The sequence below is a fragment of the Akebia trifoliata genome, chromosome 5 (genome assembly GCF_017979445.1).
Source record: "Akebia trifoliata isolate Shusen 1 chromosome 5, ASM1797944v1, whole genome shotgun sequence".
In the NCBI taxonomy this organism is placed as follows: domain Eukaryota; kingdom Viridiplantae; phylum Streptophyta; class Magnoliopsida; order Ranunculales; family Lardizabalaceae; genus Akebia; species Akebia trifoliata.
The window spans coordinates 4,443,315-4,504,262 of NC_141379.1; the positions used below are offsets into that span (position 1 = coordinate 4,443,315).

General features: G+C 35.7%; 6 protein-coding genes across 9 annotated transcripts; 1 reads left to right on the forward strand and 5 right to left on the reverse strand.

The window, feature by feature from the left end:
• The first annotated feature begins 11,874 nt into the window (after positions 1–11,874).
• On the forward strand, positions 11,875–23,052 carry UVH3 (5'-3' exonuclease family protein). 3 transcript variants are annotated; one of them, XM_086442278.1, is made up of 15 exons: positions 11,875–11,994; positions 12,124–12,374; positions 12,483–12,643; positions 12,724–12,844; positions 14,404–14,481; positions 14,595–14,648; positions 15,567–15,751; positions 15,974–17,687; positions 18,753–18,947; positions 19,296–19,381; positions 19,782–20,064; positions 20,148–20,284; positions 21,125–21,209; positions 21,616–22,143; positions 22,252–23,052. In XM_086442278.1, the coding sequence occupies exons 1-15, from the start codon at positions 11,907–11,909 to the stop codon at positions 22,834–22,836; spliced, it is 4,551 nt and encodes a 1,516-aa protein (XP_086298404.1). In that variant the 5' UTR covers positions 11,875–11,906; the 3' UTR covers positions 22,837–23,052. The 3 variants fall into 3 exon arrangements, with proteins under 3 accessions (XP_086298404.1, XP_086298406.1, XP_086298405.1); XM_086442280.1 differs by lacking the exons at positions 11,875–11,994; positions 12,124–12,374 and having other exon boundaries at positions 12,483–12,615; XM_086442279.1 differs by lacking the exons at positions 11,875–11,994; positions 12,124–12,374 and having other exon boundaries at positions 12,504–12,643; positions 12,715–12,844.
• An 885-nt stretch (positions 23,053–23,937) lies between these two features.
• On the reverse strand, positions 23,938–32,853 carry LOC147401123 (protease Do-like 9). Its single transcript, XM_086442281.1, has 9 exons — positions 31,872–32,853; positions 29,491–29,690; positions 29,213–29,393; positions 28,779–28,970; positions 26,940–27,172; positions 24,988–25,089; positions 24,824–24,874; positions 24,615–24,719; positions 23,938–24,519 (listed from the first exon to the last, which is right to left on the reverse strand). Exons 1-9 carry the CDS (start codon positions 32,614–32,616, stop codon positions 24,421–24,423), a joined length of 1,908 nt encoding a protein of 635 aa, XP_086298407.1. The 5' UTR covers positions 32,617–32,853; the 3' UTR covers positions 23,938–24,420.
• A 1,167-nt stretch (positions 32,854–34,020) lies between these two features.
• LOC147401124 (MLP-like protein 423) lies at positions 34,021–35,550 on the reverse strand. The gene is made up of 2 exons (XM_086442286.1): positions 35,309–35,550; positions 34,021–34,371 (listed from the first exon to the last, which is right to left on the reverse strand). The coding sequence occupies exons 1-2, from the start codon at positions 35,484–35,486 to the stop codon at positions 34,097–34,099; spliced, it is 453 nt and encodes a 150-aa protein (XP_086298412.1). The 5' UTR covers positions 35,487–35,550; the 3' UTR covers positions 34,021–34,096.
• Positions 35,551–37,365: 1,815 nt separating this feature from the next.
• Positions 37,366–43,601, reverse strand: LOC147401125 (putative serine/threonine-protein kinase PBL28). 2 transcript variants are annotated; one of them, XM_086442283.1, is made up of 8 exons: positions 43,464–43,601; positions 39,571–39,690; positions 39,307–39,491; positions 38,842–39,040; positions 38,594–38,757; positions 38,411–38,515; positions 38,011–38,133; positions 37,366–37,883 (listed from the first exon to the last, which is right to left on the reverse strand). In XM_086442283.1, the coding sequence occupies exons 2-8, from the start codon at positions 39,638–39,640 to the stop codon at positions 37,647–37,649; spliced, it is 1,083 nt and encodes a 360-aa protein (XP_086298409.1). In that variant the 5' UTR covers positions 39,641–39,690; positions 43,464–43,601; the 3' UTR covers positions 37,366–37,646. The 2 variants fall into 2 exon arrangements, with proteins under 2 accessions (XP_086298409.1, XP_086298411.1); XM_086442285.1 differs by lacking the exon at positions 38,411–38,515.
• TBL27 (TRICHOME BIREFRINGENCE-LIKE 27) lies at positions 42,196–44,103 on the reverse strand. The gene is made up of 2 exons (XM_086442282.1): positions 43,756–44,103; positions 42,196–43,643 (listed from the first exon to the last, which is right to left on the reverse strand). Exons 1-2 carry the CDS (start codon positions 43,916–43,918, stop codon positions 42,544–42,546), a joined length of 1,263 nt encoding a protein of 420 aa, XP_086298408.1. The 5' UTR covers positions 43,919–44,103; the 3' UTR covers positions 42,196–42,543.
• A 6,506-nt stretch (positions 44,104–50,609) lies between these two features.
• On the reverse strand, positions 50,610–58,292 carry LOC147401127 (uncharacterized). Its single transcript, XM_086442287.1, has 3 exons — positions 57,759–58,292; positions 55,249–55,623; positions 50,610–55,157 (listed from the first exon to the last, which is right to left on the reverse strand). The coding sequence occupies exons 1-3, from the start codon at positions 57,876–57,878 to the stop codon at positions 51,168–51,170; spliced, it is 4,485 nt and encodes a 1,494-aa protein (XP_086298413.1). The 5' UTR covers positions 57,879–58,292; the 3' UTR covers positions 50,610–51,167.
• Between the last annotated feature and the right edge of the window lie 2,656 nt (positions 58,293–60,948).

Sequence of the window (60,948 nt, forward strand, 5' to 3'; positions counted from 1 at the left end):
TTGTCATGCATTTGACCAATTTCCCATTTTTTGATAAATATATATTCAAAAATCAATTTTGATTATAAATCAATTAATACTATATTAAATTTATACTTATAAATATTAACTATTCCATCACTTAAAAATCCTCCTTACAATATATATATATATATATGATTGTACTCCAAATATATGAGTACAACGTCGAAAAATATGATTGTGACTGTGATTGGTAGCAAGGTAAATAAAAAGGTGAATTACCATTTTGTGAGGTGAAAATGAGTTATTTACTATTTCAGCTAATTGTTCATTTTAATTATCAAAACGTGAGTTATCACGTTTTCGTTATAATAAAAAAAATTAGAACAGTAAAAAATTCAACGGTTTTAAAGTGATTATTTCGCAAGTTTAAAGTAATTAAATTTGTGAAATAGTCCCTTTAAAAATCTATGAATTCGATTAAAATGAATACTGAGCCATAATCATAAATTTGTCAAAAGTTGATCACTTTTTCATAAATATCCCTAAATAAAATGAGGGTAAAAGATATTTAAAAAAAAAAAAAAGAGTAATATTATAGGTTGGGGTGTCGGTAACTTATGATCCACAAGTAGTCAATGGGTTGATGAGTTGACTCAACAAATTAGTTCCCCTTAAAATCCAATAATTTCTAGCGTTTTCGTAATATAGGCCTAAAGCCGTTTGATTTGAGTATTTTTCATCATGTATTTATAATTTGTTTCATCTCTAGAAAATTGTATATTATACAAATTTAAAATAGTAAATATTTACTATTACAATGAGAAGGGTGAAGGGTGAGGATTGATGATGCAAATCAATATTAATTAATATTTTTTAAATTATAAAAAAAAAACATTAAATGAATATAAAATGAAATATATATATATATATATATATATATATATATTTGAAAATAATCGCTTAATTGATTATAAGAATTATTTAAATATCTAATTTCAAATAAATACTATTTTTTGTGAATCATGTGCAAACGCACATGCCACCCACTAATTTGAAATAATGAGGAAAGATAAGGTAGTACATTCACCATCATTTCATTCACTTTATATGCTCAACTACCACTTGGAAGGCAATCCAACGGTGATTAATACACCATCTCTACCCATGATCAGATCATACGTGGTCCACAGTTTCAGAGATCATTAACTTATCTTCGATGGTGTTGTTGTAAGTTGAAACATACACGAGTGTGATATAATACGATAGATTTTGCAGTAAGGTATCATTTTTCATTAAGTCGGTAAAGTAAAAGAACATGGCTTATGTGGGGGAGATAATTGCCAGGAATTTAATATATCGACTTTTTGACCGTTACGTATATGACCCTAACAATGGAATATCTTTATAAGAATGTTTACTAAATTTTTGACTTCTTGTCGTGTCGAGTGATTTGAGTCTCTAAACTTCTAATTTTTTTTTTCTTCCAAGAGATTTATTCTAGAATATAGGGATAATTAAGTAATTTCAAGTTGACACACATTAAGATGAAATCTCAGTTGTTGTTCTCAAATATTCGACTCATGTTCAAAATTTTCCATTAACCTTATAATCCAACCTTATACTGTCTTAAAAAGAATGTATAATTGATTATTTTTAACCATTAAATTAATTTTTTATTTTTTATTTTACTAACCGAGTGTCCGGGCCCGTTTGCGCGCACCATGACTAATCTCACGAAGGACTACCACAGTGGGTTGCTATGATAGTCCTCCCCAAGATTAGTCGTGGTGCACGCAAGCTGGCCCAGACACTCGGTTAGTAAATTTTTTTTATTTTTTCATTAATTAACATTCTCATCACTATCATTATCATTAGCACCACCGTCTTATGTCATATATTAGTGTTAGAAGTTTCAGAATGGAACGATATTTTGTGAAGATAATCCTCGCATCATAGAGGTCATCCTCACAAAAATCAATTAATTCCAAAACTTTTAGCCCTTAGGGACAAAACACTTTGGCTACATTATTTACTATTAAACCTGATTCATATATACTCTTTAAGCTATATCTTTGACAGGCAATGCATATAACATTCTCATCCCGATTCCAAAGTTGATTATTGCCCTTAGGAGTCACATTATTCAAATCTTGAATATCATCGAATGGTCATTGAGAAAGTAGTTTGGCAATAATGTACAACAGTTAGGACGATCATAATAGTGTCCTCCATATATTACAAAACAACCCCAACTTAATTTATTTATTTATATTTGATCGTTTGTATTATATGGACAATTCTAGAAAAAAGATACCAAAATGATTGATGTAATAAATAATCTATTTTTTCAATATTATTATTATTATTTTATAATTTGTATTATATGGACAATTCTAGAAATAAGTGACCAAAATGATTGATGTAATAAAGAATCTATTTTTTCAATATACAAATATCTCAAAAAATACTACTACCCAATCCAAGCATTGGATGTTAGCAAACTTCAAAATTGATTTTTTTTTCTTCTTTTTATATCACCATCAAATCCTTATCTTATTCCAAGGAATTGGGATTTGTTAAACGAGTCATGTTCTACCATTCTATTTTGTTCATAACCATGTCTTATGTTATTTGAAGTGTGTTCATATTCGTTTTGATAATGTTATTCCACGTTCTATCAATGCAATCTCTAGGAATACCAGCTAGTGTTTGAAGCAAGAGTGAGGGAGCCCAAGCTTGTGCTCGACTGTAAAGAGAGGGAAAGATTTCGGTTATCAGGTCAGAAACCAAATTTTATTTTATTTTCAATACAAATATATAAAAAAATAGACTTTTATTGTCATTAAGAAATGACATTTTTGTAAACATAAAAATATTTCAAGACATAATTTAAAAAATATCATTACACATTGACAATAAAATCATTATTACTTTGTATCCTTGAAAGTCAAAATGTTATTAATTTAAATGTTGGGATCCGTACACTCGTGAAAATGACTCATAAATAAGTGTACAATCCCCACCATGTGGACATTAATTAAATCCAACAATTACGTTTTATCTTATGAGTACATGATGTATCTTTATGATACGTGACTTATTCAAACCAACATTGGTGCTTGTCAGGAGTTTTTTTTGTTTTTTTTTTGTAATTGAGGATGAATCTGTTATTACTCAAGAGCTTGCTAATATTTTACTTAACGATGTAACTTGTAACTATATTCGTAGGTATTGATTCAATGGAGGGGACCCTAAAACTCCAGCTTACCAATATAAAAAAACATTCGATTTCATGTGTTTCTTACTTTTTCACGAGTCTATGAATCCACAACCCTTTTATGAGAAAAATTATGGTTTTTTTATGTCCCATAAATACACATGAAAGGTGTTAGTTTGCTATGTTTATTTAAGTTTGCGAGTGTTAATACCATGACTTGCTTTTAAACCTGTCCTTTCCTACTAACTTTTAATTTATTTTTTAATTTGTTGAGATGTTAATTGAAGAAATAAACTTCCATTCAATTGGTTCCTTGTATCTACTAACAACTAATAGAGATGAGGCTTTAATAGCTGAAGTTGGGTGATGATAATGAGATGAGAGGCCAATAGGACGGGTTCATGTGCCTTGTCTGGGAGGCCAACAGGCTTTCTCATGCCCTACAATCTCTAGTCCTCTAGCCTTCTATGCTTCCTAATACTTCCAAGGAAGAAGTCCTACATTGCTTAGCTTCATTGCCCCATCCCTTCTAGCCTATCTCCTTGACAAGTCAGTTCAAGAGAACTCCAATGTTGCCAACTTGTTATCTTTGTGGTAGCCTTCATTCATCTATATCATACTATAATTTTTCTAGATAGCTTGGAAAAAGAATAGTAATAGAGAAAATATTAATAATAATAATAATGCTGAAGTGACCTCAAGATTGTACCTCATAGCACATGTCGTGAAAGTGTGTAGGAACCATCGATGTTTTTATCGAAATACGAGTCAAAAATATATATGGTTTCTACACACTTTCACGTCAGGATGTACGAGATGAGGTACAATCTTGAGGTCACTCCAGCACGACTCTAATAAAAATAATACATGGCAAATTAATTTATTTTTATTCTTATTCAACTGACCTAAATCTCATACATGAGTTGCCAAGTCAATGATCTAGACCATTCAATTGGTGGGCCTCCTCTTTAATTAGCTATGGACAAAAATATCAGATACACTTGAGGATTCTAACATACCAATTTTACAGCTAAGACCTGATCCAAAAGAAAACAAGAGTACGTCGGTCAAGATCATGCATGAGGTTTTATATTGAGAACCAAAGAGATGGCCACTAATTGAACCATCTAGATATTATAATTAGACAACCTTTATTATAAAAAAATAAAAGAAGAATGTATCAAGTTTTCGTGATTTGATATTGTGTCTCTGTCCACGGATAAGAGAAGAGAGATTCACTAACTTTGAAAAAGAAATTATAATACGAGATTTTTCTCTATGCCTTTCTCATACGACATCCTAAATTTGAAACCCTAATTTTTCTGTTCAATTTCATTCCTCCATGACGCTAAAATGAATTACATACAAATAAACTAGGGAAGAGATACATTGCTAGGGTAGAGATCCCTCAAAGACGTAGGCTCTTGTTATTAAACATTTTGTTATACCAAATACAATTTTAAGGGGGTAGATTTTGTATTTTATTAAATTATATTTAAGGGAAATTTATGAAAAAGTGATCAACTTTTGACGAATTTACAATTCCGGCTCATTGTTCTTTTTAATTATCAAAACGTGAACGGTAACGAATTCGGAGGTTTAAGTTGACAATTTCACAAGTTTAAAATAACTATCTTGCAGGTTTCACTATGAACCTACGAAATAGTCAATTTAAACTTGCAAAATAGTCACTTTCCAACCTCTGAATTCGTTACCATTCACGTCTTGATAATTAAAATGAACAGTGAATTCGAGAATCGCAAATTCATTAAATTCAACACACGAAATGGTAATTCACCCATGATTTAATGTAGATTTCAAGTTTCAACGAACAATTTCACCCTTCTCTCATTGTAATATTAAAGACATATTTGAAATACCAAAATTACCCCCAGATCTCAACTAAATGTTCTAACCATAAAAACTAAATGTAGAGTACTTTCCTGACACATAGTACATTCTTAGTGATCAATCACCAACTTACTTCAAAATATATATCAAAACAGTATTGTAGCCAAACGTTTTAAAATTAAATTAGATATAAACTGAGGTATGATGAGAGAGAGAGAGAGACTTTTGGGGCGAGGGGACCATAAAGGAGAGAGACGAACATAGAGGGTGTAGTAGGAGCGGTGAGAAAAGTAAAAAGGAGATTGTTGTCGAGGGTTGGGGTGGTGATGGCTGTGAAAGGTGATGGGTTTCGTCCCCCTTAGCTGGAGCTAATGGTGGGAACGGAACGCACATGCCTGCACATGAACCTAACATTTTCCCCCACCTCTACTTGTTTTTCTTTCTTTTATGTGGACCCCTCCACACCTTCACTACTATATATATACTCTAGTGGGTCCCCTCCCAACAAAAAAGGAAAGAAAAAAAAGACACTTCTCTCTTAATTGATTGACCCACCTTTACATCACTTGCTCACAACAACATCATAAATTTTCAATTTTTTTTTCTCTTGCATTTTAATTTTTCTCTTTTAAATAAAATAAGTTGATGAAAAAGTGGAGAATTGTTTTTCTTATTATTTAAATATTTTTTGCCCATGATGAAGATCGCCTATTTGATGGGTACTTAGGTGGTGGGGTACACCTTATTAACGAAATCCATCATCCATCTGATTATCTTAATCCAATCATCGTCTTATTATTTTTTTTAAGAGAAAATCGATTGAGATGATTTGAACATGTTTAATGAAGGATGATTACAATCCAAGTCATCTGAAATAAAGGTTAAAGTTTTTAATAAAAAAAAGAAGAGAAAGGTCTAAAAGAACATGGTTAAAGATTGTGAAATCATGTAATGTTGTGTGAAAGTTTAACAAGAGTGAAGATAAAAAGTAAAACAAACACACAAGATTTATGTGATTCGACAAATTTCCTTCGTCCACGGAGGAGAGAGAGAAGAATCAATTATCAACAATAAAAATTACAGACTCTCTGTCCATAGTTGCAAGAAATCTCATTGAGCAAAAATATAAAGAAACACTGCTTGAAAATATAATATATAAACATAAAAAAATCATCTTGGGGCCGCTACCCTTGAACCCCCACATAGAGCCAATCAAGTAGCCTGACCTATGACCTTCCCTTTCGCTCCAGGTCAAGCTCACTTCACTCTGGGAGAGGTCCCTTTTGATTCCACCTGTGCCTCTTGAAATCCAAGCCCAATAAGAATACTAAACAGTTCACAACATTTAAAAATCACCTTCATTAAGAGAAGATGTGGCTCTCGACATAATAAGATGAAGGAATAAATTTGTTTAGTCAACCCCAAATATTTGAGATAAGGCTTTGAGAGTGCCACGAGGGTTACGAGTATATACAACAATTATGATTCTAAGATTAGTTCAAATGTTGACTCGAATACCCTTTGTTGGATACTTGGAGTAGTAATTCACAATCCACCCACCCCCACTCTACACACCTCCACACTACATTTGCTCCCATTGTAGGGTACAAATTTTAGTAGGCCATATGATCTGATTTCTTTCTATTAAGAACATTGGGGTTTCTATTAAAAGTAACACATGTTATCTATCTTAGAATGAGGTGGGGTGGCAATCTTATATATTAGATACACATCACGTGAAATTATTTGGTGATTTGTATTTCCCTGGTTGGCATGGTTGTAAATCCTCGAAAAATAAGTACAAATTTAAATAAATTTTTGAAGTCGTTGGTTGGTTGTAAATTTTTGTTGGATATTTGGTTGCTTTCCATTCATTGTAAATCGCAACAATTTTTTTATATTTCCCATGTATTTCATTATGCAAAATCAATGGCTGAAATGAAAGGATATATTCCTCGAGGATTTTCAAATTTAAGGATATGGATCCCTAGGAAACATGTTCCGAAATGCAACCCATCAACCCACCAAAGCACATGAAGGGATAATGGGTACTTCTCATTTTTCTCAAAGGGAACATATATATAAATTTGATTGATGGGAAATTTAGGGAAATTTGATTGATTGATTGCACGTGGAGAATCAAATTCCAGCATATAAGTGATCAAAATTTTGGGGTAGTTAAGATAAAACCTACCCTTTTTCTTGTCACACAAAGACAATCATTTTTTCTTGAATAAATAATATTTTTTTGACAAGTGCGAAAGCCTTACCTTACTAACATAGTAAGATTTTGAGCATTACTAAGGGTTGTTTTACTCAAATGGATTACCACATCAAAAATCCAACACCACGGCCTTCTAAATTTCATTGAAAATCTCATACAAAAAAAAATAGTCATGCTGGAGTGACCTCAAGATTGTACCTCATTTCGCACATCCTGACGTGAAAGTGTAGGAACCATAGATGCTTTTTCACTCATATCTCGATGAAAAGCATCCATGGTTCCTATTCACTTTCATGTCAGGATGTGCGATATGAGGTACAATCTTGAGGTCACTTCAACATTGTGCAAAAAAATAATAAATTCAAAAAGCAATTTCTTTTGAACTAGATCCAAGAGGTGAGCCCAAAGACCCTTAGTAAGGGTGAAATCCTTACTAACTTGGTAAGAAGATCAAGAAGAAGAAGCATCATCTTGGTTTTGAGGTGTTATTCACAAACACTGAGAGATGACAAGTATCAGAAATCAGAATGTTGTTTATTACGGCAAATAAATTATCCACACATTACTCATTTTAATTTTGAATTCACTAATTTAACGTCTTCAAAAGTAAAATATTTTCATTAAAACGAGAAATTCACTGTTTGTTTGGATTGATTTAAAAAATAAAATAAATAATATAATGATTAAGAAAAAGTAATAATAAAATGACTCCCTCACATGTCATATTCAATCAACTCCTCTGATGTGATATGTGGTAGAATTGAAGATATGTACTCCTCAGGGTACACAATTGCATATCCCCATAAAAAATACAGTTGTGTATTCAGGAGTACTGATCTATGGTTCTAGCACATGTCACATCTAGAGGTGTCGATTGAGTATACCACTTGTGAGAGTCATTTTATCACGATTCTTTTAAAAAGCAAAAGAAAATTATTTTCTACCTTCTAAAAGACACTTTCTCTTAAAGCTACTTTATTCCATAGTCACTTTCTATTTTGTATCCAAACAGACCTTAATGTAGTGTAAGATATAACGTTAGGTGAAGGTGTCAAATTTCTAAGTTTGTTAAAATTTTCTTGGGTTGAAATCACAACCTAAGTTCAAATCTTGCCTTCACGCTCTAATTATTGACCACTATTTGCTTAGCGAAAAAAAAATAAATAAATAAAAAAGAAAAATAAATAAGATATAATGGTAGGTGGCCATGCACATCGTTTGCATTATAACTACAAGATCACATAACCCACCTACCATTTTTGTATCTTACACAACACCACAGCTGGATCTCCCATATTTTTTCGGACTTTGTGAATGGGCCAATAATTAATAATTAAAGTTAATTATGTAATATAAGTCCTCCAAAAGGGTGGGTAACATGAATCAACAACCACCATTGTTGTTATTAATGATAGAAACTTGGTTTTATGAAAAAGAAAAATAAATTAACTACTTTTTAAATTATTCTTTTTATTGTAATTTTTTCTTTTTAAATTTTATGAAAAAAATGGGCTGAATTTCCTGTCCCGAAGCCTGCTTTTCTACATGGCCGTTAGTTGGGCCCAAAATTTAGAACTTGGTTATGATCTGGACCAAAGTGAGGCCGAATACCATTTAAACTTGGTTTAGTCCAACCAATTTAAACCAGGCCCAAATTAAATCTGGCCCAGCCCAGAACGATTTACACCCACTACAAGAGCAAAGTGCAAAGTGTTAAGATGAATAAGTGGTTTTTTTTTATATAAGGAAATATGGGCCTAATAGGCCCTACATAAATTCCACTTTATAGTTGGGCCACCTGTTAGGCCCAATATTTAGAACTTGGTCATGGGGCAACGACCTGGGGAGGTAGTGGCGGAACCCTCAGCCCGAGCTGGACCCAACCTGAGCTTGACCTTCTAAATTCGAGTGGAGCTTGGGTTAGCCTGAATTAGGTAGTTTTGGGCGGTTTAGACAGATTGGGTTAATTGTGCTAGTTGAACAAGCCTAATTTTGTTTTGATTAGCAAAAACATTTATATCTTAAATAATAAATAATTAAAGAAATACTTTAAAAATAATTAATTAATATAAAAACATCTTTATATTATTATTATTATATTATTATTATATAGTCTCAAGTTTGGATTGAATTGGGTTGCCTCATTACGTGAAAACTGGAAAATTTGACAAGAAAATTCAACGGGCCAAGGCCCACGAATTTTAGTAATTGCATTCCGGTGGCTCAGGGTCGTCAAATTTTTTATATTCCCCATATTAGATGACTTGGAGCCATTGAATTTCTTCGATCCTCCATTAATTTGATAGTTTCGACCCGTCAAAAAATAATAATTCAACGGAAAAAAATGCTTGGTTTGTCAAATTTTATGAAATTCGACAGTCTTGGACCGTCAAATATAGGCCTTTTCACATTGTGCTTAAACACTCAACCCAAGCTCAAACTGAATTAAAGTCAGTTTTAGTTATTCCAACCTAGAATCAACTCATGTTATACATTACTCAACTCAGGCTCACCCGTCAATCGGGTTGAGCTTAGGTTGGCTCACCCAAGTTGTGACTCAGCTTTATAATTGGGCCTGTGGATTGAGGCCAAAATTTAGAACTTGGTCATAAACCTGAACCAATGCCTGACCAATACAATCTGGGCCCTATTAAGCATGATATTAATAGGCCCAACCCAAATTAAACCTGTCTCAGAGTTGTTTTACACTCAGACCTGGATTGATAGGGCATAAAATGGGTAAGCCTTGACTTGAAATTCGAGTGATCCAAAAATTGAATGTAAGGGGTTTCGATCCATGTTGCAGATCCGAATAAAAATGGGTCGAATATGGTTTGATGTCTGTAGATGCAAGAAATTGCTCTACACTTTTCTTCTCTCTTAGCTCGGGCGGACCTGCAAACCAGCCCACTCCGACGATCAAGTTAGACAAATTGATCAGTGTAATTTAATTTTTTGAGAGAAGAAGAAATCCCCCCTCTCTTACCCATAGTCTTCTTCCTTTTATAGGCGTTAACCTGGTTCGTTTTCTGTGCCACCCTTTGAGGTGACCTAGGGCAGTTAGCTCACTCCCTGACATGTCAGCTGCAGGAGTTGCCCTGCCACTTCTGGGATGATTAGACCGGATTTGATATGACGTGAGTTGTTAATGCTGTCAATCAACTGTCGCATATGTCAGATCCGTACAACCGACCTACGATGCCATTACCCGTACTACCTAACCTATCGGTGATTCTGGTCCGAGCTCAATCATCCATTTGCACCCGAGGAGTTCAATCTACCGGGCTTACCTATCAGGCCATCCGAGCTTAAATTCCTGCCACGTGTCCTTATTTCAGAATTTCCCCCACAATGTCCATTGACCAACATTACCTAAACTCGATCCTAATCCAGGGATTCCAATGTGAAATCCAATCCAACCTGAACCAACAAATCCAGATATGGCTGTAATTACAATGATCTGAGGCGGATCTAGAATCGGTATGGATTTGAATTTTATCCATATATGAATTTGGACGGAGTTACTTTTGAGTCATTTTATGTACTAAGTCCTCGATATTGGGGTGTCAATGAGTTAGTTCTGGTTCAATTCCTATGAAAATTAGAACATAACCATTTTATTTTTTTGATTCTGATTATTGTTGGTTCTGGTATTAAAATAAGTGGAACCAAAACCGCCAAAAATCAATGGTACATGTCGGTTCCGGTTCTTAAGAATCGAATGGAAAAAAATATTTCAAAACCATTCTAAAAATTCTTCAAAAAAATAACATATTATTGACAAAGTATCAACTTAATAATAATTTGTTCTACTAAAAAGATGATTTAATGATTTTTATTTTTAAAAATTAAAATTCATCTCATTTACAAGAAAAAATTTAAAAAGAAATGGCCCATTCTAACGCCCAATATTTAATTTATATGAAAGGAAATTTTTATTGACACACCAATACTCTCTAATGGTCCAATAAAAAAAAATGAAAAAAAAAAACGTTTTGGGCACTCTATGTCAAATGGCACCCTTGCGACTCTAACAATTCCATTGAATCCGGTGATCGAAGAGAAAAGAAAGAGAAAGATTAGAGAAAAAGAAGAAGAGAGAGAGATAGTGGCTGGCATGTTGGTTCATAAGAGAAGACACAGAGGCGACGGAGATGGTGGTTGGCGTGTTGGTTCACCAAAGAAAAAGACAGAGAGCTGGTACCCTTAGTTTTTTTAATTGGTTTGCCCTTAGCGTTGAGTGGCGTGTTAATATAACTTTCTTATATGAAATTTGAAGAAGTTTATATAATATATGTTAATTATAAAACATAAGAAAATCTTCAATCATGTTTAATGTAAAAATAAACGACAAAATTAGATAGAACCTAATGATTTCGATTCCTATCGGTTCAGTTCCATATTAGAACCGTCTCTAATCGATTTCAAACTTCCAATAAAAAGAGAATTGGAATCGGGTGTTCGGTTCCGGTAAAATGGGTACCACACTCCTATTCGAAACTGATTTTTTATTTATTTAAGCTTCGGGTCTGGGAACCTGAACCGAACCGAAACCGACCCGTTGACACCCACACGCCACGACTCTTTTATATAAATTGGGCTTCCTCCTCCTGACTAATTTGGCGGCAAGAGGAAAAAGATCGTTAAACAATGGGAGTTCAAGGTCTCTGGGAACTTCTCGCTCCAGTTGGTCGTCGCGTCTCTGTTGAAACCCTAGCAGGAAAAAAACTCGCTATCGGTCTCTCTTTTCTAAAACACTAAACCCTAAATTCGTAACCCTAATACATCTCTTTCTACTTGTATCGATCGATTCTCAATTTTGTTGTAATAATTGTGATTGTGATTGTAATTCTCTCTGTATCTTCAGATGCGAGCATTTGGATGGTTCAATTCATGAAGGCGATGCGAGACGAGAGAGGTGAGATGGTGAGAAACGCTCATCTTCTAGGGTTCTTTCGCCGCATCTGTAAGCTTCTCTTCCTCCGCACCAAACCTGTTTTCGTCTTCGATGGTGGCACACCTGCTCTCAAGCGTCGCACTGTCATCGCTCGTCGTCGACAACGTGAGAACGCTCAAGTCAAGATCCGTAAAACTGCTGAGAAATTGCTTCTCAATCATGTATGTTTTGCTTGTTTTCTCTTTTGAATGTTCCTCTTTGGATTGGAAAAAAGAAATTTGTTTTTTGTGTGTGTGGTGATTTTGAGTTTATTTTTTGATTTATTATAGCTTAAGGCAATGAGATTGAAAGAATTAGCGAATGAAATCGAGAATCAAAAACAGAAGAAAGAATCGAAGGGGAAAAATATTGTATCGGAAGGCACTGAAGATGTTTCCAAAAGAAATGATAAGGTCACTTCAGGTTATGATCAGGAAACCCTAGACGAATTGTAAGAGTTCTATCAGAATGTTAGTTTTGCCAATTATTTAGCATTATTTTTAATGATTTGTTTTTCATAAGTTGATTTAGGTTGGCAGCATCTCTTGCGGCAGAGGAAGATGGGAGTGTCACCGGCAATGCATCAGCATCTGTTCATGGCATTGGTTCTGAGGAAGATGATGGTGATGACGGTGATGAGGAAATGGTACTTGTAAGTGTTCTCTATACCGACAAGTTTGATTTCTCATTTTTATTATTTTCTTAGCTTAATAATGGCTATTTCGCTAATAAATTGCATTTCTTTCATAAGTATGATCGATATCATAAATGGAATGGGAAAAAAAATATAAAATTTGGAAAGCATAGGAACAAAAGTCAATTGGAAAAGACCTGATTGTAGTAAGTCCTTCACCAAAAACTTCAGCATTCCTCTATTTCGGGGTCCTTAAGGTTTTTATTTATTTATTTATTTAATTTTCATTAATCTTAATTGTTTTGAAAGGAATGATTTAGTTGCATGTCAGGCTTAGACCCCTAGCTCTGTTGGTTTGTGATACATTGCAAAGCAACTTTAAGTCGTGGGACCAAGTCCACCTTACCCATCAAAATTAAAAAGAAGTTGCCTATCAATAGAGAATAAAATTATGATTTATGGAGCAGGGTAATTTGCAAATGTCTTGTGTGGTGATTTAGACTCCTCAATTAGACAACTACCTCAGATGCGATGCAATATTTATAAAACATATAATCACCTGGCCTTTGTTCTTATACATTTCCATTTGGAAACTCCAAAGGATGAACTTCTTTTGTTATACATTTCAGTGATATTATTATACTGTTCATAAGAAAAAACATAATTAACTTGTTTGGATGATCTAGAAGTTAAATAATTCCCCCCTTTTTTTTTGTTTTAGTACAGAATATATTTGAATTATAGACGGATAAATACCTCCCAAAAGGAAGTGGGCACTATACAACTGTCTCGTTTGTCCTTGCCATGTATCACAGCCGCCTGATAAGAAATGTGATTTACAAAGATAACTCTATTCAATTCTTTGGGAATTAGTTGCCAATAAAATATAGTAACTATAATCTCTTCAACCGCCTCCTCTAAATAGCTGATAGGCTAGGGGGTTAATGGTTGGTGAGAGGCATATGTGTTTCAAAAAATGTGTTGTGTTTTCCCCCTTTAATACACTCCAACAAAGCACAAAATCAAGTAACTTCTATGAGATTCAAATTCAAGCACTAGCATCAAAAGAGAAAAGTAGACTAGCTTTTGATATTCTTGAGGGGTTTCCCAACCCACGATATGCCAAGACATGCATAAAGTATAGGATTTTACTATAAGTATATAGGAAAATCACGAGGGACAATAAGATGATCTACTGATTCCTTGCTAGGCATATTAGGGAAAGACACACGGGTGTATCTTTTTTTAATGATCAAGTGGTAGAAAAGGTTTGGTCACTTTGGTAGATGAGCCTTCTTTGTTTTTATAATACTAACACTCCCAGTCTAGCATCTTAACCTCTATTCTTTTATAATCGTTTTGTAATTAATAAGAAAATTATAGGAGATGGTACAAAGATTGCTTATGTACACATTTGGTTTACAAATTAGTGGCGGCGGTTGTGTTCTAAGTCAATTCCGTATCTTTGTCATAAGGCTTCGATGATGATGAAGAATTGATGATTATTGTTTCTTTGAGTAAACTCCCTCCAGTAGACTTATTGAAAACACATGGATTAAGTAGAGGTTATCGTGCAGCCTGTAATGAATGGCAAAGTTGATCCATCTGTCTTGGCTGCTCTGCCTCCCTCTATGCAACTCGATCTTCTTGTTCAGGTAAGTGTTCAAACATTAGTAATTATTGAGTTTTTGGTAAATTGGTTATCCATTTTTGTCCCTCATTTATTCCTTCCTAAACTAATGATGTTTTTCTTCTTCTTCTTTTCTAGATGAGAGAGCAATTGATGGCTGAAAACAGGCAGAAATATCAGAAAGTAAATAAGGTACGTTCTTAGCTACTCCATTTAATATCTTTTTAATAAAATATATACTGTTCTTTTCATAGTGTCTGAATCTTGTTCCTGAAACTGCACTGCTCAATTGCTCCTTGTATTGGAAGTGTTTCCATTTTAAGCACGATGATTATGTGTATATAGTGGTTCTAGTTGATGTAAAATTCTTTCCAGTTATATGCAGAAAATATTTAAGTAGTCAGCTAGAAATACAAGAAATAGTATCTCTGGGAAGGGGAGTTACATGGCTGACAGAGGAAAACCATATGATTATTTCTATAACAACCACATTTAACTAATTTATCATATCCATACAAAGATTCTTTTTTCTCACATTGGATATTTTCTACTTTCTATTAGTAAAATTGTATTTATTAAAAGGGAACTGGAAAATAGAAAGAAACTCCTTGAGGGAGACTGAATTCCAAGAAGTTAGATTACCACCCTCTCGGAAATACACTCTGCACAAATGACTGACAATTTGAAGGAAAGCACCATCAGACATTCCTTTGAATTCTTTAAGGAATGAATACCAAAACTACAATTTCAATGCACTCCAAAAGATAGAAAATGGAAGGAGCCTCCATTAAGTAGACCATCAGGCTTTATTGAAGCTCTAAATACTTAAGCCAATTCTGCAATACTATCAAATTTGTATATTCTAAGTATCAGTTTTTCTCTAATTGATTTAGAGGTTGGTAGGCTTCCTGTTTCTGGCTAAACAATCTGGAGGATGTAGTGCACCAATTCTTGGTCTTGCTTATTATGAATGCATCACATCTTTTTGTTGATTGAGTGTGTCCTAGTTACTTTTCTGCTGTGATGCATTACTCCTAGCTTGGAGTGCACATTACAGGGACGTTGCTTTGGATCAATTTGAGCTTATTGTGTTTTTATTTATACCGCTAGGCTCCTGCAAAATTCTCTGAGCTACAAATACAATCTTATCTCAAAACTGTTGCTTTTCGCCGAGAGATAGATGAGGTGCAGAAATCTGCTGCTGGAAAGGGAGTAGGTGGAGTGCAGACTTCACGTATAGCCTCTGAAGCCAATAGAGAATACATATTTTCATCATCATTTACTGGGGATAAACAGTGAGTAAACATAATTCGAGCTTCTGTATATAATTTGTAAACAAGTGACATGGGAACATTCATGATTCGTGCACAATACGTGTAATTTCTGAAAAAAAAGAAAAGATTAGTTGGCTTTTTTTTTGTGTTCTTTGTTTTTTCTTTTTATATGGATAGACTAGATTGACTTTTATTTCTTTTTGAAATTTTATTGCAAATTGAATGTGTGCTTAAATTAAACAGAATTCTAACGTCTGCCGGAGTTGAGAACAAAGGGGAAGTGGAAGGTCGGACACGGGGTAAGGAACCCATTTCTTCCGCTGATTCAATTCCTGTAACAGGTTCTGAAATGGATGCACCTAGAAGTGGCCTTGATGGTGATATTGAGACATACCTTGATGAAAGAGGGCGCCTTCGGGTTAGCAGGGTAAGAGCTATGGGGATTCGTATGACCCGGGATTTACAACGGAATTTGGATTTGATGAAAGAGATTGAACAGGAGAAAACAAAGAAAAAGACTTCTAATGATATAGAGGCTATCTTCAACAAAGTTTTTGGTGGCCCAGAAAGTTTCCCTGCGACTGACCATGTCCTGGAAGCTTTAGATGTAGAAAATGATGAAATGGACATATTGATGCAGCCTGAGAATCTTGAGGCTCTTGAAAACAAATCTTCCATGGAGATTTCATTCTTTGAAGATGACAATGGGAGCAAAGGTACAGATGGTGATGATGATCTATTTGCTCACTTGGTCGCAGGAAGCTCGGTCAACGTATCTCGTGATAAAACATCTCCTTCAGGCCATTCTTTTGCTTCCGCTTCAGATTGTTCTTGGGAGGAAGGAATTGTTGAAGAAAAAGTTGCCAGTTTTAGCACTGATGTTGATGAGGAAAACCAATTATCTTTGGCCAAAGGAAACATTAGTTACGAAAATGAAGTGGACTGGGAGGAAGGAGTTTGTGATGTTACTAGAAATGATTCTCCATGCCCCACAATACATAATCAAGCTATTTCAAGGGGTTCTTTTGAAGAAGAAGCTGATATCCAGGAAGCAATTAGGAGAAGTCTTGAGGATATCACAAAAGATAGATCTACTATTTCCTCAACTGAAAAAGAAAATATTGAAATTCCCAGTGAAATGGGTGACCATGGTACAAGGGGACTTACCTTTCAAGCTTTGAATCTTGAAAAAGATAGGGTTGCTTCACTTAATTTTCCAGTAGAAAATGAACTTGTGCACAGTCGAAGAGATATCCAACAGATCAAGGATACTCCAGCAAAGCTATTTGGATTGTCCATAGAATCTGAAACTAAGACTGATGAAAAGTCAGCAATGATGCATGGACCTTGTGAAAGAGACCCAGTTTCTATTGTTGGAGTTTTTAGCAAAGAAGCTGGTGAATCTAGGAGTGTTCAATTGGAAGCACCATGTGGAGATAGATCTCCCGTGGAACCAAAGAATGTGCACTTGATTGATGACAAATGCTTGGATACTTCTAGAGAGCGTGGCGAGGGAGCTAGTTTTGCAGTGTCAAATTGTTCTTCTAAAATTAGTTCTCATGTTTCTGCTGCGGTGATGGATGATGTACCTGAGGTTATTCATGTTGATGCTCACAGAAACGAATTTGAAGCTGCACCAACATGTCATTCATTTGAGATGATTGAAAATACCATTTCTCGAGAGAAATCGTCTACCAAAGAACTAACAACTGATGTCGACAAAATGCAAAATCTGGTTGCAGAAAAGAATTCTGGTGTTCTTGCAGAGGAAGTAGGGCATACCCGGGATAACTCTTCAATTCAGGACAGCACGGAGGTTCAGATGGATGTGTCAGAGGCTAGTTTGGATGAGGAGATGCTATTTCTAAGACAAGAGCATATAGATTTAGCAGATGAGCAGAGAAAGCTTGAACGCAACGCAGAATCTGTCAGCAGTGAGATGTTTGCAGAATGTCAGGTGTGTGCTCAAAGCTCCATTTTAATATTATTAAAATAAGGCAGGCTAGCAGCACTTATCCAACCGCACCAAAGGAGTTCGATAACTATTCATGTAAGGGTGTCTTGGTCATCACCCTGGGAAAAAGAGGGTATCGTACATTGCTAAATCACCCTTACATGGACAGGTGTTAAACAAGGAGGAATGCTAGCAGTATTTACGCAAGTACACAATAGCTATTCATGTAAAGATGTTTGGGCTATGCATGGGGCAAAAGAGGGTGTTGCAATTGCTAAATCACCCTTACAAGTTACAAGGACAGGTGTCAAACAAGAAGGGCAAGTATGTGATGGTGCCACTAACATTTCTCATTGACAATTTTATTAGACCAGAAATTGAAGCCAGTCAAAAGGGCTACCTATTAAAAAAAAAAAAAAACTAATTTTATTATATCACCTCTAACATTTCTCATTTTCTCTAGTCTTTGAAAGCCCATGGCTGGGCGACAATGAACCTAAGGCCTGAGGTTGAGACCACGGACTTTTTGCCATCTAGTATAGAAAATGGATAAAAGATTACATCCCCTTATGTGAAATTGTTTGAGATGCCAAGGAGTCAATTTGTTACTAAAAATATCACTTTAACACAGATCATATTCTGTTACAGTTTGTAAATCTTCTGTTCATCCTGTGTTCTTCCTGCAAGAGTTCCAGCATGTCCAACCATCCATTAACTTCCATCTGTAAATATTACTTCCCAGAGAAGGAATTTTAAACACTGAATGATAGATTCAACACTTTGGGTCCAACCTTCTGGGTCATGAATACAGGGTGGGCTGAATGAACTGATCTGACATGCCAACCAAAGAGATTGCTTTTTCAATTTGAAAAAAAAAATGTGTGTCATACTTCAAAATTGGTGAGGCGACAGTTGCTATGCAGATAAAAAGTGGAATTATTATTCCAATTTTTCAGTTTGTAGAAGAGTTTCATCTCAGCTGAATTGACATTTGATCATGCTTCACTAATGATGTCCACTTAAGCTTATCTACTTACTGTATTTGTTATCTTCCCTTGCTGATTTTAGGAATTGCTGCAAATGTTTGGCTTACCGTATATCATTGCACCTATGGAAGCAGAAGCTCAGTGTGCATACATGGAACTAGCAAATTTTGTAGATGGTGTTGTGACTGATGACTCAGATGTGTTCTTGTTTGGGGCACGAAGCGTTTATAAGAATATATTCAATGATCGGAAATATGTTGAGACATACTTCATGAAGGTTCGCATCTAGCAGATCATGGTCTTTCTTATCTTAATCTCTGTTTCATTTATTGCATAGTTTTTGCAATAACTGTCTTTTCATATCAATATTTGAATTCTACTCAACATTCTGAATAAGCTCCATAAGAGCTCAGCAAAAATAAAAAAAAACAAAAAAAAAACCTTGGCATGATTAACATCCTGGAAGTATTTTTTTTGCCAAGTCTGGAAGTATTTTGCTTGTGGTTCTTATTCCATTACTCTTCCTAGTGAGTAATTACAGTTCTTTTAATTGTCTACTAATAATTCCATAGTGGTACATGCTACAGGACATATTTTTCTCATGCCCATCCCTGTGGTCTTTCAGGACATTGAGAGTGAGCTTGGGTTAACCAGAGAACAATTGATCCGCATGGCAATGCTTCTTGGGAGTGATTATACTGAAGGTATTAGGTAAGTTCCAGGTGTGGATTCAATTATTTCAATGACCAGGAAGATGTTGTACCTTTTTCACTTTAGAGTTGCTACACATTCATCTCTTTCTCACTGCTAGGAAATCATTACGAGGCCTTACTCATATGGACATGTTACTATGGTAGTCATGTTTTTTTATTGGCAACAATATTAGACAACCACGTTTATCCACAATATTTTTGAGGTGCTAAATTTTATTAACAAGAGATTCTATTGCCACACCAACTTTTGCTAACTGCACCCGAATTCATATGTAAATCACCGTAGGATTAACACACATCTTGGGGTGGTAAGAGTTGGTGTGGCAATAGAAGCTCACTTATTAATTTTATCTATAGGCTGCAAACAAATGCTTAACAAATTCCTTCTTTTTATGTAGTGGGATTGGCATTGTTAATGCTATTGAAGTTGTAAATGCATTTCCCGAGGAAGATGGTCTCCAGAAATTCAGAGAATGGCTTGAGTCCCCAGATCCTACCATTCTAGGAATGCTTGATACTCAAATTGGATGTGGTTCAAGGAAAAGAGGGTCCAAAGTAAGTAACAATGATGCAGGTTACTCGGAAAACAATATGGAGGGAAGCTTTGAAGGCGATGGAAATGTTTCCCAAGGTCATGATGATAAGACCCAAAGCATCAAGAAGATCTTCATGGATAAGCATGTAAATATTGTGTTTCCTACCTTGTTATGTTTGTTGATTCTTGTCACTCAACTATCTCTGATTGTTTCATACAATATTTACAGAGAAATGTGAGCAAGAACTGGCATATTCCTTCATCTTTTCCCAGTGAGAGAGTTGTTTCTGCATATGCTTCTCCACAAGTGGACAAGTCAACAGATTCTTTCTCATGGGGAAAGCCAGATTTGTTTGTTCTTCGCAAGTGAGTTATATTCCCTTCTTTTTAACCATTAATTTTTGAATTGTTGGAAGATTTATCACATTTTTAATGCCTTACTGTAAAATATTGATGCTGAATGCCCATGATACACTTGGTAAGAAGGTTAGACAGTTTCCTTGTCAATATCACTGCTTCCCTATACATCTTTATTTTGGAAACAGATGCTTTTTAATCCTGTTATACCTGTTAATGGTACTATCTAAATTGTTCCAGGCACACTAATTTATTTTTGGTAATATATATATATGAGAAAGATTGTATGGGAAAACCTGCCAAGAAAAAAAAACTAAGAAACTAGTTTTGAAAGTGGAACTTTTAAGGTTATGGGGGGTTTTGCTACCCACTGATGAGGTAACAAATTATTGGGTTTGTACTCAGTTTACTGAATGGCATCTAAAATCTGGAACTGGTATCATTAATTATTTTACTGTGCAAACTGATAATGTTGCAACAATCTATCCTTCGCACCTATTTTAATGCTAAAAGCTTACTCTCATACTGATGCTACTTACTATATGTCAATGTGGATGTCTTAGTCAATGTGTTTTTTTTTTGACCGGTGGATGTCTTGGTCAATGTTGATAAAGTATCTCACAACTGTTCAATTTTGCTTTCATGCTAATGGCTGGGAGATAATGTTGTGTCATTACATCCCAGGAACTTCTAATGGCTACCTTCTGTTCCATCATTGCTTCATTTGCTTGATCTTTGTCCATCTTAGTGCATTTTTTTACTTGAACAATTGCTCTTTCTTTGCTTTATTGTATTGTCACTGGAAGAGCACAATTGCATGATCTTTTGACCAACCTTGTATGGGTGCAGATTATGTTGGGAAAAGTTTGGATGGAGTAACCAGAAGGCTGATGAGCTGCTAGTACCTGTTTTAAAGGAGCACAACAAACATGAGGTCAGGGGCTTCTTTATTCATATTGATTGATTTGTGTCATTCTGGTGACAGTACCATCAATGTAACTTCTTCCACAGAAGTTACAAATTTTTATTTGGTCCTTCTGTGTAGTTTTATCCACGTCAATTGTTGTCTTTATAACTGCGAGAGAATAATTTCCTTGTTGAAGTCATATTTCTTCTGATGATCTTGTAGACCAAGTTATTTAATAGTTGATTGCTATTCACAATTCTTGCATTTCTTTGGGTGATCATTGCATTAGAGACTAGTTTGGGATAAAACCATGTGAAAACTGTGTACAAATTCATATGATTTGTTCATGTTTACTTTCTATTTCCATCACCAAAATCATTCCCTATTCCCACACACATTGATGTCATTTACAAGTAGTCATTTTCTGATGCAGACTCAGCTGCGTCTGGAAGCATTTTACACATTCAATGAAAGATTTGCGAAAATTCGTAGCCAGAGAATAAAAAAAGCTGTTAAAGGAATAACAGGGAACAGGACTGCAGAGTTTATGGATGATCTTCCACAAAAAGCCTCTAAAGCCAGGAAAAAAAGAAGGGCAGGCCCCACTGGACCAGATGAAAACAGTTCGGATTGCTTTGTAAGTGGAGAGAAGAATAGCATTGCTGAAAATACTGAGAACTCAGAAAAATCAACTCCAAGACTGTCAAGGAAAAGAACTGAAAGTGAACCTATGTCGATTGAAGTAGAGCATAAAGAGCCACCAATTCGAAAGGAACGCAAACAAAATACCTGGAAAGAATCGAGTAGAAATGTGAGAGGGAAAGGCAGAGGGAGGGGTAATAGGGGAGGGAGAGGAAAGGGAAAAGAAGCTCCATGTTCTGAATCAACTGAAACCAGCTCTACTGATGCTAGGAATGATGAAGATGTTAAAAAGACAGAAGTGTCATCAAAAGTGCGCAGGGTAAGTCTTCAGCTTTGCATTTGTTTATATGTGCATACTTGTATTAGTTTTATAACTGCGCCCTATTTTTCTATGATTTTCACTTATTCTCCTTTACAAATTCTTCAGTCAACACGACCCCGGAAGCACATAAAATACACAGCCAATGATTCAGAGATTGATGGTCTGAGTGAATCCTCAGATCAAAGGGATGGAAAGGGCAGTGAAGGAGCAGCAGTGGAGCAAGAAAAAGTTTGTGATGATGACATGTCTGGAGATGTTGCTTCTGGTCTCAATGAAAAGGGCGGTGATTCTTCCCTCAAACATAGCTTTTGTGAAGAGTACCTTGAAATGGGAGGGGGTTTTTGCTTGGACCAAAATGAGCAGGAAAGTGACCTGGTTCAGTTGATTATAAGCCCGACAAGAGCTACTGAACATGACAATATAGACTACCTTGAAATGGGAGGTGGGTTTTGTATGGACGAAGATGAACCAGATACTGACCTGGTTTCCCGGCCGAAAAGAAATTCAGATGAAAATTTGAATGGAGGTAGTGCGGACCCTACAACAAATATAGGTAACAGTGACTCCACTAATATTGATGTGCTACTCGAGGAAGATCAGCGGGAATTGCAGAAAGCTGAATCTGTTACAAGATCTGACACCGGTCTAACAGCTATGCCTTTCTTGATAAAAAAACGGAGGAAGACTTGAAATATTAGCAGTTTTTTGAGTTTGAAAACTGTTGAGCCTTTCTTAAGGCGTTGATCTGTATAGTTATTTATGTTAAAAGAAAAATGGGATCGAGGGGATAGCCTATTAGGGGCCTGGAAAAAGCATAGAACGGTTTTTTTTTCTCCTTTCTTTTTTGTTCTCTTGTGAGACAAACTTTTCCATGAACAAACTTTACAAATGAGTATTTTTGCATAATGTTTTGCTTGTATGGGAATTTGAGATGATTGATGCATTAAGCACACCAACTGCTACTTGCTTAAAGAAATGGTTCAATAGTGATCTTCAAACACGTCTACGTAGTCCTTAAATAAAAAGGAACTCTCTGTTACGGGCCTGTTGTTCATTCTGGAAATTTCTAATAGGTGATCTCATTGATGGGTCTTACAACACAAGTTCAATTTGGGCCCGTTTCAACCAAAACCTATTTTTCGGGTCAGAAGCTAGAACTTGGTTTCCAACCCAATGGGTTCAGCTTAGGTTGGCAAATCAGGTCTCAACCGTGTAAAAATCAAGTTCAATTTGATGAATGGCCCATACAAGAGGATCTAAAAATTACTGGGCTATGTTAAAAGAATGTGCCGGATTGAAAAGAATAATCATCATCATCAATGCTGTGCGCCCCCCCCCCAAAAAAAAATTTTTTGGGAGGCTGATCATTAAATTATGTCTTAAGCCGTGCTTTCTATTAAAATAAAAAATAAGTGACCCTAAAAAAGAAATTGATTTCAATAGTGTTAGGATCAAGTTTGTTTTCTCGTCTTATCTCACTTGTTTTACCAAAATACAAGGAAGTCATCTTGGATGGAATGAATTTGAATGAAACATAGCATGATAACGACACCTCATATCTTATCATATCATTCACAAATGGTGGTTACTGATATGACTCAGGCAAGTCATATGATTTTCAAAACCATTTGTTCTGCAAGGGATGATGCGCTAATTAATTTGCAGGTTAGTTACCATGGAGATAGATAAGCAATATGGTACAATGGAGATGAGCAATACTCAAGGTTTCCCTCCCTCCCCTCAAGATTTTAACTACTGAAACAAATCCTCGGAATAGAGGGTATTGGGGTAGAGTACTAGAAATTAATATTATGTTATTGCAATTGAAGATGTGTCTCATCTGCTTGCTTGCTTTCCCAATAAAATATCATAAGAAAAAGTATCATGTTTGACGAGTTAACTTCTCTATCATATCAAGGCTTCAAGTTTTAACTTCTCTACCAAAAGAATTTATAAGATGAGTGAAGCATCAATTTCAATTGTTCCATGCTTTCTTCATCTCACTAGAGACTAGACGATCCTGATATCCACCCGAGATGTATCCAACTGTTAAGAGAGACTATCTATTCCCCAAGACCAGAGTGGAACGATATCTCGGAATGAAGATGCAAAACATGCTCAAAAGGTAACCAAAATTTGAGCATTCCATACCATATTGAAGCTCGACCTTCTTTCCCTTTTCGCAACTTCTACCAGTTATAATCACGACATGTTACACTCAAAAAGAGAGTTCTGGAAAAGAGAATAATGCTTGTGTACCTCCACTGCACTACTTCATGTCTTGAGATCATCAGACATTGCTGAAGGTATACAGTGCGTTGTCAGAATATCTAGTGTTGCTGCCTTGGCAGTCATAGTCTGTAAGACCACCATCTGCATGTGAAGAGATCTCACCATGAGTGATTATGTGTGTGTGCAGAAATGCATTTGTTTTTGTGTGTGAGACTGACAGAGAGAGAGAGAGAGACCTGCTGGTACTCCAGATCAAACTGCAAAAATTTGTCATTACAGTTCTCCACCATGTTGGCCAAGCCCTTCAAATTCTTGATAGGTTTACCATTGAAAGCAAGAACCTAAACAACGTCCACAAGTACCCTTTCAGGAACTGACAGGGTTTAAAAGTAAAAAAATCCAAGCTATAGCACATGAACTATAGTTTCCGGAAGCTTGTCCTTACCTGAGTGTTGACAATGTCCTCATACCCGATATTGATATCAGCCACAAGCACCTATCAGAAATACCAAAGGAAACCTTGTAAAGTAGTCAAGGATCAACAGAATGCTTGATATTATCAAGTGTTTGTGCTAAACGAATAAATGATAGAAACAGAAGAAAAGAAACCTGAGAAACCACAACAAGCTGCTCATCTTCTGATTGAGCCATTGCATGCAAGTGCTTTTCTAACAGTTTGACAGGAGCATCTAAATAATAATCCTTCCCATACTGGTGAAAAAATGAGAAACAACGATGGTTAGAGCAACATGTTATCATGACTGAGTTTTTGAAGTATTAGAAAATAGAGAGAGGCAGACATATCTGTTGCAATTTTATTACAAAAATTCACTTACTTCACCAAGTTTGTTACCGAACAAACCTTTACTTCATAGTTTAGCAAGATTTGAAATCTTACTAAGGGACATTGGGGCCACATGAATTATAAAAATGGCAATCCAAAACCAAATACTTCTAGATTGCATGGAAAAAATTAGATTAAAAAGAAAAAATTTGAAAAAAATCTTAAAAGCTTGATCCAGAGTGTTGAAATAGATGGCTACCAAACTCCCAAATTTAAATCTTAAACTCAACGGTGAAAACTAACTTCTGTTTTTTTTTTTTTCCATTTTATTTTTCAAAGTTGTTAGAATTTTTTTCCTTTATAACTTTGGGGAATCAGATCACGTTTTTGGACTACAAAAATTGATGCCGTTAGGATCCACTCCAATGTATGTTGAGTAACAAATTAACGCATCAACTTGAATTTTATGACATGGATCTCCACTTCAAGCTCTAGATAACAAACTTGATAAAGTAAGGTTTTGTGGCTAACAAACTTTGTAAAGTTAGGTTCCCTTGGAGTTGTCAGAACTCCAAGGGAGTTTTTGTAATAAAAATGCAACAGTTAGGTCTGCCGGGTAAATCTCTCCAGAAAATATCACAATGACACAGAGCATAAATCATGAAATAGTAGGTCATGTTTTAGTATAAACATATATTAGCAGGAAAGTAATTGATTGAACAAGAAACTTGGATACTTCCATGATTGACAAAAAAACAATTTCCATCATATACCACAGAGAGTAAACTACTATCTTAAATGTAACATATTACAAAAATTTATGACAACATTGGAGTTTAACCATCAAATTACCAAAATTATTAGTTTATAAAATTGCATCTTGCGCCCTCCACAATAGTTTCAAAGAGAGTGACAAAAACAATTGCATAACGAATTTATTACCACTGACAAAGAAAATGGAAATTCCTGATCAAGTTAAACAGCAACTCCTAACTTGCGATTTTTGTGTAAAACCTAGAAGTGATGCGGTGGAGAATCCATAAATCATCTCTTCAATCATTGCAGATTCAGGAGAGATGAGGGAAGAATTTTGAGAACTCTATATGTTATGGGTATTCCTAGAAAGCCTTTTAGATGCTCCTGCTGGATAGAGAACTAATGCTTTCAATTGCAGAGGGATGGCTTTGTGAAGATTTATCCCCTTTGCAATTTGTTTTGACTCGGGACCATATGAAGGAAAAGGTATTAGAGGATAAAGGATATCAAGGCAGCGCCTTTTTCTACCAAAACTCTAATAACTTACAACAGGTAAGCTATTATATTAGAATGCAAAGGCCTAAGGTTTGAAGTCCTTCAGATCAGGTGAAATTGTTTGTGTATTTGATTTACATTTAAATGGGTCCGAATCTTGCTAAGCTCTTCCACTTTACATGATTCTTACTTCACTCCTTTATCAATAAAGTCTTAACTTAGACCCATATCTCAGCTGGTTTGACACATTGCAAAGTATCTTTGAGGGCGTGGGTTCAAGTCCAACTTACCTATCAAAAAAAGAAGAAGAAGAAGAAGAAGAAGAAGAAATAAAAAAGAACAGCTGATTGAAGTAGTTCAGCCCCAAGATAATAACTAAGACAAAATGAGTAATGAATAAAAGGTAATGATAAAAGAAAAGTTATAAACAAAGGTCAGCTGACATTCATTTTATCCCTTCTACACATCACGGCAGAGCTGAACAAGAAACAAGGAGCAACAGCATCATTGAAGTAAAACTGCTCACCTCAGAACGGAGATACGGAACAGATACAGCTGTAAATACAAATCCAGCAATAATGTAATATGAAGGAGGCATGCCCTTGATGTGTGCTTTGATAAGCCGTTTATGAGTTGCTAGTGTTATTTTGAACTCAAGAATCTCTGCATTCCGCAGAACTTTAACTACAGCATTCTCTCCAGTATATTTTTGAGAAACAAGGTAACTAAAACCAATACGCTCTCCATGCCTGAAAGAAACTGAAAGAACACAAAGAAAGCAAGTGAAAAAAGGCATAATTGTCGACAAGTATTGATGTTTTAATTCCAAATTGCAGAACATGTCACCAGTCACTCTCCATCATTTTATAATGTTTTAGATCCAAATTTGCAGACACAGTAGGATAAAGCTATTGACAATTTAACAAAATCAATGAAATAACTAATTGGTTCGAGTCTAAAGATTGTAAACTATATCTTTCAGAAAATGCAACGACCACAACCAGAAAGGAAAGCACATATAGTTTAAATACCCAAGGTTAGTCTCATCTCAAGGAAATGTCTCTGTCAGGAGAAAAAGAGAGACTGTCTCGGTCGAGACATTCCATATTCCCGAAACATTCAACATTAAGGGGTCAATGTTCCATTTTGGTCTCAGCCGAAACATTCCAAGATGGTGCAAAACTCAGACCATGCAAAACCAGCTCAATGACGCAAGAAAAAAAAAAAAAAAAAAGAAGACTTTAAATTATATCTTTCTGAAAATACCATGACTGCAAACAAAACGGAAAACATATGAATATGCCAACTGAATTGCAAGAGAAAAAAGAAAGTTGACTGCAAACAATAAAGGAAAGCATATAAAGTTCATATGCCAACTGAATGGGATGAGGAAAAAAGTAAATTCCCCAACAAACACCAAACACCCAAAGAAATTGATGATGGATGTCAGTCCAATCGAAGGATTTAACACCATGGAGGTACCATGATCTCTTTGGAAAAATCAACAAAGGATCTGTTTAGCTGCAAGGTTCAGTCTGACATGGTTAAATAAAATTTGATAACAACAATTTACAAAATGCTACTCTTTCTCAACCCCCATTTTCTGTGTTTCTGAACTGTTCTCACCCCTATGACCAAACTCTTGTTAAAGGAATTCCTCCTTCAATTTAGTTCAACGCTGACACAAGCAAGGGACACAACATGAAAACCCCAAGACCAAATAAAGCCTATAGCCTATAGCCTATAGTTGACAAGCTTGCTACCACTGATGATAAGTCACTAATCCGTGACTGAAAAATTCATCAGCTACTTTAATTATACGATGAAAGTATTTTGCTGGTTGATGTATGCTTCGATCAAGATCATAATCCTAGTACTCCCACTATGATTTGTATGAGAAGATATGCCTCCAAAATTTCAAGACGCAATCTCGAAGGTAACAGCTTGTCTGCTTTTGACCATGTGATATTATTCAAGGAATCTGATCTGACCCAGAGATTCACAAAGGAAGGACTACACAAAAGCTCAAATAAATCCATTTAGATATAAACCACAGACGCACGCAAACTGTTTCAGTGAATGTTACCATATTAACTAACAGCATGAATTCTAACACTGCCCCTTCCAGAATGTACCTTCTTAAAATAGCATCTTAATTGGTGCTAGAGGTCCTGATTCGCCTTGGCTACTAAACTGGTACTTTAAACTTCAACAGCAAGTAAAATGTTTAATGATAATAGTAGTCACTTAAGCAACAGGAAAGATCAGTACTGAACCACAAACTACCAGTGTAAAGGCCCGCCTTATGACATAAGTTTAAATTAAACTAAATGAACCTCATAAAAAAAAAGGAGAAAATGCTTACCTGTTCCATCATTAGCAATATCAATTCCATCAAAGCTGATGATAATATCAGATGGCTTCAGAACATGAAATTCCGGAGCAGTAGGTTCAATTCGTCTAATTCGAACACCCTTCTGGTCGGGCCCCATCCCCATTGCCATGCGCAGATCAGGGTTTTCCATCTTCTGCCACTCAATTCCAAGTGTTGGGAATCCTGGTATGTAGCAAAAGGTCTCCAGTTTAAAAGCAAAAAAGGGAAGACATAAAGAGAAAGAGAACTCCAAGCCCTTGAAAACGTGAATAAATAAAAAATTGGTTGATCAAATTCTACTTAGAAGAAAAAAAAAAAGGGCATTGCAAGAAAAATTCATAGGTCTTTTAAACCAGTTATTGTCTAAAAGAATTGTCACAAAACAAAAATAAAGAAGAATTATCCAAAGCTGTATGGAAACTTGCCGGTATATTCTCCATTCTTCTCATAGTCTTGAATGAAGTGCTGAATGACAGGAGTTGGTATGACATAACCAATATTCTCCACATCATCATGTTTAAGGGACTGAAATGCAATACCCACGCAATTTCCCTTGTCATTAAAAGCGGGCCCACCAGAATTTCCCGAGTTTATAGCTGCATCTATCTGTAAGAGCCATAACAAGAGATATCAGGACAATAGGTCGATAAGTATAAGTTCGGAAGTAAGATAGAAGCACACAATTGACTACCAATCCCATTACCTGCAATCCCAAAAGCTCTGTGGACCCATGGACATAAGACAAGATCTCCATACGTGAAACAACACCACTTGTCACAGAAATAGTGTCTCCTCCGATTGGGTAGCCCACAACAGTGACAGCATCTTGGAGTACAGGCAAGGAACCGAACTCCACCGGTGAAACGCCTTCCCAGAACTCATTGTCGTTAACTGCCAACATAGCTGTAGAAGCAAATATACAAATACATATTTTTTTTTTTTTAAAGTGCCTTGGCTCATGTAACAAAAACTCAAACTACAGAGCTTTTATACCTAACGCTTAGACACATTAATTCAAAATTAAAAACAATAGTGATAAGTCAAACTAATTATCATTAACTTTACATATTATTAGTTTAAAATAGCCACAATAAATCTAAGTTTAGGATAAGCATATGAATAAATATTAGCCTCTCTTGTTCCCCTTGTATATTTTGGAATACAGCTTTCTTTACTCACATAAGCTTTTACTGATCAAAATAATGGTGTAGATAACGATTTAATATGCAACCCAATCCAAAACATACAATTAATATTCATAAAACATATATGAAATATTAGTTGAAAATAGGCTTATCATTAAAATTAAATCTTATAACAACAAAAAATAAACGAATACATACGGGATACTTTGATACTTTCTCCATTCATTTGGCATTTCCTTAGTCTTTAATATTGTTGACATTTTTTGAGCTAAAAAAATCCAATATTTTCGAAGATGCCAACTTTTTTAGATAGGTAAATAAAGTTTATTAAAAAAAAGGGAGGTTGAGGTGACAATCCCAAAAGGGTACAACTAAAAAAAGCCCTGCAACGAAGCAAGGTCCCATGACCTAAGATCAAATACTGTTGAACCCACCTTCACCTCTACTAACCTTTAACCCCTTACTTACCTAGCACAAAAGTAAATAAATTTAAAAAAAAAAAAAAAACCCAATATTTTCCAAATATTCTATAATCATAATCATCCTCGAAGCTTTATCCTATCCCAAAATTTAGGGTTGTCATTATTCACACATTCTAATACCCTAATTAAACAAAAGTGTATTAACAATCTCAAATTTTCCTCATAAAATATAAGCTTCCAATCATCATCAAAGCCCTGTCCTAAAAATTTGGGGTGAACTAAATGAATTGTGTTCTTCAATTCAATTCTATCTAAAGCCATGTCTTATGTTAATTTAAGTGTACACATCCTATCTCACAACCTCAATTCACGTAGTATTGTATGGTCTTCTATCGCTCATCTAGAAGCTGCAACTTGCACGTTCCTCCAAATGGAACCATTAATGGTCTTCATTGCACATGACAAAACCATTTCAATATACACGAATGCACATTTTATCATTTTTTTATCTTTCATTTAATTTATGAAAATAACTTGACTTTTCCTCTCTCTTTTTTCACTTTTCACCACAACTCTATGGTCATTACTCTCAATATAAGTCTCTTTCTATCTCACGCATGTAAACAAAATTCATTAATTAATTTTTTTAATAATTAATTAATTATCACCCTTTCTTATCCTCAACTAACTATATGGATCATGAGAAGCCTCAGATTTAAGTAAGACTCTCATGCAAGCTTCTAAACATCATTATCACTCTCTTCTTCTTATAGCCCTTTATCACCCTCTCGTGTCCAAAACATGTTGCATGGATCATCACATGCTTCATATTTAGCCTCGCTTATGACCTTATTTGCTTCTTTTCTATCATACATTTTTCTAAGTTTTCAAGTTTTAATAGCCCTTTGCCAAGTCTTTTAATAGCTTATGTTTTCTCTAAAGACCTCTTAAAGCTCGTCAGTTCTACTACCATCTTTTGCTAAGCAAGCAAGAGATTCATTGTTAATGGAGGTGAAAGTGGGTCCAACGGGACTCCACAAGCCTTTACCACTTAGCTAAGTGGCACCTTCATCATTCTACTCCTATGCTTCTCTATATGAGTGATTCTTTCTGTCAGATTTCCCAAGAACCTCTTTCGCCACTTTTTTAGCCATTTCATCTCACGTCACCATAGTCAATGAATCTAAGCTTCAGAGCCCTTCCTTTACCAATTATCTATAAAAGATCCTTCTTTTATTCTTTTTTTTTTTTCTTTCTGCTTGTCTATAGTCATCCTACATCTAAGTCCAGGGAAAGCATTTTGATAAATATTGGATAATTTGCTAATGTCCATTAGATTTTAATTTTTAAATTCCAATACCAAATGCACAACTAATACAACGCCCAAAAAATCTATACAGAAAAATCAGTTTAAAATAACAAACAAGAAAGCAACACACAATAAAATGAAAAATCTGAAGAACCCAAGTGATATTTCCCAACAAAATTATAAAGTGAAAAAATAAAGAACCCATTACCTATATCACACTCAGTCCCAATTGCTAGCACTGTAGCCAAGTACTTTGTATCCGACCCACGCTTCTTGAGCTTCACTTGGGTATAATGCTCCACCGAATGTGCATTCGTCAACACCCGCCGCCCACCAATAATAAACCCACTACTACTCGAACTATACTGCCTCTTCCGCTGCCATGGAAGCGAGAAATTGGGCTCTGTGTGAACACAAAACACCTTCACCACCGCATCCATTGATGGCATTACCTTCGCTACGTTCTCCCATTTTGGGAGCGGTGGTGGCTCGGCCACCTTAATAGGTTTTACAACATCACCGACAACCGATTTAACAAGTAAACAATCTCCATTCTTCTCAACAGTCCCAGAATTCTTTCTCAATGGAGAATCCATGACACCTGTATCAGATTGTTCAACAATCGTCCCTTTTCGTGGTCTTCCCCTCCCCCTACTAGGGTTTGGCGGATTGGCAACCGATTCAGAAAGTAGACAGTCTCCATTGGTTTCAACATCTCTAGAAGATGTACCCACTGGAGGAACCGTCATACCGGTATCAGATTTTTCAGAATTTTCTTGCTTTCGAGGTCTGCCTCGCCCTCGACGAACAGTTGGTGGATCGGAATCCGCGATTTCGACTTTATTGATTGAGAAAACATCTTCCATGGTTGCAGAATTGGACATATGGAAATCCATGGTTTCTGGGACGGGTTCTTTCGGTTTTCTACCTCGTTTTCTCTTCGGTTCTTCCATCTAAGAAATTCAATTTGTTCTTTTGGTTCTTCAAACAAAGAATCTTTGTGCTTTTTTATGAGGATTTTCTCTCTCTCTCTCTCAAACCCTTTTTAGGGTTTTTCTGTTACAGAGAGCTTTGAAGCTCGAAGACGACAGAATCTCTCTCTCTCTCGAATCAAATGGTGAGATCCCAATTCGCATACGAGGAAAAGCAGAGGAGTGCGATTTTGTTTGACGCACGATTTGTTGACATATTACGACCGCCCAATCCTATTCGAGGATTTCGTGGGATTATTTATTGAACACACCCTTTTGTTATTTTTTTTAAAGTACTTCAATTATTAATTTATTACAAAAAACTCCAATCACTCTGACGTTGATTTCAAATAACATGATTCGTATCCACAGCGGAGAAACCACGTGGACACATTTTTGGACCCACAGATTGGGTTAATGTTTGACTCACTTACCAAATCAAATCGAATCGGACTGAATCAATGGCCCGACCCGGAATTTCGGGATTTCTTAAGAAGACGATTCGGTTCAAAATGAAACCTTGATGATTGAAAGAACCGTCAGTTTGCTTCTTATGAACCGAATTTAAAATATAAAATTTTACAAAGATTATTGTGAAGAAATGATTTTTGCGATGAACACGGATCAATCCGACCCAAATTCGCCCAAAATCCGACTGATTTGAAAATATTTCCGGTCCAATTGCCATTCCCGTTCTTAGGACGTGTGTTTAATTGTGACACAGATTCATAGAAAATTAATTTCTTAATAAAATCAACTCCCTATTAAATTACTTATATTAGGTTTAAACCCTTACAAAAGGCAAGATTAGGTTTACCCTTGACCATAAAAATCAATTTTTTTTATTTTATTATATGAATTGACGATGAAAATTTGATTTTAGTCAAATTTTTTAATTTAATAATTTAAATTTTAAAAGGTATTTTGTAAAAATATATCAAAATTTGACCCATAATTCAAAGAGATCCGTTGACTTTCAGTCAATGGTAAACTTATTTTATAGAAGTAAACCTAAAAGAATCGTGACTAATGCACACGGATTTTGATACGCGGCTGAAGTGACAAGAGGACAGAACCATGGATCTTTTTCTTCGGGATACAAAGAAAAAAGATCTATGATCCTATCCTCTTGCCACATCAGCGTTGATTTCATCATTATTCAACTTAATATCATCAATTTACTCATGATCTTCTTTCCCTCATTCATATTAATTCAATAAATTGATTAATTTTGTTCAATTTTCAAGTAAAGCAAATATGTGTACCCTGCCCGCCGCATCCGCACATATACACACCAAAAAATTAAAAATTAAAAAATTAAAATCCAAAGAAGAAGAATGGGGAAGTTTAATGATACCAATAATTATTATTATTATATAGATTTTTTTTTTTTTTTAATTTTTAAATTTATTTAGAGATGTTCCAACATCTTTTACAAGAAGACAATCACCATTAACCACTTTTAAGCCTTTAAGAGGCAAGCATCCAACCCATTGAAGGTCTTAATTGCATATTCTTGGATTAGATTAGGATCAGGAACCTCTTCACTTGCCTTCTCAAACTCCACACACCATTTCACTAAGCTCCCATCATCACCCTTTGGGACTACATGTAAACTAGCCTTAAAACTCTTGTAAACATTTGCAAGTTCTCCATCGATGACGCTGTAAGTGATCAATTTGTTTGTGTCATCTGCAACCTCGATCTTCTCCTTCGCAAAAGTAATGATGGGAATCCCTATAAATCAACACATCGAATACAAGATAGTCAAGATGGCCAAGATTCTCATGAATTAATTATACAATCTTACATTATTGCATTTTAGCACTTCGCATTAATCAATATAATTTATTATAACTATGTATGTAGCGGTGAATTAAGAAAACATGATGAGTGAGAATCAACAAGTTTGGATCCATGTTAAGGGTCTTACCTTATTTTATCTGTTAATCTATATTGAAACCTTCCTTTGTCAAGGCTTAGGAGTTTTAAAAATAAAAAACATAAGTGACGGTGAGCTTATTTTTTATTGGGGCTGTCTATGAATCGGATTTATAATAGTTCAGGGTGACACTAATCCCAAAAGAGTCAGATCGTGCATGATCCAATCCAATAGCTTATAAATATTAAAAATATATATAATTTTGAAATGGGGTACGTATAATTTTGAAATTGAGTCTGATCTACATTGGCACACTTTGTTGAATTTAGTCCCACATTGGACACTCATTGCCTTATCTCTCTCCTTATAAGCTCCTAAGCCTCTCCACTCAATGCCAATTGGTTTTGAGTTGGACCCCCAAAATTATCATGGTATCAGAGAAGGCCTTTCTCTCCTCCACGTCACTCAGTCATATCTTCACATGCTTTGGCCCAATCTGGCCCGCACGTGCGAGGACGTGTTGAGTTTAATCCCACATCGGATACTCGTTGCCTTGTCTCTCTCCTTATAAGCTCACGAGCCTTTCCATTCATTGCCAATTGGTTTTGAGTTGGATCCTCAAAATTATCAACCTTACATATATTGGAAGTACTGATAGAAAAAAGTGAGTGAAATATTTTTAAAAAAAATGGAAATTGAACTATTTATGACTGGAAGTGAGAGAGAAAATGGGATTTTAGAATGAGAGCAACATGTTGGGTAAGAGATTTTTACTACTAAAATGCATCTTACCTTCGGCATATTTCAAGAGACAGATGGAACCAACACTTATTCCATCTCCTTCAATTACATCGATACTCTTGAATTGCTCGGGAAAGATCTTAGGGAAGAGAGTGTTGGAGTCCTTAATGGCTCCCCAGAACTTATCTGCTGGGGACTTGATTTCCACTTCGGACTCAAGCTTACCCATAGAGTGATCTTTGATGGCGATTCGAAGGAAACAAATTTGAGAGAATGGGTGGTGAATGAAAGAGATGAGAAGCAACATGAGGTGTATAAATAGTAGTGAGTGGTTTGGAGCTTTACATTCATTAGGGGGCCAGTTTCAACAACCATCCAACTCAAGTTTTGTATATAGGTGGTGAAAAGCAAGATATTTGCATTTAGTGTACCTCCTCAATGACCATCACATCATCAAATCATACTTATAAGATGAACCTTACCTCAAAATTTAACATAAAAGCTTCTTCGATATTTACAATTATTAGGTGATGATGGGTTTGATCGATGAAGTTTGGACCTCGACGGGATAATGTGGTTAATGCCTAGTAGTAAGAAACTTCTATCCATTTTTAAAATGCTTCCAACCTTAACATAGAGCTATTTCTTGGCACTTCTGCTAAGAGTAAATGACTACAAATCGACCTCGGTAGAAAATATCAAATTTTGAATAATAATTAAATAAATAACAGATTAGTCCCTAATAGGGAAACTGGAATTTATGTGATGGTTATAAGAACCAACTAGTTAGTTTTAGCATTCAATGTGCCGGCTATGTTGTTGGCTGGTACGTCCACTATTCTACACTTGTGTTGTCTATAGAGAGTAGAAACCATAATTTTAAAACAAATCGAGTCAATAAAAAAACTCAGACAAGTTAACTCAATTTGATTTTGTAGAGACTGAGCCCTAAATGCGACTGAACCAACATTTTGAGTCAAAATTCTTGAAAATATGCTAAAACGGAATTTACTAAAAATAAAAAATTTGACATAAAAATGTAATTTGACTCTAGAAAGTCGAAACAGTTCGTGTCGTAGTAATTGTCGATACAATTCCAAAGATACAGTATAATAGTAATCTTGATACAAAGCCACGAAGCTAATTATGCTCTTTTTTTGAAGCTAATGTGTGCATTTAGCCTTTTACCATTCCTGAGTTTATGACTAAAACAAAACGATACTTTTAACTTCTTATTCTTTTGGGGAAGCAAACAAACTGATACATCTATTGCACAAATCAACAAGTCCAGAACATGAAGCATTCTAAATGTTGGAATTATAAGGGGTGAATGTAGAAAACCACTTTCTGTTTCTTGGGAAAAAGCCCTTTGCTTGGTTGTGTTTTTTATTTTTGTTCTCTTTTTTATTTAGTCCCACATCGAATAAAAGAAGAGCTGGAATGTAAGTCTTATAATCTTATGTTTCTATTAATTAACCTTGAAGTTAATAGAGAAAGTGGGAGGATTCATGCGCATACATGGGGGGCCAAGAGGGAAACTCAAGGTTTCTAATGGGATTTGGATCCAACCTCTGAAAATCTTTATAGTGTGTGTTGCTGTTTAAATATTTCTTCTAACCTTTTTTTTTCTTTCAAGAAAATCTCCAAATGTTTTACTCACTCTAATCATGAAGATAAAACAGATGACCAAGGATTTAGTCCCGGTTTCAAAGCACAACGTTTTCATAGGATATATTGATTGAACCCTATGTAATGAGGACACGAACATGTGTTACTGTCTTACATTGGTACTAAGTTTTCGGACACGTAGAATAGATTGTGGTTAATTCTAGATGAATTTAAGGAATCTAAATGTTTGATACCCTCCTTTCTCTAGAATTAACCGCTTTGGGTAATGAATTACTCATAAAAGTGCTTTTTGAGTGATAGTTTGTTGCAGGAACTTTGTGTCCTTGTCTGCTTCAACAAAGTGAACATTGACTAAAGGCTAAACTGCTAAAACAATAGATGGTAAAAGTTCATTAACTTTTACTTATATTCCCATTGAATGATTTATATGTCACTTTAGGAAGCCTCGAGAGGGAAATGAAGTAAAAGAGACTCTAAGGTCAGTAAATTTTTCTATTTTCACTATTATTTTGAGACAATAAGGGACTCTTTAACTGCATATATTGACCCTTATATGCTTTTGTTCTTGAAGATTTATGTGATTTTGTTACATTGTTACCACCAAGAGTGGGTCCAAGAATTGAGGAAAACCATAACAATTTCCCAATTTTATCTGCGTAGAGTATATAAAATCTCAATTTGATTTTCTCTCAATCAAACTGTATACGACATTGAGCCTTTTGGGACTTCAGATGGACCTCTAACAACATATCTCAAGCTTTCAAGCTGTCCTGAATGCACGCATTCCCATACCCAAAGCTTTTGCATTGGTAAAGAAAATCAGTTGCAATTCCTTGACACATACTTCCATTGAGGGTCTCTCACTGCTTTTCGCACGGACACAACGAGAAGCAAGTTTGGCAAACATTGAAATCGACTCTGTGGTGTATGACCTCCTACTCATTTCAGGGTCTACCAGCTTCCGCAACTTTTTCCGATCATTCAGCATATGTCTAACCTGAAGAAGTAAAATATAAAAAACATACCATAAGTGTTCAATGTTTATTTTTTGAGTTTTGGTGCTTTGTATCTTCAAACTAGAGAACCCACTCGGAGTAAATTAGATAGGAGGACCTGATTTGTACCTGTAGTACGAGGTTTTGCTCAGTGGGTCCCTGGTTCAAGTTCAATGCACTGCGTCCGGTCAAGAGCTCAAGAAGAACCACTCCAAACGCATACACGTCACTTTGTAGAGTGAGCTTCCCAGTCTAAGGTCAATATGGAAACTTTCAATGCTTAGTTATCAGAGAAGGAAATCTATTTCATATAAAGGATATGGTGAACGTGCACGAAGCCTACAACAAATGAACTAATAAAAAAGATTAAAGTTCCTAAAAAATAAGATTCCAGAAGCCAAAAAACTCTCAAAATAAGTGATTGACTAAGAAATAGAGTACAGTCGTGATTTTCTAACGCCCCCTCTGACACACACCCCCAGACGTGGCATGGGCTATAAGTTAACATGAAGAGGGAAAAGTTGCATACCGATGTATACTCTGGATCAAAGTAGCCAAAAGTGCCAAGCACTTTTGTCGTCACATACATCTCTTGATCTTTGGGCATCAGCTTAGCGAGACCAAAATCAGAGATCTGAGAGATGTGCAACGAATGTCATACATATCTTACACAATAAGCACTAACAAAATGAATCCTATATAAATTACGTACCTTTGCTTCAAAATTTTCATTTAGAAGTATGTTGGTGGATTTGAAATCTCTATGAACAATAGGAATGCCAACTGTAGTACTGGAATGGAGATAAGCAAGCCCCCTCGCTGCTCCAAGTGCCACTTTAAGTCTTCGAGGCCAATCCATCTTCACTTCGCTTATTCCTAATATATAGTTGCAAACAATTACTAAATTTTACCAAATAGACTGAAATCAATATATGCTAAAGATAGTTGTGAAGAACCAACCATTTAAATGATCTTGTAGGTTGCCGTTGTGCATGAATTCATATACTAGAAACCGATGTTTCCCATCAGCACAATAACCAATCAGAGTAACCAGGTTTGGATGATTAAGTCTGCTTAAGATGTCCACTTCTACACGAAACTCACGCTCACCTTCTGATTCTTTAAAAGGTGGCAACTCCATTTTCTTAACTGCCACAACCTTCATATAGAAAACAATATATATATGTTGGTATACAAATATATCGAAAGAGGATTGTCGAAACATACTTCTTTTTCAATCTAGGAAAAAAATAATACACTTATCAAACAGAACCTAAGTAGAGTAATAGTTTGAAATTCGGATAAAAGAAGCATGATTGATGACACACATAGCTAATCAAATATACCACACTTCTTGTTATCCGAATTCAATTACGGGTCATAGAAAATTTTGTCAAAAATGTTTCTCAAAAGCTACTTATATACCTCCCCCGACTGCAAAGTTCCTCTATACACCCGCCCAAATCCTCCTTTTCCAACCAAATTCTCATCCTTGAATGAACATGTTGCTTCCTCCATTTCCTTGAGCATGAACACAGATGATTCTTTACGTCTTTTTGAAGATGGAATTTGTTCTTCAAGTTGCCAACATTCCAAAGGCTTATATATCCCTGAAAAGTGTTTATCACTTTTTCATCTTTAGAATTGAGAATCAATAAGAAGAACAACAACAAGAACAGAATTACATACAAGGGTCAACATGATCATGTGACTTGCTTCCACGCTTCTTGTTCCACGCTGAGACCAACCCGAAAGGCATAATCACTCTCTCTAGATGCCAATCTGTTGTACAGGCAGATCAAATATTTTCTGTTCGACAATCAAAATTACAAAATTTTCATATTAGTATACACAATAAAATGAACAGTCTCAATCAATTCCCAACTTTCTCCATAATTCAGAGGGAACCCATCTCATAAAATACCCAAAAAAGAAGAATTAATTAAACAGCCAATTTAAACTTATAGAAACTAATGCCTTCTCAAGCTAGAAACATATGGAGAAAATGTTTATAACAAAGTATAAAAGAAGAAAAAACAAATGGTAGTAGAATCCTATCAAGAGTAGGTATAGAGCAACTGAAGTTAGATTTAGAGAATACTTAACTACCACATATCCAACTACCTGAAATCTCATTTAGAGGATTTTTTTTTTTACCAAAGAAAGGTAAAGGAAATTTGAAATCTTGAAGATAAAGTGAGGTGTGTTTGGTAGAGAGAGGTGTGTTTGGTACTCTCCCTCCATTTTTTTTTTATTGGTGGAAGAAAGGAAATAGAGAAAGAGCCGTTGAGGGGACTCTTTCATTCATGTTTTTAATTATTGCTTCTTTTGCCACATCAATATTAACTAAGAGCACCCCAAGATGTTTACTAAATTCTTCTTTGATATCACATGAATTGGGGTGCCCTTAGTAAAAGCAGGTGCGGCAATAGAATGTGCCTAGTATTTTAGTTCCCCCCAAGAATGATTTTAAAACTCGTTCGAGACCAAGATGACTCAGGAGAGTCAAAGCAGTCGTAGAGGCAACCAAGCAAGATAGTCAATGTTTTTAGTAGGGGTGCAACTTGTTCCGATTCAAACCGAGAACCGAACCAGACCGATAGCTTTGGCGTGGTTTGGTTTGGTTTGGAACAAGTTACAATTCGGTTCCGAGTTACGAAAATGGAGAACCGATCAATTTGGTTCGGTTCTCAGATCAAGCTTGTATAGAACCGAACCCCTATGCAATAAATAAATATATATGTATATAATAATTATTATGAATTATTTTAAGAGTTAGTACATAGATTAGTGATCTTTTATGGATAAGCTAATGGTTTTTTATGGATAGATTTGTGATTTATTATATGAAATTTTATGTTTATTTTTTCATTAAAAAATATTACTTATAATTTATAAAATATTTGCAAACTGTGGAACTGAACCGAATTAAACCGACTTTAATTTGGTTTGGGTTGGTTTGGTTCCAATGGAATTTGGTTTGGTTCTGGTTCCTATTTAGTGGAACTGACCTATGTCGATTCGGTTCCAATTTGACATCAAATTGAACCAAACCGAACCAAGTTGCACCCCTAGTTTTTAGTACTCTAGTTCCCATGTATGATTTTAAAACTCAGCTCCAAGATTTGAGAAAATTCCCATTTTACTCATTTGAGATGCGAGATCATTTGTTTGATGATTTGAGATTTCAGCCAATTAATGAAAACTCGTCGAATCAACCATGTTTTGTGTTTTGTACATAAAATAATTATGTTTTTTTTTTTTGGCTCTAGTTTAGGGGTTAATAGAATAGCAAGGTTTATGTACAAGATGCTTGGATTAGTTTCAACTCAAATCTAAAACTAATGAAGCTTTGTTTAGTTTGGAGAATGGGCCGAAACAATATACTTGTAGCTTGGCACAAGTTTGAATTGGGCCACAATTATAAATTGGGCCTTACTAGTTAAATGTTAGGCCCAAGCCCATCATATTTCTTTACCAGTCCTAGAAGTTAGTTTGGTAGATTCATGACCTTGATATATCTAGGCCTCATTTTTTACATTTTTGGTATTTATGTTAAGAGTCATGATAATCTGATAATCGGAACGGATGTTTGTCAAATTCTGGGCTCAATTCAGTTGGACCATTTGGTCAAAAAATGAACTTCTGTGGTAGATCTGATTGATGAAGAGAGATGGAGAGGGAGATACATGACCTTCATATATCTACGCCTCGTTTGGAACCTTATATAAGCACTTCTGATTGAACCGTGTTGTTTAATTGGTAAGAATTTTGCCAAAAAAATTCTCCGAACAAAGGACTATCGGGTTAAATTGATAAATTAATCAATGATTTATCAATTAATTGCGGAATATGATAATATTTTTTTTACCCTTTTAACCTCAAAATTTTATTTTCTTTAAAGTTCAAATCTTAAGAACAAAGTTGAATTTGAGGGAGATTGAAGATGTTGGGTTTTGGTAAGAAACACAAAAACATCATTTGTTCATTCCTTGGAATTTTTCTGATTTTTTTATGAAACTTTCATGAAATTATTCAAATTAACTGAATTGAAGCTCCGCCAAATAATTACCGAATCTAAACTTTGTTACTACAATGGGAAGTACTTTGTTGGACATCAGTCAAAAAAATTTGGACTTCTAGTCAAAAAATAAAAACAGAATTTTCATCCAAAAGAGATTCTCACAAACATTAGAAACCAAAAGACTATGTGATCATCCCAGTTTTATCAACATCACTAGATATGAACAGTTAATAAATTTATCGACCCGTATCACTAAAAATTGCTCATCAATTGATCTGATAAGAATGTACTTAAAAATAAAATCTCAGAAGGAGAAACAATAATTTGAATTCTCTAATAGACAAACTAAACTACCAAAGAATAGCTCCCTAAATTTCTTCTTTTACAGGTAAAACCACCCACATATTCAAATCATTTGTACATCTAAAAAAACCAAAATCTTCTGCAACAAGACTGATTCCTTTTGGCTTTGTTCCAAACCCATAACCCAACATCACACACCCAAAGAGAAGAAAAAGCAAGAGGAACAAAACCCAAGTACCCATTTTTTCTTTTTTTGTGTGTAACTTTGTCTTTCTCTTTGTTTTGTGGTAAGAATGTGTACATTTTGCCTTCTATGACTGTCAATTCAACCTGCCTCAGCCTTCTCTCCTAGATTGAGTCTCCCATCTCTTCATCACCTCTAACAATATCTCATTCCATGTGTCGATAGGCCCCGGTAAACACCAATGAACACAATCATTTTGTACACGATCGGTAATCCCATTGGCGAATGGAAATGGGTACATGTAAGGCCCCGGGTGCCCGTCCGGTCTCAACAATGATAACTTGGTCACATCCAATGTTTCAAACCTCAAGTTTGCCAATTGGGTTGCCTTCCTTTTGGCCACATTCACCTCTTCTACCTCTATCTTCCTCATCTCGGCGTCCATTCCCTCAAACGCCTTCTCTCCCTCCTTGAATGGTTTCTGTCTAGGACAAGCCCCGGCCTTGTCCCAATCACCTTCAAAATGTGAAGGTGAGAATGTGGTAACAAGAACATCAAGTGCATTCATACCACGACCATCAATTATACCCTCAAGAGTGGTCTTGAACGCTTTCCTAAACACATCGTAGAAACCAATTTCGGTATAATTAAGACCCGGGCAATAATGGCATCCTAATACTAAATCTTTTTCATAATATACCGCGGGATGAAGGAACCAATGACCCACAGATAACACTACCATGTCTATCTGACCCATATCCCCTGCCCACCGATCATCCACGGAATCCAAGTACAATTTATTGTGATTAAAACCCGTATTCGATTTTTCGAATCCTTTTACAAGGAATGGTGACCAATAAATTGACACATTGATGTTATGTGACGCGAAGTACCATCGACGGAACTTATTATCATCGCCATCTCGATAAACAAGTTCTGGCGACGAAACAGTTGATACTAAGCATAATAGAGATTCCAATTGATTTCTAGCCATGGAATCTCCAATGAAAGACAAATGCTTATTCTTAAGGAGCCGAAGAAATATATTGGGTTCGAACCTCGGGAGCTTACATTGTTTAGGCTTCCATCTCCAATATAGGTAACCCATGTCGGGTCTACCATGTCTCATGCAATTCTGTCCTTCCTTGATTGTACCACAATTTGTGCCATTGTATAGTGGGCCCAACTTGTCATGTACCCATTTTCCATTGGTGTAGTCACATTCAATTTCTATAAATCTTTCCTCTTCAACTGAAAAAAAAAAAAGAACAATGTTAGACACATTGAAACATGAATTTAAACTTAAAATGGAGAAACAAATATATGGTTTCAAGAGAATTTATTAAGGTTTTAATGAGATAACCTTGATTGCTTTGAAGATCTTGATTTGATATAGATTGAGAGAGAGGGAGAGGATTGAAGTATAAGTGAATGAGAGTTAATGGAAGGAGTGCATAAAGAGCCCAAGGTAAGAGTTTCTTCTTGAGAGAGTAAGGTTGGTCTTTGGATGGGCTTGTTGTACCCATCTCATTATCCTTCTATCTTCTGGTTTTTTTTTTTTTTTTCTCTCTGTTTGGTGTGTTGGGTTGAGGAGTTGAGGTTGAGAGAGGAAAATGGGAGAGAGAGGAAGAGAGTTGAGAGTGAAGGAGATAAAGGTGGGAGAGATTTGGGTGGAAGAGAAAAAAAAAAGGTTTTAAGAGATGATTTGGTCAAATAAACCATCAAGAATCCCATTTTATGTGGTTGGCCAACTCAACTTTATAAAACCATGGGTTTTGTTTTCATGCCTCTTGGAACATGTGGAGGTAACCCTTTTTTATTATCTTTATCACATGTTAGTTCATGAACTTCCCTACAACACTAAAATTAGAAAGTTGCTATTGCCACACCAACTGTGTGCAATTCTTTAATGATACATTATAGGTTGGATCTGACGATTGATATTAAATCTATGGATTACCCAACATTTAATACTTTTTTTAGAGTGAAAAAAAAAAAAAAGAATAGAGACAAAGCTCGAAGATTCTAATCTTATGGTAGACTATATTTTTCAATTTCAATTTTTTTTTTCTTTGTTATTCTCGAGTGTTGTTGATCGATTCAATTGAGTATACCCATTTTAGTATTTATTTATTTATCAAAATGGGTATATGTATTGTCATTTAATTAGCTGAATTTGCCATTCTACCATTTTTTTAATGTTTTCAACCTAAAATAAACCCTAAGCCCTGAATATAGATCTGGCTTTCTCATAATTTAAAAAAAAAAAAAAAAAAACATGACAAGAAGGGCAAAAATTTTTAATCCCAAATGTGATCCATATAACAGGTACCTATTGTATTAAAAATAAATAAAAACCAAAATAAATTCATTGGTTTTGAAAATCACAGCACCAATGGACTTTCATGAAACGTTGTTTGTAATTCTTTTTATGATTCAAATACATTTGATTGATTGAAGGTTAGTACTAATCGATAAATTTCATTCTGAAAATTTATTGGACTACAATGATGATCAAAGTCACATTGAAGGTGGAGATGTATATCATGTATGAGTTCCCAACTACATATAATTCTAGAATAATGATTTTATGACAACCCCTCTGACATACACCCCCATTACAGAATCGTAGATCATTTGTTTTGAGATTCATAAAATCATAAATTTTTTTCTTGTGTATCCTAAGACAAATGATCTACGGTTTTGTGATGGGATGTATGTATTATCATGACTCATAATTCTATGATGTGCATGTCAAAGACCACATGCATACCTATATGTTATTTTGCAAACCAAAAAAAAAAAAAAAAAAGTTTACTATTTATTTATTATTTTTTTTTTTGTCTGTTGGCACTGCACAACATGGCTATTATCACCAATAACAATGATGTGCCTCTTATAAATGTCCTTTTATGAAGCAGAGAATATTTGGTTTTCTTAATATTTTAAGATTAAAAAATAGAGCTGCTAATGCCACACCAACTTTTACTAATGCCACACTAATTCCTATGTAAATCACCAGCGAATTTCACATGATTGGTGAGGTGTAAGCAAAAGTTGGTGTGGCAATAGTAACTCTCTTTTAAAAAAATAGGTGACATTTGAAGGCCTGTTCATCCTGTCTGTCATTGGACCGGATCAAACCCAATATCCAAACCCATGACTTAGGGTCTCAGACTGAGGATTTGGATCCAATGACTTACGGAATTGGATCATGATCATTGATGTATGAGTCAAATGATCAAATCAATCGGATTTATTGGTTCTAAATTTCATCAAATGTTGTTGAGCTGCATTTGGAGCCAAATGTTGACTATTTAGAAAAAGAATAATGATGAATGCAAAGGTATTGGTTCACGGTTGGTTACATGACCAACGTGACAAAGGCACAGAACCACACATCTTTTTCTTATGTATCCTGATGAAAAAGATCTATGATTGTGTGTCTTTGCTAAGTCATGTACAAACACCCCCTGCATTCATCACGATCATGGTTTTTAAACTCATTCGAGACTGAGACGTATCGCCTCAGTTAATTCAGTATCAGAGTTGAACGAGACCAACTCACAAAGTCATTTTTTGATCGAGATTTATGACTCACGTTCATTTTTTTTTATTTGACTCATGAGAGGTCTCAAACATATCGGAAAACTTGTTCGAGACGAATCAGTATCGAGTCTGGACGAAATGAGATGAAATACCAAGTTTAAAAACCATGATCACAACTCTAAAAAAAAAAAAATTGAGAAAGAAAGACTAGATCCAATGAATCATCCAACCAAATCTAACTTAATGGATCAGATAGATCCGACCCAAATCCAATCCATTGACAGTCTTACCACTGTCATGAGCTGGTTATGATTTAAAAAAAAAAAAAAAAAAAATTATATATGAGTTGTGATAATTTGATAGGTAGCATATGAAAAAAGAGAGTCAGAAAATCATGATTTTTTATATATTTAAAAAAAAATGATCTAGAGTTGGCACCCACGACTAATGATTTAAAAAAATTAACTATAATAATATATTGTAGTTGTTAAAATTTAGCAATAATTGCAAAGCAGGTTAGGTTTGTGCTGCCCCTCTTTGGATGGGTCAATGCTTTTGGTATTTCATTTTAAAACACTTTCTGATAATTACAAGAATGCCCTCAAGATGAAGTGGCCAAATGTATGATTGAGACAAGACCCATTACCTATTTAGGGCATTATTGATAAACAATTAGGATTGGTGATCAATTGCATCCCTCATCATGAAAACTATTCAAATGACACCTTGTGATTTTTAAAATTAAGGTGTAATTTCTTCATAAATCAAATATGGGTTCAATACAAAGAATCATGTACACGTGTCCATTGGAGTATCATAGGAATCAAATCCATAACCAGTGGCAGTGGTAGGTGGTGGTGGTGGTGGTAACCAGCTCAGCTAGTAAGATAGTGGGGTACCTGATTGTTCATAACATACTTTGTTGTGAAACCCTTTCCTTACTAACATGGTAAGATTTTTAATCTTACTATGGGTCATTTTGCTCAAATGGATTACGACATCAGAAATTTAACACCACAACCTTCTAAATTTCATCGAAAAGCTTGGATAAAAAATAAAAATCTTTATTTTTTGAAAGGTCAATAAGTTAAGGTAGACCCAAACCAATTACAACTTTAAGGAGAGAAAACATCTACAATATTGAATAATAATAGAAACTATGATAAAAATAAATAAATAAATAAATCTCTTAAACTAGATCCAACGTTTTGAAATCGAACAGAAATAAAACTTTAAATTTAAAAATAAAATTTAATGATAAAAAATAATATTTTTTTTCTATAAAATTCATAGAATTATGTCCTCTACACAACCTTGAAACATTGGATTATGTTTTTTTTATTCCAAGAGGTGAGCCCAAGGACCCTTAAGTAAGGGTAAAATCCTTACTAAGTTAGTGAGGCTAGGGAGACTCTACTTCCTTTACATCATTTAGTGGGGCCCACTCGTCAACATGTTCAATGTTTCATGCGGAGGGCAAAGTTGCCCTACTTTTTGCACTCCAATCTAAAAACACCACAACTCAGATGGGACACAACTAACCCAGAATAAGGAATATTAATTATTACTGAAATTGATTTGGTTATGTACCCTTGCGTCCTTTTCTTGTCCCGTGGGACCACCTTATCAAATTTGGTTCGGATTCAATTATAGTTGATTTAAATTTTAAACTGATCCAATAATTAATTTCTAATATATTAGTCTTTGGGGGCATTTGGTTCAAATTCTAAAGCCGAATTCTTGTTCACAATCCTTCTCCTATAATTACAATTAAAAATAAATATAAATTAATATATAATCGTGTTCTAGTTATTTTAAAATATGTTTCTTGCACCTTTTTATTTTGTAATAATGCATCTCTTTTATACTTCAATATATATAATCTCATCTATGATCAAATGAGATTTTAGATTCTAAAAATCAATTTTCTTAATTGGATTTTGACAATCTAAAATTGAATTATGAAATCTGCCAAGTTACATGTTTTGTTATTCCAAATGATCTTAATCACCTTTCGCTTAGTTATATCCATTTACCAAACAAGAGCAAAGCTCGCTAATCACGAGGTTGATTTCCTTGGTTGGACCCATCAATAATTCTCATTTTATTTTTCAGCCAAGAAGATGAAGTTTGGTAGAATGGATTCTCCAATGTCTTTTTCTTGGTGACTTTGCACGTTATTTCATCATTGTTTGGTCTAACATCACAATCGTTACACTAACCTTGACATAATCAAAGGCCCCACATCATACGATTAATTTTCCTCAAAGGATCGGGAAGGTGTTTCATTTATAATTTGAAAAGGAGGGACAGATACAGTGTTTCAGGGTATCAATGAGTAGCAATTTGATCAGAATTATAATCAACAATTCCAATTCCCATTTTAAAATTAATTGGAGTTTGATTTTAAAAGGAACTAACCCGATTCGATAACCAGTTATAATTGATTTTCCCTCCACATAACACATCCCAAAAACCTCACTAAGGTGCTGTTTGTTAAATTGAAAAAAAAAAATAAGTGTTGAATAGCATTAAGCGCTGAAACTTATAAGCGTTGAATTGAAGTGCTGAAAAAGTTGTTTGTTTAGATGCTGAATCATGTTTGTTACATATTGCTGGAGTTGGTAAATTGTCTTTGTTACCCTTACAATCTTATTATACATTGTTTGTATGTTTCAAATGCCTATTTCTTATCAAATATAATAAAATATATTATTTCTTATAAAATTAAAATACAATTCATTTTTAAATAATAAATAATACTCAAATCTTCAATTTATAAATAATAATTTTTATTTATAAAAGCCCACAAATTTTAAATTAAAAATAATAATGTCATACAAGTTATCAAAATTTGAAATCAACATTAAAATAACTTAATTTTCGATGAATAATTTTCGATGGAAATGAATGATGTATTATTATAAAAGCACCCTATGAATTAATAAGGGCAACCCACACTATTGCCAATTTTTTTTGTTTTATATGGGTTAAAGTTTTTGGAATGAGCAAATTTTTAGTGAGGATGGTTTATATGGTCTAGAGATCATCCTCACCAAAAATCAGTCCATTTTGAAATTTCTAACTCATTAAAAATATTTTTTTTTTAAAGGGACAATTAACAGTTCTTGAACTTGTTTTGATCGGGTTAAAAGTTTCAGGATGTGCTGATTTTTTGTGAGGATGATCTCCTCATTGTAGAGATCATCCTCATCAAAAATCAACTTATTCCAAAACCTTTAACCTATATAAGACAAAATAATTTAGCCATTGTGTGAGTTTATTAATTTGTGGGGTGCTTATATACTAATGAAGAGATCATCCTCACTAAAAATCAACTCATTCCAAAACTTTTAACCCATATAAGACAAAATAATTTAGCCATAGTGTGGGTTTATTAATTTGTGAGATGCTTATATATTTATCCATGGGATATAAGAAGTAATATCCTTTTAAGAATAAGGGCATACTTGTCCGTGCTCAAAAAAATAAAGGGCATACTTGTCTGTGTTAAAAAAAGCGAAGTGCTTACTGCTTCAGCACTTTTTTTCAGCATCAAACTAGTGCTGAATTTTTTTCACTTATTTTCAGTAATAAGCGCTGAAAATATAAAGTAAACAAACGCGCTATTTTAACAAAAAGTGTTGAATTTAAAAATTTTCAGCAATAAACACTGAAAAATAGCGCAAACAAACATTGCCTAAGGCTGGGAACTTGAGTAATATTGTCAGGTTAGCCTATTAAAAAAAAACTCATATTTTTATGAGAACAAATTGTAATCACGTTGTTGATGCTTTTATAAATGATATGTAATGGAAAAACTTACTACAATTTGCAGAGGATTTTGTCTTATTTTGAAAAAAAAAAAAAGAAAAAAAAAAGACTTCCATATAAAGATGAAATTCTACTAGCACTCAAGATATTTTTTTCTCATTCTGTTTCTTAAATACCAGAACATCAGCCCCACCGACTGCTTCAAAATTTTAAAGGAACCCTCTTCATTACAAGACACGTGGTGTTTTGAATTTATTTCACACCCCTACATTACTGCCAAAATTTGGAATACCTCCTTGGAAATCCAATGGAGAGGGTTCGTTCAAAGTTTTTCCCCAGTTCTTGGTCCCGCCAATAGAACGAGGGTTCGATTCCATCATTTTGGCAAGCAATTTGGTGGTCAGGCACGGAAGATCAGAAGGGTCTAAAGCTGGCTAACATCAGAGCAAGAATGGGACCCCAATACCTGTGGTTCTAAAACCAGATTTTTTTTAAAACCTCCTCTACTGACAACCTTACAATGTATTTCACGCTCCATTTGTCCGTATCAAACGGCATTCTGTTGACCCACAAAAGGTGATGACAAGCCCAAACCCACAATTCCAAAATTGCAATTAAAAAAGAAAATTCGCACCACAGTTTGATTTTCTCTTACATTGCCAACAAAATATCCTCAAAAGCAATGGACTGGTCAGTTGGACATTGTTTTGAAGTGAAATTCAAATGACAATGAAGTAAGCACATACTGGTTCATAACAAACAGATTAAAAATTAAACTGCAAAACCATAACTACTATTTCATATAGAATCAAAAGCCGACTGCTATGTATTTATACACACAAAAGACTGCATATGTGCCCTTGTGCAGAGGGTAACGACTTTAACAATGGCTGGTGACACTAAAACAGATGCTTTCAACAATTATTTATTAAGGAAACTATCACACAAAATACAACCCACAACAGAATCAAGGAATAAAACGTCTATTAGAACCCAGGCAATTCTCTCAAGCTAAAGTTAGTTCAGGGGAAGACATGGTAGTTGGAGAACTCAATTACCAACCCATCTTTAGAAGGCACTTGTTCTGAATAAGCTGGAGAAAGAGAGTTGAAAAGGTTGAAAATTATTCTAAGAAAACATGGACTCTACATTTACACGAATTACATCAAAGGGGTGAAGATTTTTCTGAGAAAGCAAAGAGCAGTACACATGAGGTGTAAGTGCATAACTTGACTGGCCTACAATTCAAGGTGTTTGACTCATATCCTTGAACCATGGTGATTGTACATTATAAAACACCATTAGCATCAGCATCTGACATGTACAACAACTAGGGGGAAAAAAAGGACTGATGTCTCACCGGGTCTTCATGGATTGCCGAATTGTTCCTTCAAAGCCTTACTATTACCACAATGGTTTGCAGCACCTCTCCCCGTCCCAGGTTCCTTCGGACTACCTCCTCTTCATCACCCCACCGGCAGCCTGGTACATTCTTAGTTGCTCCTCTGCTAGGGCACTAGAACCAGCAACCGAGAGATTCCTGGATGCAAATTTGGGAAATCTTTCATCTCTCCCATCCATATCAGTACCCCCTGGACCTGCATTCAGATCTAGACCCTGTCTTCCCAACTTTCTACTACTCTCAACCGAACCATCTGGAACACTTATCACATAGGGCCTTGGGTAATGTGACGGAACTGCACCAACGGAGCCCACTAGCTGTGAAGGAACCGTAGGGAAGCAAAGGCCACCACCAGATGAAGCATCAATATATGCTGTTGGTCCAATGGAAAAGGTGGTAGAAGGGATTGGGAAGCTAGAAGTGAAAGGGAACCCAGGATATGGAAACGAGGTAGCAGGAGAAAAGGCCAATGCAGGTGAGGACGATAGCACTGGACCTCTGTAGATTTCTTGACCGAAGGTCATTCCCCCATTAGGTGATCCTAAGATCCTCTGCTGCAACCCAGCAGTCACAAGAGTTGGATAAGGCTGCTCTCCTCTGTCAGGCAAAATGGACGGGATGGCTGAAGCTGGATAGACTGAGTTCCCGTGAGGGAACCATGAGGAGAGACTTCCCAATTCTGCATTGCTCAGTCTGAGACCGGGAACAGGAGGTCGGTAGGGGATACTGATCTTTGCGTGTTGGCTCTGTAGTATTGGCTCAGTGCTTATTTCCCCAAGGCCCGGTCCATTGTTTAAATCAAAGTCTCTCGATGACGACAACCTAACCGGCAAAAGAGGTACTTCCAATCTACGAATGTTGCTCACTGGAAACTGCCCAATATCAGTATCTTCGTCGATTCTGTTTAAATCAAGATCCAGCCCAGCCGTGCTACGAACTGGTTCAACGCGCCTCGAGTCACGATGGCCAATGAAACCAGATGGAGAACTTGTCTCCTGCATAGAGCACTGAGAAACCATGTCCTCGTGAGCTCTCTCGTCCGTCACATTCAAGTCAATGTCCAAGGGAAGGCGGACCTCTTTGCTGGCAACAGTATCAGGAATAGGGATATCGGTTGTACTGGATGGCATATCAAGACCCTTTCTAGGTTCAGCTGGCCGAAATGCACTTGTAGCAGCTGATCCTTTCCATCCAAGTTCCCCTTTACTCTTCAATAGATTTTCGGGAGGAACAAAAGGCCCTTTTGCAGCAGCAGCCACTGTAATCGAACCTGGGAAGCCACTTGACATGGAAGAAACAGGTAATGGCAATGGGCTAGGTATATGAAGAGCAGATGAACATCCAGGTGCCGTGTTGTCTTCATCCATATAGAACCCTTCATTCAAATCAAAGTCGAGCTTTGCAGCTATATCCAACCCTCCAACAACAGGCAAAGAAGACACTTCATTTGCAGTTGATTCACACTCCTCTGTCTCATCTGCATTAACACCGGGCAACTTACATCTAGAAGACTTCATGTACTGCTCAGGTTCTTGCATAGGAATTGTAGGTGATTGTTCACAGGGTGCTAATCCACCAGAATCATGCTCAAGGGGCATTTTTCTTTCTGATTTATCCTTTACGTCTCCATTTCCGTGATCTATAACAACTGAACTTACACCACTAACAACAACGTTCTCAGGCATAAGCCCTACAACACAGTCTGGATTCAAAACACTATCAGAACCAGAAGCAACCACAGTATTGCTGCCACTTTCTTCTCCGGTCTTAGCATGATTCAAACCTTCATGCACATCCTTCTTCTCACCCTCCATTTCCAAGGATGTCCATGTCTGTGATTCTTCAAAAGTTTCCTTCTCGTCCCTTACATTTGAAGCCAGAATGTCAATATTACAACCATCACTCATGGAACCATGAACAAAGGTGGATACCATTGTCTTATTACCCTCTGGAGTCTTTTCATCTGCATGGCCAACCTTCTTGTCTTCATCTGCCTGGCCAACTTTCTTATTATCATTAGAAGACATAGCCGCAGAAACACCAGTTGTTTCATCAGGATTCACATCAGACTTCGAGCATGGATCTGTAGTTTTCTGTAGATTCATTCTGGAAGTATAAAAGTGTTCACTGTGCTCCAGCTTCTCAGCATCCTTAAATGGACCATCATCAGATTGATCTTGGTTTCGAGCTGAAACATCTTCACATGATAATCTTGACTTCGAGTCATTAACAGTTGGTGAAACTAGGTCGGACTTAGACATTTCCCCAGCAGCCACACTGGCCAGAAGATTCATTCCAAGATCATCCCCAGCTATCACACAAGTATCAGCTTCGGAGTGCTTTACACAGCTTTCAATTAAAGCAGTTATGGAGCTTAGAGTAGTATCATACAATTTTGATGACTGGGGTTCAATCGAGGAAACCACCTTGTCATTTTCAGATGATGAGCGGGTAGCTATTGATGTCTCCAATGGTTTTCCAGTCCCATCACCATTCCTGCAGCGTTCTTCATCAAGAGCAGTCACAGCAGGTGACCCATCACCATCAGATCCAGTTTGATCATATTGATCATGTTTTTCAGAATGTCCAGTCGACAAAGCTCTGCTAACCATGACAGAAGGATCATCAAAAGAGCCTCCGTTAGCAATTCTTGCAGGACTGCGGCCAGGATTTGGGAGTCTAACAATCAATCTATGACTGTTCACATGATCAACAACGGGCATATCAGACGTTCCTTTGCATGTTAATCCAGTCTGGGACACTTTCTCAGATGTGGCCTTCCTATTCAAGGGGCTAGATGTTTTCAAAGAAGTTTCTTTTTGAGCTCCAGAGACAGCTGATCCCAGAATAACATTGCTTGATCTACGGTGTCGAGAAACACCACTAGATGTCTTATTCACATCCCTCAATCCAGTATTGGATCTCCTTGAATCTTGCTTCCATGTAGATCCCCTAGTCTTGACACGATCACTAGAACAAGACTGACTATTGTTCTGAGATAGACTGGAACTACTGCTCTTCTCCTCCTCCATTGTCAGAGGCACGTCTGAGGTACCACTACTAACTGCCATTTTTTCATGTGAATCCTTTGGACTCTTCATATATCCCGGGGAGGTTGACGGGTGCTTCTTAACGGGTGCTGCTTTATTTGTGGAAGGCTGAGTAATGGAGCTTTTCATCTGAACCTCTGAAGATGCTACTATACGTTTGTTTCCTGCATGAGAACCATCAGAAAAACCTGATTTGCTAGGCCATGAAACAGCCTGGCTCGACCCAGGCTCCACATCGTTGATCTCCATTTCTGCTTCAACACGTTTCTTCCATCTGTCAACTAAACTCCTAACTTTCTTCTGGATTTCCAAGTTTTTATGACTACGTAAATGATTTACGGACTTGCCAACGTTACAAGTCTGCAGAGCATGAAGGTTTACAGGCAGCTTATCAAGTGCACGAAGCAAAGCAGAGAGAAATTCCTCAACAGATTTATCGCTTTCCTTGGGACTACTACTATCACTGATCTTCCCCTTATGTACTTCCTGAAGCCACTCATCCAAGATAGACAAACCCCTGAGCTGCACAAACTTCTCAAGGCATTCAAACCTATCTGTGGCTGTTATCACATCTGCAAGCATTATTCGGCCAGCCAAGTCTATACTCTTCTCGGCTCTGTCAGGTTGCATGAGTTGTACCAGCTTCTCGACCCCCTCACCGTCTACAAGCCCCCCTTTTTCTGTTATTTTTGAAATCTCAGATTTTAAAATGCTTTCCTGTCTAAAATGACAAAAATCTCCATCATCCGTTTTCAGATGACGTTCTCGTTTGATGGGTGGCTCAAAGCCCTGATCACCTCTCTCCCTCTTCTTTCCCTTAATTTGAGAAGGAAATGGAATGACACTATTTTGTACACTATCTGAACCAGGCTTTAGTTGTGTTGTTGTCGGACCATTCAATGGTTTTGGAGAACGCCCTCCGGACTGCAGCACTGCACGCATTTCCAGCTGTGTTTTGTCAAGTAGCTGATTTACTTCTTCCTGACGCTCCTGAGGAAAATTGGTCAGATATGATGAGACCCACAAACCAAATGAAAAAACAACAACGCAAGAATACGTGAAGGAATATAACAAGACTTACATTGACGAAATCTTTATCAGTTAACCACCATAAACACTTGTTTGTAACGTCATACACACGCCTACATACAAATGAAGATATACCTAAAGGAAGTTCAACACCTTTACGAAGGAATGAGACTTTACACAGATGGAGTAATGATGCGGCTGGTATCTCGTCCTGGTGAAACGAATAGAAGATTTCGTTTGGTGTAGCTTTCAATAAGACGCCCTTTCCAAGCTTTATTTCCGCAGGTCGGTAAAGCCAATTCACGCCTAACTTTAAATAATTTTCTTCACCTGATTTTAACCAGCGAATTATTCCAATGAATGGTGGAGAAGGGTCCTGGAGGGGCTTGAAAAGTGCACAATCACCAACACTAATCTTCCGACCATCCTATTGAACAAATGAATCTTCAGCAGAAATAAAATAAATAAATGGGATATTTATGGGAAGCAGCACAAAACAAAACTTAGTAATAGATGAAATAGATAATTGGCAAGGCAGGGACACACTTAGGACGACCTAAGTTTTATCAATTCTAGGTCTGTTCTATTTTAAGGAATAGTGGGGGTGAAAAAGAAGATTGAAGAGTTAAAAGATGAAATAATTTGACTCTACCTGGTACTCCAAGGTGCTTTCCCGAAATAGTAACTTTCCAAAACTAACAACTTTCCCGACATAGTAAAATACCTAAATCAACAAAAACTCTCCTACTAAATTAAAATACCTAAGAACTTCTAAAACAAGTAGGACTCAAAAAAACATAAAATAGACCTATAACTAAACCCCAATAACAAAATAAAATAAACCACCAAAACTAAATTATGGTCGAAATAAGGATAGGCTCATGATCTCTGATGTCCCCATCATGCATATTGGAACTAAGGTAGCAAATATATGAACAATTTAAAAAAACTGTTTTTACTAATCAACATGCTAAGTAATAACCCGGAACTTATAAATAAGCACAATTTCAAGATAATATAACACCAGTGAATTGTAGAGTAAAATAGAAGTTTTCAAGGGAAAAATAAGCCGCAACCTTTTATCTGCCAACAACCCTTCTAATTATTTCAAATGCACATCGCACAACTCTCAAAAGTGGCCTTGATAATTTTTCTCTGACTTTTTTCCAAAGCTTGTTAGTGGACAGTTAAGGAGGACATGATAGCTGCGATATTCGACTTTTTCAGAGATGGGCTTCTAGATTACTGGTCAACCTATTCCTCCGCGGATTTAATTCCAAAATATGTTGGGAAAACAAATACATATCTGACCTTAGGCCTATGAACCTGCCATAGAAAGGGTAGACTCATTTGCTCCAACTTCCAATAAGCTTCATCACGCTTCTTAACATAACCAGCAAATGCCAAAAAGTTTAGAAAGTGAATTTACACTATTCTGCTAAGGAGTATCAAAGGGAAAGATGATTGATGGATTCCCACTTCATTTGCATGACCTAGAAATAAACAATGATCTTTTTACAGAAAATCATATGATTGACTGTCATAATTTTACTTGTAGAAATGCCACCTTCGAAGGTACAAGAGAACCCTGAGCATAGGCAACATGGAACACACTAGAAGTAATATGAAAAATAGATAAAAGGATCGAATTGAACCTCAGAATTTTCTTATGCTCAAACATAAGGATTTGGGTGGGGTCACATAGTCTATTATTGTTAAGATTCCTAAAGTGGTCAAAGCCCTAGGAACTCATCATGAAGAAAACTTTAACCACCATTCTTCCATGGGTACGTGAACTTCTAGCATGACAATACATGGATGTAAGTTGTTACTGAAAATATACATAAGCAAAAAAAGTGGGAGTGAAGATGTACAAAGAAAAAGTTATATTAATTTAGAGAGGTAATATATATAGTTAAAAACGTCCAATTCATCATTAGTTTCTCTGTGACCATGATGAAGTGAGGTATTCCACCCGTAGATAACCCACTTGCCCGTTCACTTGATAATGTGTTGGAAATCCCCGTGTACTATTTAATTGACCTTAGAATAACAAGGAAAACACAAAAAATCCTTCAAGGAGCACTTGCACTTGCACCTCCACTTCAATATAATTTCAACAATAATTGGCCCAGCTAGGCTTATAACACCATGGAGATAACATCAAAATCAGATTTAATAACCAACAAAAGAAGTTTCCCATGAGCGGCAAAAATTACAAATCAAAACACAAAAATCCAACATTATTACCTGGCCATAACAGCGATAACCAAGCTAGAAACTAAAGCATTCTACGATTCAACAACCACCCACATGTGCTTCACCCTAAACCCAAAATTATCAATAAAAAATTCCCATTTTTTTTTCCACACACACGCCAACAATCAGCTAACAAATTCAATGAGTTACAACTCCTAACAATCAAAGATTCCTCAAACCCAAGTTCTTATCTTGCCAAATTCTATCAGAAAAAGCAATCAAAATCGAGCATGCAAACTACACCATGAGGTAATCAAATTCAAACAGAATCAGAACAAGAGCGAAAACCTATAAAGCCAATACCTTGCAGAAGAAATCAGCTGCGAACAACGTTGCCGAATTATGACCTACAATCTTATCGAGAGAGGGGACTGTCAACATATGATGTCTTCGTTTCCTCTCCTCACTTTCCCGCCCATGCATAACCTTCTTGCATATTCGCCAATTTCGATTTGGATACAACCTTCAATCCGAACGCAAACCATCAATCCCACCCTAATTTAATCAACGAAACCCTAGAATCCGATAATTCGCATCCCAGGAAACCTTAAAAATCCTTTCTCAACCCTTCTATTACCATCTACATGTAATCTTAAAAACAGAAACCCTAATTTCTATCGATGGAACACCAAACAAGAGAATTCTACGGAACAAATCGAATCATCAATCGAACTGAGAGTCAACAATTAACCAGTTCAGATCCAGAATTAACACAAAATCTATTCGTGGAGCAAAATCGAGAGATTCCAGCCACCTTTCCAAGCGAGGATTTCGCGAATGAAAGAGAGGGGAGGGGAAGCGAAATTGTTGTTTCGAGAGCGCTAGACGTCAAAGTGTTGGGTGTGCTTGGTAGAGCAGCTCGGGCAGTTAGGGTAGCACGGGCAGATGTTCGCCGAGTCGGGTCAAGTAGGTCTCGATTCAGTATTTAATGACTTAAAAACCCCTCATCTTCAGCTCATAGAGAAAATAGAACTTGTAGTCATCTTAAGATCTCTCTCTTCGATCCAAAGATTTATCTCATCTTACCTTTCTAATTTACAAACAAGTAGGATTAGTAAGGAACTAGGAGTGGATTGATTTTTTTGGACTCAAAAGAGTTTTCTTCGATCAACTGAAGTTGATGGATTAAAAAAAATTCCAATGAGATGAAGAACTTGAAGATTACGATTTTTTCATTGGAATGATCAAGAGTTTTATTCTAAAGAATTAAATCTAGACAATAGGTTAGAAACTTGAAGACGATGGAATTTTTTAGAGAAAAATAAAAAATTTTCTTCAATAGTTTGAAATCAATGAATTGAAGGGTGTTTGAATACATTAAAGAGCTTGAAGATGATTATTTTTTGAAGAAAAATCAGAATTTTTAAATGAATTTTTAGGAGAAAAAATAGAGTTTTTCAATATGCATTTTGAATTTTACGATAGTTTACAATAAATGCCGTTAAAATGATACATTACCCGTACTTCATGTAAGGCAGCTAATACCGATTTCAGTGGCGGTTTTCAATAAATGCTGTGTATATTAGACATTGCCTGAGGTTTAACTGCCAGTAATAGAAAAATACACTTGGACAAAAGAGTTGTATCAGTATTTCATAACCGTCGATAATTGTATAAAAAATCGTCGCAAAAAATATTATTGTCGGCGATTCTATAACTACCATTTCAAGCATTGCTATAATTTTCCTCAACGCCATAATTGCCAACTAAACTATAACTGCCGTTGATATATAATACCGACACTTCATTAACATATGGTGACGATTTGAAAACGTCAGTGAAGACCGTTCATTTTGTAGTGGTAGATTAGAAATTTTGGATTGAGCTGATTTTTTGTGAGGATGATCTCTATGGTGAGATATTCTCACCAAAAATCATTCGAACATGAAATTTCTAAGTCCATCAAAAGTTGTCTACAAATTTTCAATAATAAAATAAATAAATAATGCTTCACAATTCTAAACCAGTTTTGATGGACTTAGAAGTTTCATATTCTGTTGATTTTTGGTGAGGATGATCTCCTCACCATAGAGATCATTATCGCAAAAAATCAGCTCAATCCAAAATTTCTAAGCCAGATAGGACAAAACGTTTTGGCAGCATTTTGTCATCCTAAGATTGTAGCCGAACGCCATCCACATCCTCAACAAAAATCAGTTGAATCTGAATTATTTTAAACTTGTGAACCGCTGATTTTTTATCAAAAATTTGTAAATCACTTTTGATAGACTTATAAGTTTTAGAGTTGGCTGATTATTAGTGAGGATGATCTCCTCATTGTAGAGATCATCCATACAAAAAATCAATTCAATCCGAAACTTTTAAGTCATATAGGACAAATAATTTTATCATTGTTTTGTCATCCTAAGTTTGTCCGCCGAACATCCCCCTATATATATCATTGAGATCATCCTCACAAAAAATCAGCATATTCCAAAACCTCTAACCCATACATTGAAAATTGTTTGGCACAATGTTTGACTCTCTTTAAGGCCTCCAAACACCACCCATATTGATATATATATATAGGGAAATGTTCAGCACCCTAAGTTTTACCACACACTTTAACAAACGTTTTTTGTCCTACATGGGTTAGAAGTTTTGGAATGAGCTGATTTTTGGTGAGGATGATCTCTATGATTAGAAGATCATCCTCCCCAAAAATCAGCCCATTCCGAAATGTTAGCCCCATGTTACACGTTGAAAAATCGTGGACCGTCCATTTTTTGTAAATCAATTTTGATGGGGTCAAAAGTTTTGGAATGAGCTGATTTTTGGTGAGGATGATCTCCTCACCATAGAGATCATCCTCACCAAAAATCAGCTCATTCCGAAACTTCTAACCCATGTAAGACAAAACGCGTTTGTTAAAGTGTGTGGTAAAACTAAGGGTGGCGAACGGGACCCATATATATATATATATGGATTAGGATCCGTATACACATAAAGCTACAACGCGTTTTGTCTTATATGGGCAAAAATGTTTAGAATGGGCTGATTTTTTGTGAGGATGATCTCTATGGTGAGGAGATCATCCTTGCCAAAAATCAGCCCATTATGAAACTTCTAGCCCCATGTTTCTAAGTTGAAAAATTTTAGACCGTCTAATTTTTGTAAATCACTTTTAATGGGGTTAAAAGTTTTGGAATGGAATGATTTTTTACAAGGATGATCCCCTCACCACAGAGATCAACCTCACAAAAAATCAGCCTATTCCGAACCTTTTTAACCATATAAGACAAAAATGTTGTAGCTTTATGTGTCTACGGAACCCCACCCTATATATATATATATATATATTCAAACATTGACAACCCTAACATCAACATCCCTTCTTTTTTTTTTTCCGGTAACATCAACATCCCTCTTTTAAACTAGATTCTGTTCATTAATAGATTCTTAGCATCTCACTACGATGATCCATACATTTCAAATATCCAACTCTCAATTTCAGGTCAACAAATGGATTAAGAATATAACTTATCGAAAACCC

Bases quoted from the DNA above. Each gene is read 5' to 3' on its own strand.
- UVH3 (XM_086442278.1), top strand. From the start codon at position 11,907: ATGGGAGTTCAAGGTCTCTGGGAACTTCTCGCTCCAGTTGGTCGTCGC. The intron at 11,995-12,123 runs GTCTCTCTTTTC...CTGTATCTTCAG, and splicing joins AGGAAAAAAACTCGCTATCG to ATGCGAGCATTTGGATGGTT. The intron at 15,752-15,973 runs GTGAGTAAACAT...TAAATTAAACAG, and splicing joins TCATTTACTGGGGATAAACA to AATTCTAACGTCTGCCGGAG.
- LOC147401123 (XM_086442281.1), bottom strand. From the start codon at position 32,616: ATGGAAGAACCGAAGAGAAAACGAGGTAGAAAACCGAAAGAACCCGTC. The intron at 28,971-29,212 runs GCAAGTTTCCAT...GCTACATACCAG, and splicing joins GAAGAATGGAGAATATACCG to GATTCCCAACACTTGGAATT. The intron at 24,720-24,823 runs GTAAGGACAAGC...GACGTTGTTTAG, and splicing joins AGGACATTGTCAACACTCAG to GTTCTTGCTTTCAATGGTAA.
- LOC147401124 (XM_086442286.1), bottom strand. From the start codon at position 35,486: ATGGGTAAGCTTGAGTCCGAAGTGGAAATCAAGTCCCCAGCAGATAAG. The intron at 34,372-35,308 runs GTAAGATGCATT...GTTGATTTATAG, and splicing joins TCTCTTGAAATATGCCGAAG to GGATTCCCATCATTACTTTT.
- LOC147401125 (XM_086442283.1), bottom strand. From the start codon at position 39,640: ATGCCTTTCGGGTTGGTCTCAGCGTGGAACAAGAAGCGTGGAAGCAAG. The intron at 39,492-39,570 runs GTATGTAATTCT...AACACTTTTCAG, and splicing joins ACATGATCATGTTGACCCTT to GGATATATAAGCCTTTGGAA. The intron at 37,884-38,010 runs GTACAAATCAGG...TTACTTCTTCAG, and splicing joins AGCAAAACCTCGTACTACAG to GTTAGACATATGCTGAATGA.
- TBL27 (XM_086442282.1), bottom strand. From the start codon at position 43,918: ATGGGTACAACAAGCCCATCCAAAGACCAACCTTACTCTCTCAAGAAG. The intron at 43,644-43,755 runs GTTATCTCATTA...TTTTTTTTTCAG, and splicing joins AGATCTTCAAAGCAATCAAG to TTGAAGAGGAAAGATTTATA.
- LOC147401127 (XM_086442287.1), bottom strand. From the start codon at position 57,878: ATGCATGGGCGGGAAAGTGAGGAGAGGAAACGAAGACATCATATGTTG. The intron at 55,624-57,758 runs GTATTGGCTTTA...TTTGTTCAATAG, and splicing joins CAGCTGATTTCTTCTGCAAG to GATGGTCGGAAGATTAGTGT. The intron at 55,158-55,248 runs GTAAGTCTTGTT...AATTTTCCTCAG, and splicing joins CTGATAAAGATTTCGTCAAT to GAGCGTCAGGAAGAAGTAAA.